A 62787-nucleotide genomic window follows, 5' to 3' on the forward strand; every position below is an offset into this window, starting at 1 on the left:
GATATGCCACACCTGTCAGGTGGATGGATTATCTTGGCAAAGGAGACATTCTCACTAGCAGGGATGTAAACAAATTTGTGCACAAGATTTGAGAGAAATATGCTTTTTGTGCATATGGAACATTTCTGGGATCTTTTATTTCAGCTCATGAAACATGGGACCAACACTTTACATGTTGCATTTATATTTTTGTTCAGTGTAAAAGTAACAAGTACTGGTGAGTCATAAGAAGAATAGCTTTGAATATAACATTTTCATCAATGTTCTTGTCGTTAACGAAGTCAAGACTTCGACCAGTCGTTCCCCCAAAGCCTTCTAACCTCAAAGCCTTGGGGCCAAACATCCCAAACAACTTCCAGACCAAGAACCAGAACCAGAACCAACCCCCATCAGGGGACAGGAGCCAGTGGAGGAAACAACATCAACTACTGGAGGGGAAGGTGAAGAGGATTGTGCGTCAGTTCAGCAGCCAGGAGAATGAGGTGATGGGGCAGGCAGGGCTAGGGACAGGAACAGGGGCAGGGGCAGAGACAGTAACAGGGGCAAAGCAGGGAGACAGTGGGGTGGTATGGTGGACAAGGACAGAGGCAGGACAGCAGGCAGACAGTGACAGGGGACAGACAGGGGCCGGGCAGGCCGACTATGAAGCTATAATAATGAGCCCTTCTGTGGAACTCAGCCTCATACCACCTCCAGTACCACTGAGAAAGCCACGTTCTGGCCCTCAAACACAACCTACAGCACAACCTACAGCACAGAGTCATGCCGTGCCCCTGGGGCAGGAGACAGACCACCATCAGAGCACCCTCCTCACACCTGGACATGAACAAGAAAACAGATCAGGTAAGCCAAGTCACATCTCTTAACCTCAGAACGTTCCTTTGTAAGATGATTAGGAGTCATCACTATTTTCTGACAAAGAATACATGAAAAAGGGTGCGGTTTTGCGCATGTAGGAACAGAGAAAACCTTGTGGTATACTGATGTTCCTATATATCTATGTCCATATGTCTGTGAGGAAGAGAAAGAGTAAAAGCTATCACGTCTCTAAGGTACAGAATCTGTTTTATGTTCCAATTAGCAGTGGTGGGAAAAGTACCCAATTCTCACCCAGTAAAATACTACTTGAGTAAAAGTCTAAAAGTATTTGGTTTTAAATATACTTAAGTATCAAAAGTAAATGTAACTGCTAAAATATACTTAAGTATCAAAAGTACAAGTAAAAGTATGAATAATTTAAAATTCCTTATATTAAGCAAACCAGACGGCAGAATTTTTTACTTTTTTATTTATTTACGGATAGCCAGGGTCACACTCCAACACTCAGACATAAGTGTTTAGTGAGTCCGCCAGATCAGTGGCAGTAGGGATGACCAGGGATGTTCTCTTGATAAGTGTGCAAATTTGACGATTTTCTGTCCTGCTAAGCATTCAAAATGTAACGAGTAATTTTGGGTGTCAGGGGAAAATGTATGGAGTAAAAAGTACATGATTTTCTTTAGGAATGTAGTGAAGTAAAAGTAAAAGTAGTCAAAAATATAAATAGTAAAGTACAGATACCCCCCAAAAAATATTTAAGTAGTACTTTAAAGTATTTTTACTTAAGTACTTTACACCACTGTCAATTTGTCTCTCGTGACAGACTGTTACATAAATGTAAAAATCGAGTAGCAGGAGATTTGGTTCTAGGTGCTGAGATTAGGTTCACATGGAACCTTTAATATTATAATGTTGCACTAAGTAAGTAACAAATTAACAAACAAGCACAGTGTATTTCACACTCATATGTACAACACAATATCACACATTCTCTTTCAGCTCCCGATGGTAGTGATGTGGATGAAGCGCCTGTGTGTGTTACCATGGAGAGCAGCCAAACCCCAGGCTCGGCAGCGCCCCCTTGTGGTCACCATGGCAACAGGACACAGTGCCAGTGCATCTGTCACCTGAGGAGAACTGGCATGAAGTTAGTCTGGGTTCCTCTGGAGGAAGAGGAAGAGGAGGACTACGTAGAAGTGATAGGGGATGAAGAGAAAGAAAAACGAGGGAATGAGGACCAGAAGAGAGAGAGGACAGAGGAGAATGAAGAGATGTTGGGATCTTTCGGAGCAGAGGAGCGAGGGGGTAAAAGTCAGACAGGGTGCCAGACAGAGACAGCTGCTGTGTTCAGTGAGCTCAGAGAGGTCAGAGTTCACGAGGTCAGCGAGAATAATAGCCAGAGATCCATCTCTTCAAAACATAACACATCATCCATAACACAGCAGCACAGATCAAACACAAAGCAGACTAAACCCCCTCAAAACAACACTGAGACAGATGAGGATGAGGTTACATACGAGGCCATTCCCATGATTGACAGGAAAGAACCACCCCCACGCCCGATGAAACCTCCACTGACACACAAGATGAAGCATCCCTCTACTCAGAAGGATCATCTCCAGAGAACCTTGTCCACTTCCTCTCTCTCTGGCCTACTAACCTCAATTTCAAAGTCAGACATCCAGAAGAGTACCCCTCCCCCCCAGACTCCTCCCTCCATCTCCCACGGCAACCCCCATCAGCCAATCCTGCGACCTCTACCTCCACTTCCTGTTTTACATGATCTCCGCCTACTCCCCTGCCCCATCATGCCCCACCCTCCTCAACTCAGACCTCAGATGCCAGTGAAACCTCTTCCACCTAACCCTGAGCCCAGTGGCCCTAGCTGTCCCAGGCGACACTCATCCACAGGTGGGTAGAGGTAGAACTCATAGAAATGGATTATATGGTTGATTTGGTTATGAATCTAGTGATTCTATTTCTATGGGGAAAAAACTCACAATTCAATAATGTATCAATGGAGAAAAATTTGAAAACAGAGAAATCACCACTTTCTTTCCCTCCCAGATGCTGATGTTGGGGATGACTGGGTGACTGTAGACGAAGAGGAGGGAGAGGAGTAAGTCTGCTCTGCCAGTGGCAACTCTCAACATACATTCCAACACAAACACCAAAAATGTGTTTACATCTGTGTTATGAATCATCTCAAACGTCATAAAAGTTTGATAAACATGGTTTACCTTCAGTTTGTGCTTGAAGGAGTCACAGACAGCATTGTGTTGTTGTTTCCACAGGCCACAGGAACAGGCAGATAGTCCCAGGAGGATCTCCTCAGACTGGGGACCTTTGAGGGTGGACGGTACAGACTCTCTCTGTTTTGTTTTATTTCTGATATTACAACACGGAGACAATATATACTGAGTATACCAAACATTAGGAACACCTTCCTAATACTGAGTTAACCTGTCTCATCACCTTAATCTACACTGATTGAAGCAGATTTAACAAGTGACATCAATAAGGGGTCATAGCTTTCACCTGGATTCACCTGGTCAGTCTATGTAATGCAAAGAGCAGGTGTTCTTAATGTTTTCTATACTCTGTGTATCTTTTTATCTCTCCTCTCTCCTTGACCCTGAATATCTCTCCCTGGCCCTCTCTCTCTTTCTCTTCCACTCCCTCCCCCTCCCCCCCACACTCTCAGAACCTCTGTACCAGATCTACCAGGCTAAGACCATCAAGGAGGCGATCCGGCTCCAGAGCATCAGCCGGAGTGCCAGCAGGGCCACTGTGGACCACCATGTGAGGCTTGGGGGCGGTGGGTCCTTAGGGGCCCCTAAGGGCCTGTCCTCCAGGGCCAGGAAGGGCCCTGCAGAGGTCAGTCTCAGTAAATAATTAGAGTGCTCAACTCTAAATCCTCTTCTGTAAACAAGCAAAAAGGGTGCTTTGAACCAAAAACCAATCACATAAAAATGAAAAAGGCCAGCACTCTAAAATGATTTGTAGTTGAAGCTTTGTGTTTCTTTTCTTCGACTCCGCGGAGGTCACACTGTGGCAGGAACTGCCGGTGGTCAGAGACAGTGGGATCCTGGAGACACTCAGTCCAGAGGAGCTGCAGAGACAGGAGGTGAGAGGAGGATGGGAGGGGAGGAGGGGCAGAGGGAAGGAGAGAGGGAGGGGCAGGGGGAGGAGGGGAAGGGAAAGAAGAAGGGTGGATATGTGGGGATGAGAGGAGGGGGTGAGGAAAGGAGGGGGGAGAGAGAGGAGTCAGTTATATTTTCATTTACATTATACCAGTCCTTTATCGTACCAAATTCCTATCTGAAACATTTCCTTAACAGTTCAACAATTTCATTAATGTTTTTTCTGTCAGAGCATGTTTGAAGTATTGACATCGGAAGCCTCGTACCTCCACTCACTGAACGTTCTCACTGATCACTTCCTGATGTGTCGTGACCTTGACGACACACTGGTTATCCACGACAAGAAGACCCTCTTCTCCAACATACTCCATGTATACGAGGTCAGCCAGAGGTAAATGTTGTCTGGAAAACAAACAGACAGATGGAGGAAGAGTGGATAGAGGAAGGGAGGGATGAGAGAGAGGGGATGGAAGGAGAGGGACGGAGTGGATGGAAGGAGAGTGGATGGAGGAAGGGAGGGATGGAAAGAGAGTGGATGAGAAAGAAGGAATGGAGAGAGAGGGGATGGAGGGAGAGGGAATAGAAGGAGAGAGATATAAAAAGAGGGGATGGAGGGAGAGGGAATGGAGGGAGAGGGGATGGAGAAGGGATGGTAGAGGGGTCTGTAAAGAAAGAGAGTTCCAACCTACAGTGGGGGAAAAAAGTATTTAGTCAGCCAGCAATTGTGCAAGTTCTCCCACTTAAAAAGATGAGAGAGGCCTGTAATTTTCATCATAGGTACACGTCAACTATGACAGACAAATTGAGATTTTTTTTCTCCAGAAAATCACATTGTAGGATTTTTTATGAATTTATTTGCAAATTATGGTGGAAAATAAGTATTTGGTCACCTACAAACAAGCAAGATTTCTGGCTCTCACAGACCTGTAACTTCTTCTTTAAGAGGCTCCTCTGTCCTCCACTCGTTATCTGTATTAATGGACCTGTTTGAACTTGTTATCAGTATAAAAGACACCTGTCCACAACCTCAAACAGTCACACTCCAAACTCCACTATGGCCAAGACCAAAGAGCTGTCAAAGGACACCAGAAACAAAATTGTAGACCTGCACCAGGCTGGGAAGACTGAATCTGCAATAGGTAAGCAGCTTGGTTTGAAGAAATCAACTGTGGGAGCAATTATTAGGAAATGGAAGACATACAAGACCACTGATAATCTCCCTCAATCACGGGGCTCCACGCAAGATCTCACCCCGTGGGGTCAAAATGATCACAAGAACGGTGAGCAAAAATCCCAGAACCACACGGGAGGACCTAGTGAATGACCTGCAGAGAGCTGGGACCAAAGTAACAAAGCCTACCATCAGTAACACACTACGCCGCCAGGGACTCAAATCCTGCAGTGCCAGACGTGTCCCCCTGCTTAAGCCAGTACATGTCCAGGCCCGTCTGAAATTTGCTAGAGTGCATTTGGATGATCCAGAAGAGGATTGGGAGAATGTCATATGGTCAGATGAAACCAAAATAGAACTTTTTGGTAAAAACTCAACTCGTCGTGTTTGGAGGACAAAGAATGCTGAGTTGCATCCAAAGAACACCATACCTACTGTGAAGCATGGGGGTGGAAACATCATGCTTGGGGCTGTTTTTCTGCAAAGGGACAAGGACGACTGATCCGTGTAAAGGAAAGAATGAATGGGGCCATGTATCGTGAGATTTTGAGTGAAAACCTCCTTCCATCAGCAAGGGCATTGAAGATGAAACGTGGCTGGGTCTTTCAGCATGACAATGATCCCAAACACAGCGCCCGGGCAACGAAGGAGTGGCTTCGTAAGAAGCATTTCAAGGTCCTGGAGTGGCCTAGCCAGTCTCCAGATCTCAACCCCATAGAACATCTTTGGAGGGAGTTGAAAGTCCGTGTTGCCCAGGCGACAGCCCCAAAACATCACTGCTCTATAGGAGATCTGCATGGAGGAATGGGCCAAAATACGAGCAACAGTGTGTGAAAACCTTGTGGAGACTTACAGAAAACGTTTGACCTGTGTCATTGCCAACAAAGGGTATATAACAAAGTATTGAGAAACTTTTGTTATTGACCAAATACTTATTTTCCACCATAATTATCAAATACATTCATTAAAAATCTTACAATGTGATTTTCTGGCATTTTTTTTCTCATTTTGTCTGTCATAGTTGACGTGTACCTATGATGAAAATGACAGGCCTATCTCATCTTTTTAAGTGGGAGAACTTGCACAATTGGTGGCTGACTAAATACTTTTTTTCCCCACTGTACCTAAGTTGAAACATCCCTCACTCTCAAATTCTTCTCACAGGTTCATGAATGATCTTCTGAATAGGATCGATGAGAACATTCTGATAACTGATGTGTGTGATATCATCCACCAATACGCTCTGTACGACTTCTCAGTATACATTGATTACATCCGTAACCAGGGTTACCAGGAGAGGGCCTACAGCTCCCTCATGTGAGTAAATAAGTTCACCCACCACACCTTATAAGACCCAATGTACTTATGGATTGTGTGCTTCTGAGTTTTGAAATAAATATATATATACAGTATTTATATAAGACTATTGGGCAAAACATAACCCAAAACAAACTGCAAATGCATCCAACAAGTTTGTAGAGTCACAAGCTTGATGTAGTCATTGCATGCAAGGAATATGGGACAAAATACTAACTTTTTACTAATTTCATATACTATAAGAGAATTTGTCAAAAGACTTCTTCAAATGGGGGGGGGGGGGGGGGGGGGGTTGGCTAGATACATAACGTGCTTTCATTTCTAAATGGTAAAACATACAACCTTTTGTACTGTCACCTCATATGAAACATTTTATCTTCACTATTATGTATTTGGACAGTGAAGCAAAAATGATTTGGCTCTATACTCCAGCATATTTTTTGTTATTGGTAAAACAAGTACACATGGACAAAGAAACAAACGACAAGACGGAACAAGACAAAGATTTCCCCTCCCGCCCCCCTCCCACAGGACTTCCCTAACCCATAGTTAGATGAGTAGTTCACACTAGCAGTCTTACTGAGTCATACGCTGATGAAAGAGGCTTTACTTAAAGCCAGTGGCATGTCATTAGTAAAGATAGAAAAAAGTAAGGGGCCTAGACAGCTGTCCTGGGGAATTCCTGATTCTACCTGGATTTTGTTGTTTGGATTGCTTATTTTAGTTCAAATAAGAGTAATAAGGAGTAGCAGGTGCCTCTATTGTTGCAGGAGCGAGCATCAGGGTGAAGCTGTGGCAGTTGCAAGTCACGGACAAAGGAGTTACATTTATCATTATCATGTGGGATCTCAGATCTATATAAATTACCATAGAAGTCCCGGAATGTTGAATGTATTAATACTTGGTCAAAGTGTATGATGCCATCCATTGATTTAATTGACGTTATATTTTAAAAGTTTTGGTTGGCACGTAGTCTCTGAAACTGAGATTCTGCCCAGTGTCTATGTGATTAATGGTTATTTTCTGATAATCTACTGATCAAGAATAGCTTGTGGAGAGATGTCAGAGTGCATTTTTGTTTCTAGTGGTGATAATTTGAATTCCAAAATCAGTAATTTTGCGTTGTTTAAATTAGATTAATATAAGGTAGAGTATGAGCTAATAAAAACTTTGACCGCATCCCACAGTATGAGGACCCTTAACAGTCTTTGTTTATATCAATTAATTCAGATAATTGCTCCTCCATCTAAGACATGAGCTGCTGATTGTACCAAGAGAGGCTTTGCATAAAATACCATTGTGGTCGGATAAAGCAGTGGGTAATATTCTAACATTTTGAATGTTATCAAACAGATCTTTAGAAGAAAAAATATAGTTGATTCTTGAGGTGGCTCAATTAATAAAAAGAGAAATCTCTGGCTGTAGGATTAAGAGCGCCAGAGGTCAATAACTGCAATTTCATCAGCCCAGCACCATAGCTGATAGTCATTGGTCTCTCACCTCTGTTAGTCCGGTTCTATGATGCACATGATCCCATACAGCTTTAAAATCACCACCAATAATCAGTCTGAAATCAGACAATTCTAGCAAAATATTTGTTAATGAGCCATGAAAGTTTTTCTCAAATGTGTTTGGTGCATTGACTGACACCAGAGCAATCTTATGCATATTGATTGTAGTTTTGATAAAAGGTATTATACCCTCAGCCATTACCTACACCTAAGTTAGTGAATTGTAAATTCTGCTTTGCTACAATAATTTCCCCTCTTGTTTTTTGTTGTTGCTGAGTCAATTCACACCTTTCTGTAACAGATGAGACTCCTGAATAAATGCAATATCTACATTTTTCCTTCTCAATTAAACTAAGCAGCTAGCCCGCTTGCGAGGCATGTTTCATCTGTCTACATTCCAAGACAGCAGTGTGAAATGATTCATAAAACATATCTAAAAGACACAACATCAATGGAATTAGATAAGGTGCTACAGTTTAATGACCTGTTGGGAAGTCCTGTCCCTTCCCCTAGTCCCTACACAAACCCTGAGGTAGACACAGTGACAAGACATCCCACCCACAAGTACCCACAAAAAAAGACAGAACAACACAACAACAACAACCCATTACCCACCCTCTGAAAAAAATGAAAAAAAGCTGGCAGAGATAAAGTCCGCACTCGACCACTCCCACCCCAAAAAATTATGTCCGTGATCAGTGTGAGATCGCATGGTGTAAGAATGAATGCAATCAATTGATTATTGAATGTTATCGATGGACACAGCTTTGTAGAACCAAAACATACACAGCCTGCCTCTGCTCAACTCTCAAACTCAAGAAGAATCGTTTCGGTGGCTACTGCAGTTAGCGAATGATAGCTAGGTTATTGGGCAAATCTCCCTCGTGGCAGTCAAGCAATTGCATTCCGCCAAGATTCGTTCACAATTTAGTCTGGTTGCGGCAGCAACTAGACCTAATTTCAAAGGTGTCAATAAATGAACTTATTTGTATACCTAGCAATCCCAAATGTACATTGTTTGAAGCACAGTTTTATAAGTTCCTGTCACAGATGACAGCTCCAATAAGCCCCCTATGGTGAACGAGAGGCTTGTAGAATCATGATTATTTTGTTTTTAGTTCATCGGTCCTGCGTGCTCTGGGTATTAAAGCCGGTTTATGGTCATTCCGGATCTGCATTGGTCGTACAGCATTTACTGCAGAAGTCAGGGCATTCATACTTCTTGCGCTTTGCAGAGCAGAGTTGTTGTGAAGGAAGTTGTCAAGGAAGTGAGTGTGTTTATACAGGACCTCCCGCCCCCACCTACCGTCAACCAATAATGTAAACGCGGAGCTATATGGAGCCCTCCGCATTGTTACAACATTTTGGAGTGGTACGATTTGGCCTCCGCAAGCCTATGGAGGCTCCACAATTGCATCACATCCTCCGTACAGAGCCTCTGAATCAAAATTCCAGATCAAGCATAAATCGTCCTTTACTGACTCAAATGAACGGAATGAGTCGAAAGATTCAGTCGAAAAGATCAGTCAGTAAAAAGAGCCGACCTTCCCATCACTATTCGTTAACCCACCAATCCACTTTGTAGGCAGACCAACAACCCGTTTGCGTTGGTGATGCGGAGGCTGGAGGAGTCTCCTATGTGTCGTCGTCTTCCCTTCACCTCCTTTCTGCTCCTTCCTTTCCAGAGGATCACACGCATCAAGATCCTCGTACAGGTCAGTGGCTGCATCTCTCCAACCCAGAATCATCACAATGTAATCATAATTAGAATCAATTAGATAGTTAGTTCTAATTCCATCACATGCATCAACATCCAGGGCCCGGTTTCCCAAAAGCATCTTAAGGCTAAGTTAATCGTTAGAACCTTCGTAGGAGCATCGTTAAATCTCCCAAAACCATTGTTACTAAAGTTGCACTTGAAAATGCTCGTTATGTAACGACTGCCTCAGCCACTCATAGAACAGCTAAGTGCGTCGTTAGATCATGTTTTGCCCTTCTATGTCCCTTTACACACATAGAATCAAGATGTTTATCTGTCTCTCTGTGACCACCGATAACTTCAGAACAAAGTTGACTACAAATACAAAGTTGCAAATGTCTTTGCAATTGTTTCAAAAAAAGAGAAGGATGAAAACCGAGATGACTGCAGTGTTGAATACTGTAGGCCTATAGGCTACGTAGGCCAATATATTGAAATCATATTGAAATACATTTCATGTTCATTCCATTGAGTTCTATTACTGTCTATAATTTTACCTCAATATATTTCATGATGTTGTCAAGGGCTGATGTAAGTGTGGTGTGGAAGTCAGGCGCAGGACACCGAAGCTTAGTCCAACAAAGTTTACTAGTTAACCACTAGGCAAAAATAAAATAAACGGCCTCAAAACACACAGAGGCGAGCGATTACGCAAACTGTGCGTAAACTCCAAAACAACAAACAGAGCAAACACGCAGCACTAACTGACATGCGAAAAACAACACACAACCTAACCAATACAAAACAGGCAACTTATAGAACACATAATCAGACACAAACGGACACAGGTGCAATAGACAGACAAAAGCAATCAAACATAGAAACATTCAACGGTGGCAGCTAGTACTCCGGGGACGACGAACGCCGAAGCCTGTCCGAACAAGGAGGAGGAGCAGCCTCGGCAGAATCCGTGACAGTACCCCCCCCCCCTTGACGCGCGGCTCCAGCCGTGCGCCGGCCTCGGGGACGACCAGGAGGACGCGGACCCGGGCGCGTGGGATGCCCACGGTGGAACTCAGTCAGGAGGGATGGATCTAGGATGTCCCTCCTAGGCACCCAGCACCGTTCCTCCGGACCGTACCCCTCCCACTCCACGAGATACTGGAGACCACTCATCCGGCGCCTCGAGTCCAAGATGGTCCGGACCCTGTACGCCGGGGCCCCCTTGATGTCCAAAGGGGGCGGAGTGGTCTCTCATATCTCATCTTCTTGGAGTGGGCCAGCTACCACCGGCCTGAGAAGAGACACATGGAACGAGGGGTTAATATTATTGTAATCAATAGGCAGTTGTAACCTGTAACACACCTCGTTCAATCTTCTCAGGACTTTAAAGGGCCCCACAAACCGCCGACCCAGCTTCCGGCAGGGCAGGCGGAGGGGCAGGTTTCGAGTCGAGAGCCAGACTCGATCTCCCGGTGCGTATAACGGTCCCTCACTGCGGTGGCGATCGGCGCTCGCCTTTTGTCGACTGATGGCCCGCTGCAGATGGACATGTGCAGCGTCCCACGTCTCCTCCGAGCGCCGAATCCACTCATCCACCGCAGGGGCCTCGATCTGGCTCTCGTGCCATGGTGCCAGGACCGGCTGATACCCTAAAATACACTGGAAAGGTGTTAAATTGGTGGAGGAGTGGCGGAGAGAGTTCTGCGCCATCTCTGCCCAGGGGATATACCTAGACCACTCCTCCGGCCGGCCCTGGCAATAGGACCTCAGAAACCTACCCACATCCTGGTTGACTCGTTCAACCTGCCCATTGCTCTCTGGGTGGTACCCCGAGGTAAGGCTCACCGAGACCCCCAAGCATTCCATGAACACCCCCCAGACTCTGGAGGTGAACTGGGGACCTCGGTCAGACACAATATCCTCGGGGAACCCATAGTGCCGGAACACGTGGGTAAATAGGGCCTCAGCGGTCTGTAGGGCAGTAGGGAGACCCGGCATTGGGAGGAGACGACAGGCCTTGGAAAACTGATCCACAACGACCAAAATGGTGGTATTCCCCTGGGAAGGTCGGTCACAAAATCCACCGAGAGGTGGGACCATGGTCGTTGTGGAACGGGCAGGGGATGTAACTTTCCCCTGGGCAAATGTCTAGGCGCCTTACACTGGGCGCACACCAAGCAGGAGGAGACATAAACCCTCACATCCCTAGCTAACATTGGCCACCAGTATTTCACGCTAAGGCAGTGCACTGTCCGGCCAATACCTGGATGTCCAGAGGAGGGTGATGTATGAGCCCAATAAATAAGGCGGTCACGAACCTCGAGCGGAACGTACGTCCGCCCCACAGGACACTCGGGGGGAGTAGGGTCGGTACGCAGTGCCCGCTCGATCTCCGCATCGACCTCCCACACAACCGGAGCCACCAGACAAGACTCCGGCAGTATGGGAGTAGGCTCGATGGACCTCTCCTCTGTGTCATACCGTCGGGACAGGGCGTCTGCCTTACCGTTCTGGGACCCTGGGATGTATGTGATCTTAAAAACAAACCGGGTCAGGAACATGTTCCACCTAGCCTGACGAGGGTTCAATCTCCTAGCTGCCCGGATGTACTCCAGGTTACGGTGGTCAGTCAGAATGAGGAAAGGGTGTTGAGCCCCCTCAAGCCAATGCCTCCACACCTTTAGGGCCTGGACTACAGCCAACAGCTCCCTGTCCCCTACGTCATAATTACGCTCCGCCGAGCTGAGCTTCTTAGAGTAGAACGCACAGGGGCGGAGCTTGGGTGGCGTGCCGGACCGTTGCGACAGGATTGCCCCAATACCGGCCTCGGACGCGTCTACCTCAACTTGAAATGGTAAAGCGGGGTCCGGATGCGCCAGCACCGGAGCCGAAGTGAACAGGTTCTTCAGTCTAACAAATGCCCTGTCCGCTTCAGCTGACCACTGCAAACGCACCGGACCCCCCTTTAGCAGGGACGTAATGGGAGCTGCCACCTGTCCAAAGCCCCGGATAAACCTCCGGTAGTAATTAGCAAAACCCAAAAACTGCTGCACCTCTTTTATAGTGGTTGGAGTTTGCCAATTACGCATGGCCGACACACGGTCAACCTCTATCTTCACACCAGACGCGGACAATCGATAACCCAAAAAGGAGATGGACTCCTGGAAAAACAGGCATTTCTCTGCCTTAACATACAAGTCATGCTCCAACAGCCTCCTCAATACTTGGCGCACCAGGGCTACATGCTCGGCTCGTGTAGAAGAGTACACTAGGATGTCGTCAATGTATACTACCACACCCTGCCCATGCATGTCCCGGAAAATCTCGTCAACAAAGGATTGGAAGACTGAAGGAGCATTCATTAACCCGTATGGCATGACGAGATACTCGTAATGACCCGAGGTGGTGCTAAATGCTGTTTTCCATTCATCCCCCTCCCTAATGCGCACCAGATTGTACGCGCTCCTGAGATCCAACTTTGTGAAGAACCGCGCTCCGCGTAATGACTCCGTCATAGTCGCAATCAGAGGAAGAGGGTAACTGTACTTAACCGTGATCTGATTGAGACTACGGTAATCAATACACGGGCGCAAACCCCCGTCCTTCTTTTTCACAAAGAAGAAACTCGAGGAAACCGGGGAAGTGGAGGACCGGATGTATCCCTGTGCCAAGGACTCGGCTATGTAAGTCTCCATAGCCGCTGTCTCTTCTTGAGACAGGGGATACACACGGCTCCGCAGAAGTGCCGCTCCTGTTTGGAGATCTATCGCACAATCCCCCTGTCTATGAGGTGGTAGCCGTGTTGCCCTAGTTTTGCTGAACACAAGTGCTAAATCCTCATATTCAGGGGGAATGCGCATTGCGGGCACTTGGTTCGGACTCTCCACCGAGGTCGCCCCTAAGGAAACACCTAGACATTTCCCTACACACTGGGCAGACCACTCCATAAGAGCCCTCTGTTGCCACGCAATGGTAGGATCATGGGCGCTTAACCAGGGAAGCCCCAGCATCACGGGATACGCAGGAGAGTCGATCAGATAAAACTGAATGATCTCCTCATGACCCCCCTGCGTCGTCATCTTAAGTGGTGCTGTGACTTCTCTGATCAACCCCGACCCCAGCGGCCGGCTGTCTAGGGCATGAACAGGGAAAGGGACTTCTACCGGCCGAAGGGGAATTCCTAGCCTATAACAAAATTCACGATCAACAAAATTCCCAGCTGCGCCTGAATCTACTAGCGCCTTATGCTGGGAATGAGGTGCCACCTGTGGAAATCTCACAGGTATACTCATGTGACCAACAGAGAGCTCTGGGTAAGTGGGGCGCCTACTCACCTGAAATGACTCCACGGTGCGTGACCTGTTGTCCCCTCTCCCAGGAGACCCTCCCCAGCACCTAGCCGCAGTGTGTCCTCCACGGCCACAGTTGGTGCAGGGGACGGCCCCCCTCGGGTTCTCTCTCCTCCTCTCCCTAGCGCCAGCACCCCCGAGCTCCATGGGAATCGGCTCGGAGGTGCTGGAGGGTGGAATGGACGACCCCCACTCGGGACGTCCGCGGGTAGCCAGCAGGGTGTCGAGACGGATGGAAATGTCCACCAACTGGTCGAAGGATAGGTTGGTGTCCCTGCAGGCCAGCTCACGACGAACGTCCTCTCGTAGGCTACACCGGTAATGGTCGATGAGGGACCTCTCATTCCATCCCGCATCTGCCGCTAGAGTCCGGAACTCCAGGGCGAACTCCTGTGCACTCCTCTTCCCCTGTCGGAGGTGGAACAGACGCTCCCCCGCCGCCTTCCCCTCAGGTGGATGATCGAACACAGCCCTGAAGCGGCGGGAGAACTCCGCGTAGGTGATGGTAGCGGCGTCTATTCCCCTCCATTCGGCGTTGGCCCACTCCAACGCCTTGCCGGATAGACAGGAGATGAGGGCGGAGACGCTCTCATATCCCGAGGGCACCGGGTGTATGGTGGCCAGGTATAGTTCCACCTGCAGGAGGAACCCCTGACACCCGGCTGCAGAACCATCATATGCCCTCGGGAGCGAGAGCCGAATGCCACTGGGTTCCGGTGCTGGGAGAGGAGGACTGGCCGATGGTGATGGTAAGGTGTGCGAAGGCGTGGGCACCTCTCCCGTAACCAACCGGCGTAGAGTGTTGGACACCTCGTTCATGGCGGCCCCAAGTTGCCGGATCATGGTGTCTTGGTCGCTGATCCGATCCTCCAGCGACTTGGGTGCCGCCGCTGCTCCTGCTGACTCCATAATGGTGTGTTGTTCTGTCAAGGGCTGATGTAAGTGTGGTGTGGAAGTCAGGCGCAGGACACCGAAGCTTAGTCCAACAAAGTTTACTAGTTAACCACTAGGCAAAAATAAAATAAACGGCCTCAAAACACACAGAGGCGAGCGATTACGCAAACTGTGCGTAAACTCTAAAACAACAAACAGAGCAAACACGCAGCACTAACTGACATGCGAAAAACAACACACAACCTAACCAATACAAAACAGGCAACTTATAGAACACATAATCAGACACAAACGGACACAGGTGCAATAGACAGACAAAAGCAATCAAACATAGAAACATTCAACGGTGGCAGCTAGTACTCCGGGGACGACGAACGCCGAAGCCTGCCCGAACAAGGAGGAGGAGCAGCCTCGGCAGAATCCGTGACAGATGTGTAATAACATGTGCTTAACGATGTGCCAAATCTTGATTTAGTGCATTATTATAAGGTAAGCATCGTCAGTATTGTGGAATAATTTGAATGTTAAGGTAAGATTTAAATTGAGAAAGCTGATCCGAGAGCAGCGCTGTCTTTCTTTCGATCCTATCAGTATCGACAAATGCCTCAACGATGCACTTAGCGAATGTTCTCTCTGCGTGGTGTTTTGGGAAACGCATGTTACATCTTCGGCCATTGTAGGAAAGATGCATCGAGCCCTGGTCAGTAACAGCGGCTGGCTCCATCTCCAGGTCGCAGGTTATATTACATACACATGCAAAAAATATATGCACTCACTTTACTGTAAGGCTGTATCCAAAATGGCACCCTATTCCATACATAGTGCACTACTTTTGACCAGAGCCCTATTGGCTTCACTATATAGGGAATAGGGTGCAATTGGGAGGCAACCTAAGTCTGCTTTTCCACACAGAACATCCTGAAGAGGACTAAAGAGGGCACTAGGGAGGAGAACACTGCCTCTAGAGCCCTGAACTCAGTGTCTGAGGTAACACCTACTCCATCCACCCAAATTTGATACACTACATGACCAAAAGTATATGGACACCTGCTCGTCAAACATCTCATTCCAAAATCATGGGCATTAATATGGAGTTGGTCCCCCCTTTGCTGCTATAGCAGCCTCCACTCTTCTGGGAAGGCTTTCCAATAGGTGTTGGAACATTGCTGCAGGGACTTGCTTCCATTCAGCCACAAGAGCATTAGTGAGTGCGAGCAATTAGACCTGGCTCGCAGTCAGCGTTCCAATATATCCCAAAGGTATTAGATGGGGTTGAGGTCAGGGCTCTGTGCAGGCCAGTCAATTTCTTCCACACCGATCTCGACACACCATTTCTGTATGGACCTCGCTTTGTGCATGGGGGCATTGTTATGCTGAAACAGGAAAGGACCTTCTCCAAACTATTGCCACAAAGTTGGAAGCACAGAATCGTCTAGAATGTCATTGTGTGCTGTAGCATTAAAATGTCCCTTCACTGGAACTAAGGGGCCTAGCCCGAACCATGAAAAACAACCCCAGACCATTATTCCTCTCCACCAAACTTTACAGTTGGCACTATGCATTGGGGCAGGTAGCGTTCTCCTGGCATCCGCTTAACACAGATTCGTCTGTCGGACTGCCAGATGGTGAAGCATGATTCATCACTCCAGAGAACGCGTTTCCACTGCTCCGGAGTACAATAGTGGTGAGCTTTACACCACTCCAGTCGACGCTTGGCATTGCACATGGTGATCTTAGACTTGTGTGCGGCTGTTTGGCCATGGAAACCCACTTCATGAAGCTCCCGACGAACAGTTATTGTGCTGACGTTGCTTCCAGAGGCAGTTTGGAACTCTGTAGTGAGTGTTGCAACCGAGGACAGACAATTTTTATGTGCTACGCGCTTCTGTGAGCTTGTGTGGCCTACCACTTCGCGGCTAAGCTGTTGTTGCTCCTAGACGTTTCCACTTCACAATAACAGAACTTACAGTTGACCGGGGCAGCTCTAACAGGGCAGACATTTTACGAACTGACGTGTTGGAAAGGTGGCATCTTATGACGGTGCCATGTTGAAAGTCACTGAGCTCTTCCGTAAGGCAATTTTACTGCCAGTGTTTGTCTATAGAGATTGCATGGTTGTGTGCTCGATTTTATACACCTGTCAGCAATGGGTGTGGCTGAAATATCCGAATCCACAAATTTGAAGGGGTGTCCACATACTTTTGTATATATAGTGTATGTATTGGTCACTGTAGACATGCAAGCAGCATAAAATATAAAACATACACTATGAACAATGTGCCATTGAAAATAAGTAAGCCTATTGAAAATATTTGAAATCCATTAGGAAATGGACAGCAGTCTTTCTGGTGGATACTTCTTCAACATACTGGGCCAACAAAACCTTACCAAAATGTGCTCCACCCTTTGTTGTTATTCTCCCTCTTCCAGATCATCAAGGAGTCCAACACCCAGGTGGGCCAGATGAAGCAGATGGAGGAACTCATACAAGTCAGTAACACACTGGAGTTCAACAAACTCAAGGTATGTTAATATACATGACATTACTACACTGGAGTCCCATAAACTCAAGGTATGTTCATAAACATGTCATTATTACCACACTGGAGTTCAACAAACTCAAGGTATGTTAATATACATGACATTACTACACTGGAGTCCCATAAACTCAAGGTATGTTCATAAACATGTCATTATTACCACACTGGAGTTCCACAAACTCAAGGTATGTTCATATACAGGTGAGAAGGTCAGTAGCTTCAGCCGCATATCACACACACACACACCAACTGCCTGTTTGACTGACTCTATTAGCCGAACAATGTTCTTTTCATGCTTTTATATTTATCTCTGAAAGCTACCCAGGAAAGGGATAGAAATAGCCCATATTACTAATATATATAGTCTTAAAAATAAGGTTAATGAAATCAGTAACTCGCTAACATCAGATACCATTCATATATAGGCCATCTCAGATTAATTTGATGATACAGCAGTAGCAATACAGGAATGCCTATGGTGGAGGTGTTGCTGTATATGTTCAAATACATTTCTGTAAAGCTGTTGAAGTGTTGTGGTTGCAGGTTCACCTGCATCATATATAGCCTCTTCTTTTGGGGTGCTGCTATAGGCCACCAAGCGCTAATATTCATTATCTGGATAATATGTGTAAAATGCTTGATAATGTGTGTGATGTTAACAGAGGTCTATTTTCTGGGTGACCTGAATATAGACTGTCCGCTCAAGAGGAAGCTGCTCACTGTAACCAGTGCCTGTAATCTGGTTCAGGTTATTAGTCAACATACAGTGCCTTGCAAAAGTATTCATCCCCCTTGGCATTTTTCCTATTTTGATGCATTGCAACCTGTAATTTAAATTGATTTTTATTTGGAATTCATGTAATGGACATACACAAAATAGTCCAAATTGGTGAAGTTAAATGAAAAAAATAACTTGTTTCAAAAAATTCAAAAAAATAAATAATGGAAAAGTGGTGCGTGCATATGTATTCTCCCCCTTTGCTATGAAGCCCCTAAATAAGATCTGGTGCAACCAATTACCTTCAGAAGTCACATAATTAGTTAAATAAAGTCCACCTGTGTGCAATCTAAGTGTCACATGATCTGTCGCATGATCTCAGTATATATACAGTGAGGGAAAAAAGTATTTGATCCCCTGCTGATTTTGTACGTTTGCCCACTGACAAAGACATGATCAGTCTATAATTTTAATGGTAGGTTTATTTGAACAGTGAGAGACAGAATAACAACAAAAGAATCCAGAAAAACGCATGTCAAAAATGTTATAAATTGATTTGCATTTTAATTAGGGAAATAAGTACTTGACCCCTCTGCAAAACATGACTTAGTGGCAAAACCCTTGTTGGCAATCACAGAAGTCAGATGTTTCTTGTAGTTGGCCACCAGGTTTGCACACATCTCAGGAGGGATTTTGTTCCACTCCTCTTTGCAGATCTTCTCCAAGTCATTAAGGGTTCGAGCCTGACGTTTGGCAACTCGAACCTTCAGCTCCCTCCACAGATTTTCTATGGGATTAAGGTCTGGAGACTGGCTAGGCCACTCCAGGACCTTAATGTGGTTCTTCTTGAGCCACTCCTTTGTTGCCTTGGCCGTGTGTTTTGGGTCATTGTCATGCTTGAATACCCATCCACGACCCATTTTCAATGCCCTGGCTGAGGGAAGGAGGTTCTCACCCAAGATTTGACAGTACATGGCCCTGTCCATCGTCCCTTTGATGCGGTGAAGTTGTCCTGTTCCCTTAGCATAAAAACACCCCCAAAGCATAATGTTTACACCTCCATGTTTTTGACGGTGGGGATGGTGTTCTTGGGGTCATAGGCAGCATTCCTCCTCCTCCAAACAGTTGATGCCAAAGACCTCGATTTTGGTCTCATCTGACCACAACACTTTCACCCAGTTCTCCTCTGAATCATTTAGATGTTCATTGGCAAACTTCAGATGGCCCTGTATATGTGCTTTCTTGAGCAGGGGGACCTTGCGGGCGCTGCAGGATTTCAGTCCTTCACGGCGTAGTGTGTTACCAATTGTTTTCTTGGTGACTATGGTCCCAGCTGCCTTGAGATCATTGACAAGATCCTCCCGTGTAGTTCTGGACTGATTCCTCACCGTTCTCATGATCATTGCAACTCCACGAGGTGAGTTCTTGCATGGAGCCCCAGGCCGAGGGAGATTGACAGTTCTTTTGTGTTTCTTCCATTTGCGAATAATTGCACCAACTGTTGTCACCTTCTCACCAAGATGATTGGCGATGGTCTTGTAGCCCATTCCAGCCTTGTGTAGGTCTACAATCTTGTCCCTGACATCCTTGGAGAGCTCTTTGGTCTTGGCCATGGTGGAGAGTTTGGAATCTGATTGATTGATTTATTCTGTGGACAGGTGTCTTTTATACAGGTAACAAGCTGAGATTAGGAGCACTCCCTTTAAGAGTGTGCTCCTAATCTCAGCTCGTTACCTGTATAAAATACACCTGGTAGCCAGAAATCTTTCTGATTGAGAAGGGGTCAAATACTTATTTCCCTCATTAAAATGCAAATCAATTTATAACATTTTTGACATGCGTTTTTCTGGATTTTTGTTTTGTTATTCTGTCTCTCACTGTTCAAATAAACCTACCATTACAATTATAGACTGATCATTTCTTTGTATGTGGGCAAACGTACAAAATCAGCAGGGGATCAAATACTTTTTTCCCTCACTGTACACCTGTTCTGAAAGGCCCCAGAGTCTGCAACACCACTAAGCAAGGGGCACCACCAAGCAAGCAGCACCATGAAGACGAAGGAGCTCTCCAAACAAGTCAGGGACAAATTTGTGGAGAAGTACAGATCAGGGTTGGGTTATAAAAAAGTATCAGAAACATTGAACATCCCACGGAGCACCATTGAATCCATTATTATAAAATGGAAAGAATATGGCACCACAACAAACCTGCCAAGAGAGGGCCGCCCACCAAAACTCACAGACCAGGCAAGGAGGGCATTAATCAGAGGCAACAAAGAGACCAAAGATAACCCTGAAGGAGCTGCAAAGCTCCACAGCGGAGATTGGAGTATCTGTCCATAGGACCACTTTAAGCCGTACACTTTACAGAGCTGGGCTTTACGGAAGAGTGGCCAGAAAAAAGCCATTGCTTAAAGAAAAAAATAAGCAAACACGTTTGGTGTTCGCCAAAAGGCATGTGGGAGACTCCCCAAACATATGGAAGAAGGTACTCTGGTCAGATGAGACTAAAATTGAGCTTTTTGGCCATCAAGGAAAACGCTACGTCTGGTGCAAACCCAACACCTCTCATCACCCCGAGAACACCAATGTTTTTCCATCGGCAGGGACTGGGAAACTGGTCAGAATTGAAGGAATGATGGATGGCGCTAAACACAGGGAAATTCTTGAGGGAAACTTGTTTCAGTCTTCCAGAGATTTGAGACTGGGACGGATGTTCACTTTCCAGCAGGACAATGACCCTAAGCATACTGCTAAAGCAACACTAGAGTGGTTTAAGGGAAAACATTTAAATGTCTTGGAATGGCCTAGTCAAAGCCCAGACCTCAATCCAATTGAGAATCTGTGGTATGACTTAAATATTGCTGTACACCAGCGGAACCCATCCAACTTGAAGGAGCTGGAGCAGTTTTGCCTTGAAGAATGGGCAAAAATACCAGTGGCTAGATGTGCCAAGCTTATAGAGACATACCCCAAGAGACTTGCAGCTGTAATTGCTGCAAAAGGTGGCTCTACAAAGTATTGACTTTGGTGGGTGAATAAGGCAACAAAATAGGAAAAATGCCAAGGGGGTGAATCCTTTCGCAAGCCACTGTACCAAAGTGTTTACAAACAGTACAGGAAGTACTGTATATCATCCACGTGTATTGATCACATTTTTACCAATGCTGCAGAACTCTGCTCTAAAGCTATATCCAGACCCATTGGGTGTACTGACCATAATACAGTGGTCATATCTAAAAAAGCCAACGTTCCAAAGGCTGGGCCTAAAATAGGTTTAGTACTGACTCCTATGTTGAAAATACCAAAAATATTTATTGGTCTAATCTGTGTAATGAAGAGCATCCAGAAGCTGCACTTGACACATTTATTAAATTGTTTCTTCCAGTTAGTGATAAGCATTCACCTATTAAGAAACTGACTGTTAGAACTGTTAAGGCCCTGTGGATTGATAAGGAATTGAAATGCTGTGTAATTAAGAGGGACGAGGCAAAAGGAGCGGCGAATAAGTCTGGCTGCACATCTGATTGGCAAACTTACTGTAATTGAGAAATGTGACTAAACTGAACAAAAAGAAGAAGAATTTGTATTATGAAACTAAGATAAATGACAAAGTACAATGGAAAAAAGCTTTGGAATACTGAGATTATGGGCAGAAAGACTAATTCATCTCCATCTTTCATTGAATCAGATGGCTCATTTATCACAAAACCTTTTGATGTTGGCAATTGCTTTAAAGACAAATTCATTGCCAAAGTAAGCAAACTTAGGAATGAATATCCAACAACTAACTTTGAACCATCATATTCATACATAAAATACCTAATAATGAAGGGGAAGCTTTGTAATTTTAAATTTTGTAAAGTCATGGTGGGTGGGGTGAGGTGAATAAATAGTTGTCGTCCATCAATAATGAGAAACCACCTGGTATTGACATCTTAAATGGAAAGCCACTGAGGATGGTAGCGGACTATGTTGCCACTCCCATTTGTCATCTTTAATCTGAGTCTGGAGAAAAATGTTTGTCCTCAGGCCTGGAGGGAAGCAAAGGTAATTCTGCTACCCAAGATCAGCAAAGCACCCTTTACTGGTTCAAACAGCCGACCAATTAGCTTGGTGCCGACGCTTAGCAATTTGTTTTATTATTATTGTGTTTGACCAGACACAATGTTATTCGATTGTTAACAAATGATCAGACTTTCGGCATGCTTATAGAGATTGGCACTCAACATGTACTGCACTGACACAAATGGCTGATGATTGGTTGAAAGAAATGGATAATAAGAAGATTGTTGGAGCTGTACTGTTAGATTTCAGCGCAGCCTTTGATATTATTGACCATAACCTGTTGTTGAAAAAACATATGTGTTATGGCTATTCAGCCTCTGCCATATCGTGGATTCAGAGCTAATAGAACACAGGTGATTTTCTTTTATGGAAGCTACTCGAATGTTAGGCATGTAAAGTGTGATGTACCGCAGGGCAGCTCTCTTGGCCCTCTACTGTTTTATATTTATACCAATTACCTGCCACTGGCATTAAACAATGCCTGTGTGTCTATGGATGCTGATGATTCAACCCTATACAGAGTTGCAGTCTGTTTTGGAATGGGTGGCCAGTAATAAACTGGTCCTGAACATCTCTAAAACTAAGAGCATTGTCTGGTAATGAATGGTGTGGCTGTTGAGCAAGATGAGGAGACTAACTTACTTGGTGTTACCTTAGATTGTAAACGGTCAGGGTCAAATTATATTGATTCTATGGTTGTAAAGACGGGGTCTGTCTGTGATAAAGAGATGGTCTGCCTTTATGACACCACACTCCAAAGCAAGTTCTGCAGGCTCTAGTTTTATTCTTATCTTGATTATTGTCCAGTCATATGGTCAGGTGCTGCAAAGAAGGACCTAGTTAAGCTGCAGTTAGCCCAGAACAGAGCGGCACGTTTTGTAATCAGAGGCCTAATATCAATACTATGCATGCCAGTCTCTCTTGGCTAAAAGTTGAGGAGAGACTGATTTCATCGCTTCTTGCTTTTATAAGAAACAATGTGTTGAAATGTCCAAATTGTTTACATAATCAACTTACACACAGCACTGACACACACTTTCCCTACCAGACAGGCCACCAGGGGTCTTTTCACAGTCCCCAAATCTAGAACAAATTCAAGTAAATGTACAATATTATACAGAGCCATGATTGCATGGAACTCCCAGCTCAAATCAAATGTTTTGTCACATACGCCGAATACAACAGGTGTAGACCTTACAATGAAATGCTTACTTTCAAGCCCTTAACATTTATTTTCCTTAAAACTGTATTGTTGGTTATGTAAAAAACAGATGAGTAAAGAATACAAAATACAAATAATTAAAGAGCAGCAGTAAAATATCAGTAGAGAGGCTATTTACAGGGGGTGCCGGTACAGAGTCAATGTGCAGGGGCACAGGTTAGTCGAGGTAATTGAGGTAATAAGTACATGTGGGTCGAGTTAAAGTGACTATGCATCGATAATAAACAGGGGTGAACAATGCAAATAGTCTGGGTAGCCATTTGATTAGCTGTTAAGGAGTCTTATGGCTTGGGGGTAGGAGCTGTTAAGAAGCCGTTTGGACCTAGACTTGGCGCTCCGGTACCACTTGCCATGCGGTAGCAGAGTGAACAGTCTATGACTAGGGTGGCTGGAGTCTGACCATTTTTAAGGCCTTCCTCTGACACCGCCTGGTATAGAGGTTATGAATGGCAGGAAGCTTGGTCCCAGTGATTTACTGGGTCGTACGCACTACCCTCTGTAGTGCTATACGGTTGGAGGCCGAGCAGTTGACATACCAGGCAGTGATGTAACCAGTCAGGATGCTCACGATGGTGCAGCTGTAGGACTTTTTGAGGATCTGAGGACCCATGCCAAATCTTTTCAGTCTCCAGAGGGGGAATAGGTTTTGTTGTGCCCTCTTCACAACTCTTGGTGTGTTTTGACCATGATAGTTTGTTGGTGATGTGGACACCAAGGAACTTGAAGCTCTCAACCTGCTCCACTACAGCCCTGTCGGTGAGAATGGGGGTGTGCTCGGTCTTCTTTTTCCTGTAGTCCACAATCATCTCCTTTGTCTTGATCACGTTGAGGTAGAGGTTGTTATCCTGGCACCACACTTACGCTTTGAGCGCACTATGGTGTTTAACACTGAGCTTTAGTCAATGAATAGCATTCTCACATAGGTGTTCCTTTTGACCAGGTGGGAAAGGGCAGTGTGGAGTGCAATAGAGATTGCATCATCTGTTGATTTGTTGGGGCATAATGCAAATTGGAGTCAGTCTAGGGTATCTGGGATAATGGTGTTGATGTGAGCCATGACCAGCCTTTCAAAGCACTTCATGGCTACAGACGTGAGTGCTACGGGTCGGTAGTCATTTAGGCAGGATACCTTCGTGTTCTTGGGCACAGGGACTATGGTGGTCTGCTTGAAACATGTTGGTATTACAGACTCAGTCAGGGACAGGTTGAAAATGTCAGTGAAGACACTTGCCAGTTGGTCAGCGCATGCTCGTAGTACACGTCCTGGTAATCCGTCTGGCCCTGCGGCCTTGTGAATATTGACCTGTTTAAAAGGTCTTACTCACATCGGCTACGGAGAGCGTGATCAAAGTCGTCCGGAACAGCTGATGCTCTCATGCATGCTTCAGTGTTGCTTGCCTCTAAGCGAGCATAGAAGTGATTTAGCTGGTCTGGTAGGCTCGTGTCACTTGGCAGTTCGCGGCTGTGCTTCCCTTTGTAGTCTGTAATAGTTTGCAAGCCCTGCCACATCCGACGAGCGTTAGAGCCGGTGTAGTACAATTCAATCTTAGTCCTCTATTGACTCTTAGCCTGTTTGATGGTTTGTCGGAGGGCATAGCGGGATTTCTTATAAACGTCCTGGTTAGAGTGCCGCTCCTTGAAAGCGGCAGCTCTACCCTTTAGCTAAGTGCGGATGTTGCCTGTAATCCATGGCTTCTGGTTGGGGTATGTACAAACGGTCACAGTGGGGACGATGTCATCGATGCACTTATTGATCAAGCCAGTGACTGATGTGGTGTAGTCCTCAATGCAATCGGAAGAATCCCAGAACATATTCCAATCTGTGCTAGCAAAACAGTCCTGTAGCTTAGCATCTGCGTCATCTGACCACTAATTTGTTGACCGAGTCACTGGTGCTTCCTGCTTTAGTTTTTGCATGTAAGCAGGAATCAGGAGGATAGTTATGGTCAGATTTGCCAAATGGAGGGTGAGGGAGAGCTACATTCTCTGTGTGTGGAGAAAAGGTGGTATAGAGTTTTTTTTCCTCTGGTTGCACATTTAACATGCTGGTAGAAATTAGGTAAAACAGATTTAAGTTTCCTGCATTAATGTCCCTGGCCACTAGGAGCGCCACCTCTGGATGAGCGTTTTCCTATTTGCTTATGGCCTTATACAGCTCATTGAGTGTGTTCTTAGTGCCAGCATCGGTTTGTGGTGGTAAATAGACAGCTACGAAAAATATACAGTTGAAGTCGGAAGTTTACATACACCTTAGCCAAATACATTTAAACTCAGTTTTTCACAAATCCTGACATTTAATCCTAGTAAAAATGCCCTGTCTTAGGTCAGTTTATTTTAAGAATGTGAAATGTCAGAATAATAGTAGAGAGAATGATTAATTTCAGGTTTTATTTCTTTCATCACATTACCAGTGGGTCAGAAGTTTACATACACTTAATTAGTATTTGGTAGCATTGCCTATAAATTGTTTAACTTAGGTCAAATGTTTCAGGTAGCCTTCCACAAGCTTCCTACAATAAGTTGGGTGAATTTTGACCCATTCCTCCTGACAGAGATGGTGTAACTGAGTCAGGTTTGTAGGCCTCCTTGCTCACACGCTTTTTCAGTTCTGCCCACAAATGTTCTATAGGATTGAGGTCAGGGCTTTGTGATGGCCACTCCAATACCTTGATTTTGCTGTCCTTAAGCCATTTTGCCACAACTTTAGAAGTATGCTTGGGGTCATTGTCCATTTGGAAGACCCATTTGCGACCAAGCTTTAACTTCCTGACTGATGTCTTGAGATGTTGCTTCAATATATCCACATCATTTTCCTTCACAAAATAGATGGCATCATGAGGAAGTGCACTAGGCCCTCCTGCAGCAAAGCACCCCCACAGCATGATGCTGCCACCCCCGTGCTTCACAATTGGGATGGTGTTCTTCGGCTTGCAAGCTCCCCTTTTTCCTCCAATCTTAACGATGGTCATTATGGCCAAACAGTTCTATTTTTGTTTCATCAGACCAGAGGACATTTCTCCAAAAAGTACGATCTTTGTCCCCATGTGCAGTTGCAAACCGTAGTCTGGTTTTTTTATGGCGGTTTTGGAGCAGTGGGTTTTTCCTTGCTGAGCGGCCTTTCAGGTTATGTCGATATATGACTTGTTTTACTGTGAATATAGATACTTTTGTACCGGTTTCCTCCAGTATCTTCACAAGGTCCTTTGCTGTTGTTCTGGGATTGATTTGCACTTTTCGCACCAAAGTATGTTCATCTCTAGTAGACAGAACGCGTCTCCTTCCTGAGGGGTATGACGGCGGCGTGGTCCCATGGTGTTTATACTTGCATACTATTGTTTGTACAGATGAACGTGGCACCTTCAGGCGTTTGGACATTTCTCCCAAGGATGAACCAGACTTGTGGAGGTCTACAAAAAAAATTCTGAGGTCTTGGCTGATTTCTTTTGATTTTCCCATGATGTCAAGCAAAGAGGCCCTGAGTTTGAAGGTAGGCCTTGAAATACATCCACAGGTACACCTCCAATTGACTCAAATGATGTCAGTTAGCCTATCAGAAGCTTCTAAAGCCATGACATCATTTTCTGGAATTTTCCAAGCTGTTTAAAAGGCACAGTCAACTTAGTGTATGTAAAGTTTTGACCCACTGGAATTGTGATACAGTGAATTATAAGTGAAATAATCTGTCTGTAAACAATTGTTGGACAAATTACTTGTGTCATGCACCAAGTTGATGTCCTAACCGACTTGCCAAAACTATAGTTTGTTAACAAGACATTTGTTGAGTAGTTGAAAAACAAGTTTTAAATGACTCCAACCTAAGTGTAGGTAAACTTCCAACTTCAGCTGTAGATGAAAACTATCTTGGTAAATAGCATGGTATACAGCTTATCATGAGATACTCTACCTCAGGCGGGGCAAAACCTTGAGACTTCCTTAATATTAGAATTCGTGCACCAGCTGTTTACAAATATACACAGACCGCCAACCCTTGTCTTACCGGAGGCAGTTGTTCCATCTTGCCGATGCAGCGTATATCCCGCCAGAGCTCAATGACTTTCAACGTGGAACCATCATAGGATGCCACCTTTCCAACAAGTCAGTTCGTCAAATTCCTGCTAGAGCTGCCTCGGTCTACTGTAAGTGCTTATATTGTTAAGTGGAAATGTCTAGGAGTAACAACAGCTCAGCCGCAAAGTGGTAGGCCACACAAGCTCACAGAACGTGCTGAAGTGCGTAGCGTGTACAAATCGTCAGTCCTCGGTTAGAACACTCACTACGGAGTTCTAAACTGCCTCTGGAAGCAACGTCAGCACAAGAACGTTTTGTCGGGAGCTTCATGAATTGTGTTTCCATGGCCAAGCAGCTGCACACAAGCCTAAGATCACCATGCGCAATGCCAAGCGTCGGCTGGAGTGATGTAAAGCTCGCCGCAGTTGGACTCCGGAGCAGTGGAAACGCGTTCAAATCTAGGTTTGGCGGATACCAGGGCAACGCTACCTGCCCGAATGCAGTTCCAAATGTAAAATTTGGTGGAGGAGGAACAATTGTCTGGGGCTGTTTTTCATGGTTTGGGCTAGGCCCCTTAGTTCCAGTGAAGGGAAATCTTAACACTACAGTATACAATGACATTCTAGATGATTCTGTGCTTCCAACTTTGTGGCAACAGTTTGGGAAGGCCCTTTCCTGTTTCAGCATGACAATGCCCCCGTGCACAAAGTGTGGTCCATACAGAAATGGTGTGTCGAGATCGGTGTGGAAGAACTTGATTGGCCTACATAGAGACCTGACCTCAACCCCATCGAACACCTTCGGGATTAATTGGAACGCCAACTGCCCAACATCAGTGCCCGACCTCACTAATGCTCGTGGCTGAATGGAAGCAAGTCCCCGCAGCAATGTTCCAACATTTGGTGGAAAGCCTTCCCAGAAGAGTGGAGGCTGTTATAGCAGCAAAGGCGGGACCAACTCCATATTAATGCCCATGATTTTGGAATGAGATGTTCGACGAGCAGGTGTCCACATACTTTTGGTCATGTAGTGTTAGTAACATACTAAAAAAATCCCCATCAAAATCCGCCAGTTTAAGATAGCGATGGGCTGGGTCTCAATCCAGGTGGCCGAGATACAGCTGGGTTTTTTTAGACCATGAGACATCCCGAAAATCTGTCTTCTCACGAAGACGTCTGTAGCGTCTGAACGGTCTACAAACTATAATGACCACTCTATGAAAAGGGAAGACTCTCAAAAACACAATATTCTCCGTTTTGCTCTACGGCCCCCACAGGACTCGTCAGAAGACAGTACTGTCGATGTGCCAACTTCAGTTTCTAGTGTCCGAACAGTTTGGTCTACAAACTAATGTCACCCCACTGGAAAGTATTCAGACATTTACTTTTTACACATTTTGTTACGTTACAGCCTTATTCTAAAATTGATTTAAAAAATAAAATAATCAATCTACAAAAAATAACCCATAATGAGAAAGCAAATATTTTCACATTTACATAAGTATTTAGACCCTTTTAACTCAGTACTTTGTTGAAGCACCTTTGGCAGCGATTACAGCCTCAAGTCTTCTTGGGTATGATGCTAGAAGCTTGGCACACCTGTAATTGGGGAGCTTCTCCCATCCTTCTCTGCAGATCCTCTCAAGCTCTTTCAGGTTGGATGGGGAGCGTCGCTGCACAGCTATTTTCAGGTCTCTCCAGAGATGTTCGATCGGGTTCAAGTACGGGCTCTGGCTGGACCACTCAAGGACATTCAGAGACTTGTGCCGAAGCCACTCCTTCGTTGTCTTGGCTGTGTGCTTAGGGTCGTTGTCCTGGTGGAAGGTGAACCTTCATCAAGGATCTCTCTGTACTTTGCTCTGTTCATCTTTCACTCAGTCCTGACTAGTCTCCCAGTCCCTGCACTGAAAAACATCCCCACAGCATGATGCTGCCACCACCATGCTTCACCGTAGGAATGGGGCCTGGTTTCCTCCAGATGTGACATGGAATCTTGTTTCTCATGGTCTGAGAGTCCTTTAGGTGCAGAGAAGGTTGTCCTTCTGGAAGGTTCTTCCATCTCCACAGAGGAACTCTGGAGCTCTGTCGGAGTGACCATCGGGTTCTTGGTCACCTCCCTGACCAAGGCCCTTCCCCCGATTGCTCAGTTTGGCCAGTTTGCCAGCTCTAGGAAGAGTCTTGGTGGTTCCAAAATTATTCCATTCAAGAATGATGGAGGCCACTGTGTTCTTGGCGACCTTCAATGCTGCAGACAGTTTTGGGTACCCTTCCCCAGATCTGTGCCTAGACACAATCCTGTCTCGGAGCTCTAAAGGCAATTCCTTCGACCTCATGGCTTGGTTTTTGCGCTGACATGCACTGTCAACTGTGGGACCTTATATAGACAGGTGTGTGCCTATCCAAATCATGTCCAATCAATTGAATTTACCACAGGTGGACTCCAATCAAGTTGTAGAAACATCTCAAGGATGATCAATGGAAACAGGATGCACCTGAGCTCAATTTTGAGTCTCATAGCAAAGGGTCTGAATACTTACGTAAATAAGGTATTTATGTTTTTACAAATTTGCAAAAATGTCTAAAAACATCTCGATTGAACTTCATATGAATGAAATAGGCCTATAGCTAGCTAGCTGCTTATATTTTAAGGCAGTTCTCGGTTTTTATTTGAGTCTTTGTTCTGAAATCATCAGCGGTCACAGAGATGGATAAACCATGTGATTCTATGTTTAGCTGAGATTTTCTTTATAAAGTGAGGGCAAAAAAGCATCCAACGACACACTTAGTGTTTCTAGGAGTGGTCTGAGGCAGGCGTTAGATTACGAGTGTTTAAGTGCAACGTTAACAATGGTTTTGGGAAACAGCTCAGAGATTTAATGACGCTCCTACGAAGGTTCTAACAATGAACTTAGCCTTAGGGTGCTTTCACATATCCCTTTATGATCTGGATCCTGGAGCGTTTGGTACCCTGATCTGCGCTATAAAGCATGTGTGAAACGCAAACAAACCCTGGATGAAACAAATCCTGGAACTGCGTGAGTAGCGGGACCAGAGTACCAGGTATTGTGACATGGCAGTGCGAGTTGCGTTCAACTCTTTTGCCTGTTGTAAACAAGCTAGTTCGCTAACATGTAGAATGTGCATCTTGTTAATCGCACCCTGAAACGGTTATTTTCAGGTCTTGTGAAAGCAAAACGTATTCTGTAGAATTCTCACAAACGCTACAGGAAACCGAACCAGGTTACCGAATTTCATATGTGAAAACCAGTGGAGGCTCCTCAGAGGGGGAAGGGGATCCTCCTCAGTGAATTTCATAAAAATAAAAATTGTAAAACATTTTTTAAAGTTATCAATTTTAGATAGAAATATACTAAATATAATCACGGCACCAAATAACTGATTAAAACACTATTTTGCAAAGGTCTACAGTAGCCGCAACAGCACTCTGTAGGGTAGCACCATGGTGTAGCCGGAGGACAGCTAGCTTCTATCCTCCTCTGGGTACATTGACTTTAATACAAAACCTAGGATGCTCATGGTTCTCACCCCCTTCCATAGACTTACACAGTAATTATGACAACTTCCGGAGGATGTCCTCCAGCCTATTAGAGCTCTTGTAGCATGAACTGACATGTTGTCCACCCAATCAAAGGATCAGATAATTAATCTAGTACTGAAAGCATAAACTACAGCTAGCTAGCACTGCAGTGTATAAAATGTGGTGAATAGTTGACAAAGAGAGAAAGACAATAGTTGAACAGTTGTGAACAAATTCATTTCCTCCAAAATTAAGGACAAGCAAGAGAGGAATAGAGAGAGAGATTGTCATTTTTTTTCAGTTTCACTTAGCTAGCAAATGCAGCTAGCTAGTTTAGCCTACTGAAACACACTGCTTAAACAGAGGGATGCTATGTTAGCTAGCTGGCTATGACTTTCCAACACAACACTGGAATTCTTCCAAGTCAAGGTAAGCTTTTGGTATTATTAATTTATTGCCACCGGGGCCCGCCGGTTTATCTGCTTACAATACCGTTACTGCATGATTGTAGCGGGTTTACTAACGTGTTAGTTCTATTAGCTATGCGGACTATGATGTTACTTTAGCTAATATGGTGACAACGATGTAGGCTGTCTCCAGCGGTTTGGCTTGGAAAGGTTTTTTTTCACCTGGTCACATACAGCTGATGTGTTGTGCATTGAAGTCCACAAGCAAAGGGAAGAGGTGAGAGGAGGAGAGCCAGGAATACAAAGTGGCTGCTATGAAAGTGAACTGTGATCAGGGGTGTATTAATTCCGCCGATTCTGTTGAAAAAATGTTTCTTAAAACGGAAGCAAACAGAACAAAACAGGGATAAACATACCTGAATTTGTCCAAAATAAACTCTTGTTTGCAACTGTTGGACTAATGATTACACCCTATATCAGCTAGATGCAGGCAAGAGTGTGCAAGGCGGTATTGAATAACCTGTTGTAAACTTTCATTCATAGGCTAGGTTGTAGCAACCTCATGATGGGTATAGGGATAATTTGAGTATCATGTAGTAGCCTAAACCCATCGCTGTTGCATTGAACTGGGTCAATGGAATGTGAATGAGAGTCATCCAATATGCTGTAATAGAAATAAGGCCATGCTCATTTAAAAAAACAACGGCACTGAAAGCCACTGGTGAAAATGCCCTTAAGATCCTTTTGGGAAACCGGCCCCGATTGGCAAAAATACAAAATTATTGGAAAAAAATCATAATTGGGCTGCTTGTGTGAACGAAGCTTTTGTGACAACTGGGGATGTAAAAAGGTCTTCTATAAATGATAGATTGGATGAAGCTCACTGATTGAGACCCTGCCTCTCTACCATGTCCACATGCAGGCTGTTCCCATTGTCTCGAAGGCTCGCTACCTGGAGAAGAGAGGAGAGCTACACGAGCTCTCCAAGGGGGCCTCTCTCTTCAGTGCTCGTCTCAAACTCACCCCCATCTACCTCTTCCTCTTCAATGACCTACTCATCATCACATGCAAAAAGAGGCAAGCGAAAGGATATACTCCACATACTGACCAACCGTTTCAATGTTTTACTGACCATTTAAGTAAATGCGCTGTGGGCAACTGGTTGTAATAACATTTCAACCAGTTTTGCCTGCTGGGTGGTGAATATGCTAGTTTCTCTCGCCCTTTCCTTTCCAGCTCAGAGCGCTATATGGTGACAGACCACGCCCACCGCTCCCTGGTGCAGGTCCAGCCCGCAGGGTTTGGGGCTGGAGCGGGGGACCCAGGGCCCAAGTGGGAGCATTCCTTCTGTCTGCTACTACTGGAGAACCACCAAGGCCTGGCCTGTGAACACCTGCTGAAGGCCCCCTCAGAGTGAGAGAAAACACTCGCACACAGCCTCCCAACCAACCACCTCTCAGATAATGCACTATACACTAAAGAGTAAGACAAAAATGCATTACACAGTGTTGTACCCGGTTTCTGCTCTCTCTCCTCGCTCTCTAGGTCAGATATGCACAGGTGGATGGCAGCATTCCCTTCCCTAAATGACCCAAACAGAGAGAACAAAGAGGTGATTTATGAGGACTGGGGTGAGTAAAGAGACGTGACTGACCCAGTCGTAAAATATTAACATTCCTAGTTAGATGCACCTACTTCCCTGAAGTGAAATTGTAGCCTTAACCTTTTGTGGGTTCATAGATTGTCCCCAGGTGCAGTGTGTGGAACAATATGTTGCCCAGCAGGCTGATGAGCTCACCATGGAGCCTGCTGACATCATCAACGTGCTATGCAAGACCAATGAGGGTATGTGGACCAAACAATGGAAATTTATTTTCAGTACAACATTCCTACTGAATTGTCAAGCATCTTATTGGAAGACTTACAGTGCATTCGGAAAGTATTCAGACCCCTTGACTTTTTCCCCCCAAAAAATACGTTACAGCCTTATTCTGAAATGGATTACCCCATAATGACAAAGCAAAAACCTGTTTTTTTGAAAGTTCAGCAAATGTATCAAAGATAAAAAACATGAATACCTTATTTATATAAGTATTCAGACCCTTTGCTATGAGACTCGATATTGAGCTCAGGTGCATCCTGTTTCTATTGATCATCCTTGAGATGTTTCTACTACTTTATTGCAGTCCACCTGTGGTAAATTCAATTGATTGGACATGATTTGGAAAGGCACACACACACACACCTGTCTATATAAGGTCTCACAGTTGACAGTGCATGTCAGAGCATGAGGTCGAAGGAATTGTCCGTAGAGCTCCGAGACAGGATTGTGTCAAGGCACAGATCTGGGGAAGGGTACCAAAACATTTCTGCAGCATTGAAGGTCCCCAAGAACACAGTGGCCTCCATCATTCTTAAATGGAAGAAGTTTGGAACCACCAAATGGGCCAAACTGAGCAATCGGGGGAGAAGGGCCTTGGTCAGGGAGGTGAATAAGAACCCCTATGGGTCACTTTGACAGAGCTCCAGAGTTCCTCTGTGGAGATGGGAGAACCTTCCAGAAGGACAACCATCTCTGCAGCACTCCACCAATCAGGTCTTTATGGTAGAGTGTCCAGACAGAAGCCACTCCTCAGTAAAAGGCACATGACAGCCCACTTGGAGTTTGCCAAAAGGCACCTAAAGGAATCTCAGACCATGAAACAAGATTCTCTGGTCTGATGAAACCAAGATTGGCCTGGATGCCAAATGTCATGTCTGGAGGAAACCAGGCACCCATCCCTACGGTGAAGCATGGTGGTGGCAGCATCATGCTGTGGGGATGTTTTTCAGCAGCAGGGATTGGGAGACTAGTCAGGATTGAGGGAAAGATGAACGGAGCAAAGTACAGAGAGATCCTTGATGAAAACCTGCTCCAGAGCGCTCAGGACCTCAGACTGGGGTGAAGGTTCACCTTCCAACAGGACAACGACCCTAAGCACATAACCTAGACAACGCAGGAGTGGCTTCGGCACAAGTCTCTGAATGAACCCGATCAAACATCTCTGGAGAGACCTGAAAATAGCTGTGCAGCAACGCTCCCCGTCCAACCTGACAGAGCTTGAGAGGATCTGCAGAGAAGAATGGGAGAAACTCCCCAAATACAGGTGTGCCAACATTGTAGCATCATACCCAAGAAGACTCGAGGCTGTAATCTCTGCCAAAGGTGCTTCAACCAAGCACTGAGTAAAGGGTCTGAATACTTTATAAATGTAATATTTAAGTTTCTTATTTTGTATAAATTAGCAAAGAATTCTAAAAACCTGTTTTTGCTTTGTCATTATGGGGTATTGCGTATAGATTGATGAGGGGGGGAAAATAATTTAATCCATTTTTGAATAAGGATGTAACGTTACATTTTTTGGGGGGAAAAGTCAAGGGGTCTGAATACTTTCTGAAACACTGTACAATGTGAAAACCTTTTCCATGAATCAAAATGTAATCTCCCTCTGTTAACTATATTTTGTCATCACAGTACATTGTATTTTTTCCCCCTTCATGACTACCGGTATGCCCTGCGTCCCTCAGATTGGTACAAGGGGATGCGTCTGTCTGACGGGGAGAAGGGTTGGTTCCCTAGCAGAAGCGTGGTGGAGATAACCAACGAGCATCTGAGGAGAAGGAACCTTCGGGAGCAGTACCGCATCGCTCAAGCTGCAGCTAAAGTCACAAAGAACTAACTACCTGCATAGTTTAATGTGCGTCCCAAATCGCACCCTATTCCCTACATAGTGCTCTAGTTTGGAGAAATGTCCAATGGGTCCTTGTCAAAAGTAGTGCACTATAAAAGGTATTACAGTGCTATTTGGGACATACCCTGTGTCAAACCAAGGATTTCTCTAACCCTCTTTTTCTTGTTTTTACAAACTTTTTTTTTACCCACAGAGCTTCATCTCAAGTGCATCATATATATATACTTTTGTAGCTGTAATGGTTAAACTAGTAGTGCTATACTACTCTTACCTACACCTGCTGCCAAATGCTCCCCATCCACTGTTTGATGTACTGTATTGATGGAAATCTTTCCTAGACAAAATCAATCAATAACCATGTTTATATGCACAATTATTTTATTAGACAGACATTACGTGTCATGATGTTGTATAAGGCTGGGCTGTGACTCTGGCCCAAATCAGGGCCAGCCCAGTATACGACGATAATGCCAGGACCCCCCGGCATCATGGTGACCAGGTTTATTATAGGTACGGGTACACCTCAGAGGACAGGGGGCCTGCAAATACAATACAACACACAAACAAGATAAATAGTCACTAAATGTCCTATCATAGGTATTTGCCTCTCTTTCCAATGCCTTCAAGGTATCAAAGCTGTGTACAATAGTAGTTGTATTAATTATTGAAATTATTGGGGGAAATTATTTTTAAGTCAACATTAAATATGTTTCCAGAGAAAATGTTCAAATAAAAAGTTGCACAATAGTAAAAGACAGCAATGCTTAAACAGTGTAAAGTGCAAAGACTGAACTGTGAGACATTTACATACCTGCTACTGATGTCAACCTCCAGCTGGTAGCCCATTACGTTTTCTTCCTATAGAGATTCAGAGGACAAGTGGTTGAAAACGCAATCGTAGCCATATCTGAATAGAGGCATTAAACAGCCAGTATTGGCAAACGTTGCAGATAGAAATGTCAAGAATAGAGCTGACATTACTCCTTATTCTGTTCAGAGGGATGAAGCTCACCTCTGATGAAGGGGTGTTGCTGGGCCCATGGGTGATGGTGGTGGGAGCGAGAGGCTCGGCTGTGGGGCCAGGCAGGGAGGGCCCGGGGCTGGTAGATTGTAAGGGTACGGGTCCCATTCGCTGGGTGGATGCAACCAATTGGGATGCTATGAATGAATGAATGAATGAATGAAGCCAAGCAATCAAAAACAGACTGAGTGGAAATATTGGAATGTGGTTGCAAAAGGTGGAGAAAAAAAAAAATCTCACCTAAAGTGGGGATATGGGGAGCTAAGGGTCTTCAGATCTATGGGGACTTTGGGCCGATACCGGACCTCATTGGTGTACACCAGGTCACCTTCCTCTAGCTGGGTAGAAAAGAGAGTCATCGGGTGTCGTAGAGAGAATAGCATGCAAAACAACGGTACAAGAGCAGAGGTTCTTCAACTCCTCCCTTCATCGAACCCTATCCCATGACACCAATCAAAAAGTAAATGTTCCATTTAGTCAGATCTAACTCGCAACAAAAGACCTACAAAACTAATATGGTACTTCTGAACAGATGCAATCAAAGTTGCTGATACTGTAGAGTCTAGATGCGGTCCACTCACAGTTGTGGAGGTGCCACAGGAGTCGAGAGAAAAGCTGTACAGAGCCCTGGCTCCATCAGTCTCTATGGGAACACAGGAGGGATCCAGCAGGGACGTTAGTCGGGGGTTGACGGCTGAAGAAACACTGGATATATCCACCACCACCACCATCCTGCTGTCTGGTAGACACACTGCAGGGAGAGAGAAGGGAAGAGCATCCAGACTTCAGAAAAGCAAAAGGATCACCGTAGTAATAGAATTGCATTTATTTTTGGAGGACCACTTTCTAAACTCCTGTGAGCACTGATAACATGTCTTTAAGGAGCCACAGACTTATTTGACTTCAGTCAATATACAGTGTTATCACTAGTGATAATATAGACTGAAGTCAAAGAGAAATCTAATAATATTTAAAAGACGAAGAAAAAAAAGTATGGCCCGCATCCGGCCCGCCGGGGACTTCAATCCGGCCTGCGAGACACCTTTTAAATGTAGTTAATATTATTATATTTCAGTTACGATTTTGGCCCTAAAATTACTCATTCCATTATCTACAAACAACCTCCAATAGATGGCGCTGTAGCCTTGCAACGCGCTCTGTATTTGGGCCTACAGTCAGATTCAGAATGCGCTCAGTCATCAAAGCCACTTCATTGCTTGACGACTTTTGACATGAAAAATGAGTGCTGCGAAAATGAGAAAAGTAGACTGAATGTCATGTGTTTAAAGAAGAATGGACAGCAAAATACGTTTTTTACTAATATTGAACATAAGGCTGATATGCCAAGAAAGTGTTGCTGTTTTTAAGGAATATAAATCTCAATCTTTATTTTTCAAGCAAGCATGCTAAAAATGTGTTAAAGCTGGAAAATGTCAAAGTGGTTGTAAAACTTGTTAACTTTATATGGGCAAGGGGGCTTAACCATGGTCAGTTCATTCAGCTGCTCAATGACACAGAGGCAGAGCACCAGGACTTGTTGTACCATTCTGGATTACTGCAACTCGCTGTTTGCTGGGCTCCCTGCCTGTGCCATTAAACCCCTACAACTCATCCAGAATGCCGCAGCCCGTCTGGTGTTCAACCTTCCCAAGTTCTCTCACGTCACCCCGCTCCTCCGCACACTACACTGGCTTCCAGTTGAAGCTCGCATCTGCTACAAGACCATGGTGCTTGCCTACGGAGCTGTGAGGGGAACGGCACCTCCGTACCTTCAGGCTCTGATCAGTCCCTACACCCAAACGAGGGCATTGCGTTCATCCACCACTGGCCTGCTGGCCCCCCAACCTCTGCGGAAGCACAGTTCCTACTCAGCCCAGTCATAACTGTTCACTGCTCTGGCACCCCAATGGTGGAACAAGCTCCCTCACGACACCAGGACAGCAGAGTCACTCACCACCTTCCGGAGACACTTGAAACCCCACCTCTTTAAGGAATACCTGGGATAGGATAAAGTAATCCTTCTACCCCCCACTTACCACACCCCCAAAAAAATTTTTTAATAATAATATTGTAAAGTGGTTATCCCACTGGCTATAAGGTGAATGCACCAATTTGTAAGTCGCTCTGGATAAGAGCGTCTGCTAAATGACGTAAATGCAAATTCAAATGAGAGGGAAGATAGGCATTTTCCTTCATACGGTTGGTAAAGCTGACGACTTCTCCGAGTTGAAAGACACAGACTGGCTGGATGACTTTGCTTTCGGTGTGGACATATTGGGGCATCTGAACGATCTAAAAGGGAAACTGCAGGGAAATTGTGTTTTTGTGCATGAACTGTATTCCAACATGAAAGCATTCAAGGCCAAACTTATGTTGTTCTCCAGACAAATGAGCAGCCGGTCTCGCTCATTTTCCGACACTGGCCGCACTGAACGCGACCACATCGCAGTGCCGCACTGAGACATACAGTAGCACTTTGATAGACCTGCATGCTGAGTTTTCCCACAGCTTCTCAGACTTCACCAAGACTGAGCTGGAGCTTGTATCACGCCCCCTGTCTTTCGACAGTGAGAAAGCACCACCAGACACACAATTGGAGCTCATCGATACCCAATGTGACAGTGCTTTGAAGGAGAAGTACAAAACAGCAACAATAGACCAGTTCTATGGTTCACTGAATGAAACAAAGTTTCCAAACATTAAAAAGCATTCCCAAAGGATGCTTGTTTTATCCGGGTCCACATAGGTGTGTGAACAAACGTTCTCAGTCATTAATTATAACAAATCCTGTCACCACTTGTCAGCTGTTCTGAGAATCTCTACATTAAAGATGACACCAGACTTTGATGCCCTTGCCAAGAGAGATGACCAGACCCATTGTTCACATCAAAACTCGAATATCCGTGACTGGGGTAGGCAAGCATTATACTTTTTCATGGTGATGGTTATGCAGTGAGAATTATCCAGCAAAGCACTTGGATACAGGTAATAACTAAATCAGTCAGATTTGGGCTGAGGTGATTGGATAACTGTAAATATGTCTCACAATGAAGATGAGAATTTCTCCTTAATATGCTTTCAAAAACAGACCATTCCAAATTAAACGGATGCACTTACCATATGTTTTACTCAAATTTTAGAATCATAAAAAAATTAATAATTACACATTAGCTGTTACATTTTGCATGTCTGCAGTCATATAATATCTGTTTTTAAGTTTACATAGTGACTAAGTTTGATTGTACTTTATAAGGGTAGAGATGCAGGATCTGTGCGTGTGTCTGTGATGTTATAAATTATATAAATTGTGTGAAAATTGTGAAAAATGTGCTCACAAAAAACAAGGGTAGAGATGGTACAAGGGTAGAATTGTTCTGCAAGCATATGTCCACCTACAGTACACTAGTAGTTGCGGGTTAATGTGAAAATGAATAAAGGCTTCACATGTTTTGTCACACATATAGTATGTGGCCCTTCACTTGGTTTCAAAAACTCAATATATGATCACTATGCAAGGGTTCTCCACAAATAAGAGGGGTGCTGCGCAATGTTCCCTCTAAACTGAGCTCCCCTCGGACTGCCATGCAGATGAAATTTCAGCCCGGAATTGTGCTCGAATCAACGCAATATTAGCCACTTTTAATGTAACATACCGAAACAAAATGAACTCTGCAAAACTAACTGTGCAAGAGGTTTTCTGGTAGGCAGAGTGCATTGGAGTAAGATTCTATTGCATTGACATGCACGACTCCGAGCCAATTTATGCTTGATCTGAAAATATGGTCGAATATATGAATTCAGGCTGTAACACAACAACATTTAGAATAAGTGAAGGGGTATGAATACTTTCTAAAGGCACTGTATGCTTATGGGTGTTTTATTTAATCATAACCTTAGAAAGTGCTGTCCATTTAGTTGTTTGGCTTCGAAACAACATCCACAACGACCATGTTTCCACTCAGTTTTAACATGTTGTTGAACTTCTTTCTTCAAATTGATCATCACAGTGAGCTGAGTTTTAAAAGCATGATACTGTTTTGATGATGAGTGTTTGATGCGATTTTCGAGTGCATTTGCATTGATGTCGGAGTGGTTAGAGGGACAATAGAGTGCTGAGTACCAGGCCATTAGCAACCTGATAGTTTTTAACGAGTTCGGTACTGAACGCATGTCCAGAGTGCTTGTGGTCCTCTGTAGCTCAATTGGTAGAGCATGGCACTTGTAACGCCAGGGTAGTGGGTTCGATCCCCGGGACCACCCATACGTAAAAATGTATGCGCACATGACTGTAAGTCGCTTTGGATAAAAGCGTCTGCTAAATGGCTTATTATTATTATTATTATTATTAATTGTTAGATACTACTGCACTGTTGGAGCTAGCACAAGCATTTTGCTACACCTGCAATAACATCTGCTAAATATGTGCACGTGACCAATAAAATGTGATTTGATTTAATGTTTGACAGTTTACTAAACTGATTTAGAACCACAAAGACAACAAGAGCACTGCCTCCGCTATTCCAGCACCATTTTAACATAAACATCAAATCAACTAGGCTATATATGCTTAGTTTAATACAGTGAAAACAAACTTAAAACGTACTACGCCAGGACAACCTACAGTTGAGCTCAGCTCAACGCTGATTGGCTACATGTCATAGTATTTTGGTCCAGACAGCATCAGATCCATGGGCTACACATACTGAGACAGAGGGCCGCTGTTTCCCCTCGCTCGGATGAGTGCTCCGGTGAGATTCAGCCACTTGCGAATTGAAGGAAAGTTATGAAAACACAGAGAAACTAAATAAATTACTTTATAATTTAAAATGTTTCTATTGGTCAAATATTTGGGGAAGCCTGGCTTCCCTTGGCTTCCATGAATACACACCACTGCTGTGGAGTTTGTTAGGATCAAATGAAATAAGAAAGGAGCAAAGCCCAGCTAAAAAGTTATAGGAAAACCCATCTCAGTCTTCTGAAAACCTAACCCTGGGATAGGGTTTTATTTCTCTGCGGGACAATTACAGAATTTGTTTTATGCAAAAGATACCAGAATGGCTTTCCAAAAGGTGTTGAGTGTTCCTGACTGGTCTAGTCCTGACTCAGTTCTGCTTAAGAAAAACCAGAGACAAGGTTTAAATATCGCTGATATTTAAACCTTGACCTGATCCCCAAACAGATTTACTGAGCCTGAGCAATTTTAAAAAATACAATTAAAAATATATATATTTTCCCTAAGAGTTGTGTAAAGTTGGTAGAATCTTAATGAAAATGATTCACAGCTGTAATGGCTGCCAAAGGTGCTTCCACCAAGTATTAACTCAGAGGGGTGGAGACTTATCCAATTTTTCACATAACTTTTTCATTTTGAAGATATGAAATAAAATATAATGTAATCCCTTTTTCAATTACATTTTTAGACAACAAAATGTGAAAGTTGTCCAAGGGGGTGTAGACTTTCTATAGGCACTCTAGTTTATAGAGCCGCTGAACAAACGCCTCTCCCCTATTTGACCTAGATAGTTTGTGTGTATTTATTGATATGTAGGCTACGTGTGCCTTTTTTAAATTGATGTAGTCTGTCCTTGAGCTGTTCTTGTCTATTAATGTTCTGTATTATGTCACGTTTCATGTTTTGTGTGGAACCCAAGAAGAGCAGCTGCTGCTTTCGCAACAGCTAATGGGGATCCTAATAAAATACCAAATACCCATGTTAGTGGGCAAATGGACATCGTCAAATCAAAACCCAACCTTAATTTCCCCATTGTGACGCACGGATGTTCCAAACTCAGTTTTAAAACGAGACTGACTTTATTACCAAAATTATCCTATTTACACTTCGTAGTCAATTTTGACACTAGAATAACTACTTCTGACTCATATCAACGCCACATAGGACATTTTCAAAGGGATTTTCAAAGATATCCATATCTAATCTCATACAGTTTGTTGATCACACATTCTATACCAACCCACTGGTTGGGGTTTCAGTGGGATTGGTACTGGATAGGTCGATAGAATTTTCCCTCATGCCTCTCTGAATTGTTGCAGACTTCATGTCTGTGAAAGAGATGCCCATGTAGTGAATTGTGCATAGGCCTATCAAATTTGTGACTGTCTGAAGAGTCACAACAGCTCAAAAAGAGGAACACATTATTTTATAGGCTAGGGGTTCCCTGTAGGGTTTATTAACTGCATTTGGGTCCCGTGTGCAGTCCAGCAGTGTCAATTATGCATGCATTTTGAATTTATGGCGACTTTATGCAAAGTAAATACACCGGGCTTCCATGCAACAACCTGCTAGGATAATGTGCTATTAAATGTTTTGCTAATCTGCTGCTGTGCATGTTGTGTATTTTGTGAAATTGCATTATTTGTTATTTTATTAGGATCCCCATTAGCTGTTGCAAAAGCAGCGGATACTCTTCCTGTGACATTGTGGGAAAATGTAATTTCCTGGGTCTTGTCATTTTATTTTTTGGGAAATGTGTAGTGTTCCCGGGACAGTCCAGGGATCCCGGTTACCCATGTTAATCCCTAGGGGGCGGTTAGGTCAGGTAGGTTACCCGGCCTGTCTAAGAGCTAATTTATGCTTGATCTGAAAATGTGGTGGGAGGTGGAGTATGGATGGTGTGACGCGAATGCGGAGCCTCCAGAGGCACACAGAGACCAAATTGAGCTCCGTACCACATCGCCGTGCACCGCTCACATTTTGTTACAATGCGCAGGGCTCCGTATAACTCCGCATTGACATGATTGATTGATGGTAGGTGAGGGCGGGAGTTCCTGTATAAACACAAACTCACTTAACTTCTTTATGCCCCTTTTCAAGACTATGCTAGCAGCTAGTTACCGACCGGAACATTAAGCTATCCAAGACCATCAACACAAACAGACAGTACAGCTACAAGTAGTGAGTGGAGTTCCAAACGGACCTGTGATGAAATGTTTTCCACACACACACTCAGCTACGTGTAGCCTACTTGGACAGGGCGTCCCCATATTTCCCAGTCTCCCACACCAAATAGCCTGAAGCCACAGGGCTCTTCTCGCAGGCTCTATTTCCCTACATGGGAGCATTGCGAACCGTAGGTGGGGATTTTTGCCCTGGCTACATGTACTGTACAATGAACAATAACACTGCAGCTTTTCGGCACGTTTTGTTATTTCTGTATAACAAAACAAAAAAACAACAACGAAGTTGCCTCTTTTTAGGAAAACATGTCGGTTTACCCCAATTAGTGGGCGTGGTCGATTCCATATTATTATGCGAATACCGGCTGGAACTATTGGCAGTATGATGCTACAGTAACTGTGGCATTCCAAACACAAAAACCAACAAAAACACAAACCACAGCGGAATATAATGTGGATAATACCATGTGGGAGGATGACGTGCTTCTTTTGAGCCTACAATGAAGAAAATCGGCACGGCATTGTAAGAGGAGATCCTCCCGCAGTTTATAATCCTTAGCGTATTATATACAGTGCATTCGGAAAGTATTCAGACCCCTTGACTTTTTCCACATTGTTACACTACAGCCTTATTCTAAAATATATATATATATATTTAAATATTCCCTCAATATCCCATAATGACAAAGCAAAAACTGGTTTGAAATTTTTGCAAATGTATTACAAATAAAATGGAAATATCACATTTACATTAGTTTTCAGACCCTTGTCGAAGCACCTTTGGCAGTGATTATAGCCTCGAGTCTTCTTGGGTATGAAGCTACAAGCTTGGCACACCTGTATTTGGGGAGTTTATCCCATTCTTCTCTGCAGATCCTCTCAAGCTCTGTCAGGTTGGATGGGGAGCGTCACTGCACAGCTATTTTCAGGTCTCTCCAGAGGAGATGTTCGATCGGGTTCAAGTCCGGGCTCTGGCTGGGCCACTCAAGGACATTCAGAGACTTGTCCCAAAGCTACTGCTGCGTTGTCTTGGCTTTGTGCTTAGGGTCATTGTCCTGTTGGAAGGTGAACCTTCCTGGAGCAGGTTTTTATCAAGGATCTCAATGTACTTTGCTCCGTTCATCTTTCCCTCGATCCTGACTAGTCTCCAAGTCCCTGCCGCTGAAAAACATCCCTACAGCATGATGCTGCCACCACGCTTCACCGTAGGGATGATGCCAGGTTTCCTCCAGATGTGACACTTGGCATTCAGGCCAAAGAGTTCAATCTTGGTTTCATCATACCAGAGAATCTTGTTTCTCATGGTCTGAGAGTGCTTTAGGTGCCTTTTGGCAAACTCCAAGCGGGCTGTCATGCGCCTTTTACTGAGGAGTGGCTTCCGTCTGGCCACTCTACCATAAAGGCCTGATTGGTGGAGTGCTGCAGAGATGGTTGTCCTTCTGGAAGGTTCTCCCATCTCCACAGAGGAACTCTGGAGCTCTGTCAGAGTGCCCATCGGGTTCTTGGTCACCTCCCTGACTAAGGCCCTTCTCCCCCGATTGCTCAGTCTGGCCGGGCGGCCAGCTCTAGGAAGAGTCTTGGTGGTTCCAAACTTCTTCCATTTAAGAATGATGGAGGCCACTGTGTTCTTAGGGACCTTCAAAGCTGCAGACATTTTCGGGTACCCTTCCCCAGATCTGTGCCTCGACACAATTCTGTCTCGGAGCTCTACAGACAATTGCGTCGACCTCATGGCTTGGTTTTTGCTCTGGCATGCACTGTCAAGTGTGGGACCTTATTTAGACAGGTGTGTGCCTTTCCAAATCATGTCCAATCAATTTAATTTACCACAGGTGGACTCCAATCAAGTTGTAGAAACATCAAGGACTATCAATGGAATCAAGATGCAGCTAAGCTCAATTTCGAGTCTCATAGCAAAGGGTCTGAATACTTAGGTAAATAAGGTATTTTTTTAAAATTTGTAATACATGTCTAAAAACCTGTTTTCGCTTTGTCATTATGGGGTATTGTGTATAGATTGATGAGGAAAAAAATGTATTTAATCAATTTTAGAATAAGGCTGTAACGTAACAAAATGTGGAAAGTCAAGGGGTCTGAATACTTTCCGAATGCACTGTATAATATGGATGCATGTAGAATGGTACCGTAAATGCATTGGTTGTTTTACCCAGTAGTTCCTTCACAAGGAAGACACAGCGCTGGGTGAAGGTGTGCTCCTCTATGGCCGTCTCTCTGTCCTCCACTGTCACTCTCACAGTTACCACCAGCCCCTGCAAAGTCAGACCCTGACAGAGAGACAGAGACGGAGAGCAAGAGCAAAAACGAGGAGCAGGCTGGGATCAAGAGATGAAGGCTAAATATGGGTATAGAGCCACTTTGATTCGATATTGTTATACCCCCTATAGAAACATACATTGCCACCCATAACAAATAGAACCCAACAGCTAAACTGGCTTAGTCCGCTCACCTCGTAGGCCATGCCAAGGCCGTAAAGAGGGATCACCACACTGAAGTAGTCCTGCCTGGACTCCAGGGCGTAGTCGCCCAACTCCACCAGCTCCCAGTCAAGCCTGCGACCGCCCACGTACACCTCCCACTGGGTGTCCATGTTTCCGTAGTGCAGCTGCAGACGCACCCCTTTATCGGAGCACCCCCCCTCCACTCTGGGCAGGACTGCGGACGGATGGGTTAGAAGGTTTGATGGATGGATAGACATAATTCAAGTCAGGCAATAGTTTCAGGTGTTAGCCTATCTTACAGCAGCCTACCTTTTGAGTTTCATTTAACCGTATAAGCTCACAGAGGGGCTAACACAGGCAAGGTGCACAATGTTATCATCATCCAGGATAACATTGAAAGCAGAATTTCCTGTGCTTGTATGGGAACGCATGCGATTTATACATACCAACATCCTGTATGACAGCCTCCACGGTGGCAGGGTAGTGATACAGGTCAGAGTGGGGGGAGATGGAAAGGGTAAAGGTCACTGCCAGACTGTACCTCCTGTACCCCTGCCCGAGATACTATAGGACCAGAGACAGGAGGATATCAGTGAAAAAGATGTAGTCTAAGGTCATAGCTTTAGTATTGAACATTCATGTGGATGTTAGCCATGCTTAGCATAGACAAGTTCCCTTACACACACACACAGAGCAGTTTCACTGTTTCTTCTTCTCATATATGAACTGCTTCAGTGTTTCTAGTATCACACTGACTGGTACTAACATGCTGCACCCTCACCTTCTGAGAGACCAGACGGTGTGAGAAGGGGGTCTTCAGTAGGTAGGCATGGGTCCCATTGGGGAAGGGGACCTGTGAGAGGTAAACCCCTACCTGCTCTGCCATGGACTGGTCCCCCACGGTGATGTTGGACAGAGACACGTCAGGGGGGAACAAGCCCAGAGACACAGAGAACTGTCCCTCAGAGGGATTGGTTTCTGCAGGAGGAAGAACAGTCATAACTTACAGGATGGAATGTTCTCTCATTAACATGTTGGTGGACGTTAACCTGGTTCCAGATCCGTTTGTGCAGTCTTGCCAACTCCTATGCTCATGTCGTTGTCAGACGACGACCATAGGAGTTGGCAAGACGTCAAACATGGATGAGCACACCCTGATGCAGAGTTTCCCCAAACTTGGTCCTGTCCTGGCGTCCCGTCCCCCGGGTGCAAGTTTTGGCACTACGCAGCGTCCCGTCCCCCGGGTGCAAGTTTTGGCACTACGCAGCTGATGCAAATAGTAAAAGCTTGATGATTACTTGGTTATTTGAGTCAGCCAGAACCGAGTTTGGGAAACTTTGTCCTAATGGAGGCTCTTAAGTGAAACGTTGGCCAAAGCGACAGAATGGAGATATGCAACTTTCTTTTTAATTTGTATAATATGACAACTACTTGCCGTTGATAAGGATCGGTGTCTGAGGCAGATGGATGATTGAAAGGGGTCTAAAGGAGCGGTATTCAGTGTGGGCCCACTGAGAATCCTCCCACTGGTGCATGTAGAACAGGTCAATGAAATAGGACTGGGAGTACTGGCCATCCACCACCTGGCTCTGAGGGAGAGTGTATTGGTTAAGGCAACATCAATTAAATCAATGGCATTATGAAAACCATAATATGAAGCTGCAGCTCCAAGGAGACAAATCAAAGGAAGAGGCTGGGACACATACAGTGCTGCTTGAAAGGATGTGAAGCCTTCAGGGCTGGTCATTATTTTGCTATAAAATATTAAAATAAAGAAAATCCTTATCTAAATCCCAATTTGTAACAAAGACATTCCAAGTAAATGACAGAAACAAAAAAGTATATCTTCATTGTTTATTTAACAAAAGTGGTTTATTTTACAGAAACTCCATTTTGTGCAACACATATGTGAACCCCTTCAGTCAATAGCTTGCTTGTGGCACCTCCATTAGCCACGATAACTTGGACTAAACATCTCCTATAGCCAGTAATCAGTCTGACATTTGTTTTGAGGGATTCTTGCTCACTCCTCCTTACAGAACTCAGCCAATTGAGTGAGGTTTGAGGGGTGTCTGGCATGAACTGCCCACTTCATGTCCTGCCACAGCATCTCGATTAGATTTAGGTCAGGACTGACTTGGCCAATCCAAAACACAAATCTTTCTCCTGAGCCATTCTTTGGTAGATTTGGTTGAATGTTTTGGGTCGTTGTCTTGTTGGAAGACCCGTTTTCGGCCCAGCTTTAGCTCCTTGACTGATGGCCTGACGTTCTCTTCAAGAATCTCCTGGTGTACCTCAGAATTCATGGTTCCCTTAATGATGTGGAGTCGTCCAGATCCAGAGGAGGAAAAGCAGCCCCAGATCTTGACATTCCCCCCACCATGCTTGACTGTTGGGATACGTTTTTTTTTGGTGGTAGGCAGTGTTGGGTTCTCGCCAAACATAGCAGTGTTCATTAGGACCAAAAAGGTCAATTTTGGACTCACCGGTCCAGAGAATGGACTTCCAGAAACCTTCAGGTTTGTCCAGGTGGTCTGGCAAAGTTAAGACGGGCAGTTTGGTTCTTTTTTGACAGCAGAGGCTTCTTCCTAGCAACCCTCCCATAAATGGCATTTCGATTCAGCGTTCTTATTGTTGAAGCATGCACAGTTACCGGAGATGCACCAAGGGAGGTCTGCAAATCTCTAGATGTTATGTTTGGGTTGGCTTTTACCTGATTTATTATTGTTCTTGTTGCTCTTGGGGATATTTTGGAAGGGCGTCCACTAGGCCGAGTTGCTGTCATGTTAAATGCTCTCCATTTGTAAATTATTTGCCTCACAGTGGACTGATGGAGCTCAAATATTTTTTAGATGAGTTTATAGCCTTCCCCAGACCGATGTGCTCTCACTACCCTCGTCCTGATGTCATCTGATCTCATTTCCTCTCGGCATGGTGTGCTTTGCATTCACCTGGATGGGTCACACCAAACTGACCAGGTTTCTTATCTCTATTTATCAGAGTCCTGCCCAAACTCTTTCCTAACGATCTCTCCTTTGATTGGTTCATTTGGTAGCTAATTATTTACCCACCTGATTCTACTACCTACTTGATTTAACCAATGCAACTTGGGGTTCACTTATCTTTATTTTTGCACCTGCACTAATTCCTTTTTAATTTTGTTTTTCTACTATGGTATTGGTAAATATAAACCTGTTATGTCAGATCAAAAATGTTCTGATTAAATGAAGATTTCATGGTAAAAACTGAAAACATCTAATTGCACAAGGGGTTCACATACTTTCAAGCAAGCACTGTATGCTGCTTCTGAGTGTTTTATTCCCCACCAAATTCACAAAGTTTTGACTTCACAGAAGCGTTTGTCAGGTGCGCATGTCACCTACTCACACTTCAAGGAGACAAATCAAGCCACCCATTTCTTCACTAAAATAGTTGATACAATGAATTATTGGAGAATCATAAAATAATCAATACTTCACTGACATACCAACTGTATTTGTTTGGAAATTAACTAAGTGCAGTTCATGATTAAAACTGGGATAAGAACCAAAAACCAACTGTGACATTAAAGATCCATCTCCTTCTGTCTGTAATACCTTGATGTAGCCACCTTCTGCACCAAATGGAATCCTGATCTCCACAGCTCCATCCTGTTCCTGCACGTCATATCCTCTCTGACGGGCCACACAGTCGCTCAGGTAACGTCCCTCCACGCCCACCCTCAGACCCCTGTCTCTGAAGGGGGGCTGCACCAGGGGGGACAGCACCTTGGGGAACCTCCACAGAACATGCTTCCCATCCATGGAGGCCTTGTCTGGAGAAGAAAGAGGAGGGGGTAAGAAGGTACTAAAACTGCTGTAGAGGCAAATTAGACCTGATCCCAGATCGGTTTGTGCGGTCTTGCCAACTCTTATGGTTATGGCCAGCTGTGTTTGGCGTGACAATGATCATAGATGTTGGCAAGACCACACAAACAGATCTGGGACCAGGTTAGAGGCAAATGGGGTTATGTTAACATATTATGCATTCAGTTACATTAATGAAATTCAGTTATGAACCAACTATTTTCCAATTATCAAAAGAGACGTACTTGTGGTGCAAGCAACCGAGGTGTCCACTCTTATAAGTGTCCAGTGGTGTTTGTAAAGAATGGTGGCACTGACCACCTCCACCTCGATGCCTTTCTCCTGAAACAGTTAGAAAAGGTTTCACATTACTTAGCCAAGCAGAACCGAGTCGAGCTGCACTGGACAGTTGCTGGAACTGCACTGGAGAGGACATTGTGAAAATATCCAAGCCAGAACAGCATGGTTTAGGTTATCACAATAGTGTGAAAAGGGCATTGGTTTCTCTGACCAGTAATCCATAGGAAATAGAGCAAAGCAAACTGACCTAAAACACTATTGATAGACCAATGGAAACAGATCTACAGCCCTGCAGTCTGACCTGTAGGATATAGGCGAGGCGGGAGCCATAGGCACAGCGCAACAGAACACGTGTCTCTGTGGTGTTGATGTGGTAGCCCAGGAGATGGGCCATCTCTACAGGCAGGGTCTTCTCTTTCATATAGGGGCTCCCATCACTCCCCTGCTGGTCACCTGGCACCCGGAACACCACACGCCACTCCCTCAGACCCTCCCCCGACCACTGGAGAGAGATTACAAGGTATTAACAAAGAACTCAAAAAGGCATTGAAAGAGGTGGCTATGGGAAACAACAAAACTATTGAATTGTATGAAAAACGTATGCACTTACTAACTGTAAGTTGCTCTGGATAAGAGCGTCTGCTAAATGACTAAAATGTAAATGAATTTTACATTTGGGCTACAGATAAAACATACATCTACAAGATGTGTATTTGATCCCAGTGGATAGCACTTGAAAGCATGAATGGCCCGCTCGTTGGCCTCTGTGTGAGAAAGGGAATACCTACCACAGGTGGGGGTGTCATCCATTCCAGACCCTTGTTGTTGGCAGGAGGGACCTCTTTCATGGCAGACACCTAATATTGGAAGATAAAGAATTGAACAACGATATACAAATACATTCTATCCCTAATGAATAGAGTAAATCACGTCAGGTGACAATAAATCAAAAAAGGTACAGTCAGTCACATATAGCTCATTGTAAGTTAAAAGTTTCCATGACCTCCATATAGTTCTCCTCACAGACTATCTCCCGGGGTTTCCAGGGCTGGCGCAAAGGGCAGGTCAGCTGGAGAGGGTAGGAGGTCTCCTCACCGTCAACATCTCTGTTCACAAACCACACCAGCAGTCGAAAAGCAGTGTCTTTCTGAAGAACATAATATAGCAGGAGGCATACTAACGAAAATGCTAAAATGTAGAAACTGACTCATGCACATATGCTAACTTTGTTCACACTTGAATTATTAGGAACCCTTAGAAGAAAAACAGGTGTGACACTCGCTCACAACTAAAAGTTGATGGTTTTTGTTCTTTGGAGGCTCCTCCCTATTCGTTACGAATCCCCAAACTGTAGTAATCACCTCATTGTCTACATGACAGGCCAGGTAAGAGGCACGGAGGACCAGGTCCCCCCAGGAGTCCAGCACCATGGTGTAGCCACACTCTGCTGCCCCCTGGCCTGAGAGGGTGTGGACACCACTGCTGTCTGGTTGGTTGGGGGAGAAAGAAAGAAAGTTGTTAAAGTTGATGCCAGAATCTAAATAAGAGCTGCAAGGTATCCAGTTCATGGAATTCACATTTCTATGACCTGTTCATGTGATGCAGTGATACAAGCCTCATACTAGGTAGCTACAGTTTGAAACAGCAGTGATATGTGAATGCTTCCATACAGCCTCTACACAGTAGGTAGTGTAAAGCATAGCATAGAGAATTTACGACCAACCTTTACTTGGCGACGCTTCCTCAATTCCCAACTTGGAAGACAACACGTCTTCTAAACTTTAATGTCTAGTTGCAGGGTGTTAGCTTTAATTTAGAAAATGTTCCGTTATTAAATTAATGTTTTGCTCCGTGAAGTAATCCAACAATATGTACGCTGCCATCTTGTCTATTTAAAATCTTCTCTCAGTGATTGAGACAGGTGGGTGTCCACCCCAAAGTGCTGCATGTCAGGATGATACTCACCTGTCTCGATCAATGAGAAGATTTGAAATAAACAAGATGGCAGCATACATTGTTGGATTACTTCATGGAGAAAAAAATATTTTTATCATGGAGCATTTTCTAAATTCAAACGAACCCCCTGCAACTAGACATGGAAGTTTAGAAGACGTGTTGTCTCACAAGTCGGGAATTGAGGAAGTATCGCAGAGTAAAGGTTGGTCAAATTCTGTGTTATGCTTTACACTACCTACTGTGTAACGGCTGTATGGAAGCATTCACATATCACCCCTATTTCAAAGTGTAGTTACATACTAGGCATCATCTCACTCACCTTCAACATCAAACCGAAACTTCTGACCAAGGAGGCTTGACTTGACTGACAGCCAGAAGTGGCGATCCTGACACTCAGTTCTGAACATTCCTTCACAAAATAAAGAGGATGTCATATACTTTGTACACTGTAGGTAGTCACTGGTTATGAAGTGACTAGAGAGGGATGCCGGTTTGATACCAACTTACCAATGGGTATGGTGTCGGTAGCATAGATGGGAAGTAGGCAAAGCAAAAGTACACTAAAAATAAAAGAAGTCAGTCACAGCACACACGTTAATTCCTTGGGCATGACACCAGGGGTGTAATCATTACCGTGATTCTGTTGCAAAATATTTTGTCTATTGCAAAACGTTTTGCAACAAACCATTTACTCTAAACGAAAAGCAAACGAGAGTTTATTGGACAAATTCGGTAAGTCCCTCCCAGTTTTGTTATGTTTGCTCTGGGGTGTATTCATTCCACAGATTCTGTTACAAAACGTTTCTTAAACTGAAGCAAACGAAACGGGGAAGGACCTACCTGATTTTGTCCAACAGAAGCTAGTTTTGCTCTGTTTGGTTCTTAAACAGTAAACGGTTTTAGTAATGAATACACCCATGAAATACAGCAACTGTTACAACAGTCAAATCTGAATACACCAACTACACTTCAAAGCTTTGGACAAAACAATGACATTCGTAGGCCTAATATCATTTAAAAACCAAAGCAGCTCACCAGAGAACTCTTTCAACTTTCATGATTGTGATTTCATAAACAACAAGGTTCTTGTGTATTTGTAAAGTTTAACTTATAATTCCAAAAATCGTTTTTTCTTTCAGATTCGTTGTACTCTTGAATCAGGCACATTGTCTTATCAGCCGCCATTTTGACTTGGTAGGGACCACACACCTGGCAGGTGAATCAACAATTAGCCTAATTGCACAGGCTATGTATCTACATGGTCCTCTGTAGCTCAGCTGGTAGAGCACAGCGCTTGAAACGCCACGTTAGCTTCGTTATCATGTGGATGCTAACAAGCTAGCATGCATGCTCACGTAACAGCCATTGTCAGCCAATCCAGTAGAGGTTGGAAGCTATGGTGAGCTTCGATTGGTCACTCGCATCGCGATATCCCGGAGTATTTGGATAAAGTTAAGCTTTTCCCAACTTTAGTTCCGCCCTCGCCCATGGCGCTTCCCCCGCGGTCCTACCATTGAAAGTGAATGGCCGCGTCATAGTATAATGTCCAATTTCCACATAACACGATAATTTGGATAGCCACGGTAGCTTCGCCCTCATCTAGACAATCCTTTAGGGGTTGGAAGAATAAGTGAGTTGAGATTGGTCAATAGCCTGCGATGTCAGAGTATTTGCGAAAACGTATTATTAGATTAAATTAAACACTTCAGAGGTGCGTTCAATTCGCTTGAATGTTTGCTACGTTGCGGAACGGTTTGTACTGAATGACACGTTTCCCCAGAAATGCGGGGGTGTATTCATTACGCTGATTCTGTTGCTAAACGCGTCGTCTGTTGCAAAGCGTTTTGCAACAGAAACCGTTTACTCCAAACTCTTGAGTTATGTTTTGTTCTTAAACGTAAGTTGTAGTTCAATCGTGTCTCCTCAAAAAATAAGCAGCTGGAAGAAGTTGGAACGAACCCCGCGGACTTCACTTCATTTTAGAGCATGGAATAATCGATAATTTATGCGCAGCTTGTGCCAAACACTTCAGACTATTCAGATTGGAAAGGCAACGCATGGAAACCATACAAATGAAATTAACTAGCTACAACTTCCGTTTAAAAACCCACTTTGAAGAGCGTTTGAGTAAACGGTTTGTTGCAAAAACGTTTTGCAACAGAATTGGCGTAATGAATACACCCCCGCATTTCTGGGGAAATGTGTCATTCAGTACAAACGTTCCGCCACGTAGCAAACGTTCAAGCGAATTGAACGCCCCTCTGAAGTTTTTGCAAATACTCTGACATCGCAGGCTTTTACTTTATCCGGAAACATGGAGGCTGTCGTTTGTGATGTTGTTTCACGAGAGGATCTCTTGGTAAGTTTTGTTGCTACTACAGGACTTCGTTGTCGATTTGATCTAGCTGACATTGAACGTTTAATTTGGATTCATCGGGGTATCATTTATTGGAAATGTCGAGGCCAATTCAGTAGAACTAGCTACAGTAGTTAGCTATCGATTCAGCTAACGTGTCGCTCTGGATAAGAGCGTCTGCTAAATGACGTAAATGTAAGCTAGTTAACGTTACTGTAGTCACTAACTAACGTTAGCTAGCCTGTCATTGTTGTTTGGCTATGTTATACAGTGGTTCTGGATAGCATTATTCGCTAGCAAGCTAGCCATGTTTTTGGAGATAGGTAATGAATCAGATGTGAACGAAAATGTGAAGATCTAGCTAGCCATCATTGCAATTTAATAATAATAATATGCCTTTTCGCAGACGCTTTTATCCAAAGGGATTTACAGTCATGTGTGCATACATTTTTTATGTATGGGTGGTCCCGGGGATCGAACCCACTACCCTGGCATTACAGGCGCCATACTCTACCAATTGAGCTACAGAGGCCCACAAGCACTCAGGACATGCGTTCAGTACCGAACTCGTTAACAACTATCAGGTTGCTAATGGCCTGGTACTCAGCGCTCTATTGTCCCTCTAACCACTCCGACATCAATGCAAATACACTCGAAAATCACATCAAACACTCATCATCAAAACAGTATCATGCTTTTAAAACTCAGCTCACTGTGATGATCAATTTGAAGAAAGAAGTTCAACAACATGTTGAAACTGAGTGGAAACATGGTCGTTGTGGATGTTGTTTCAAAGCCAAACAACTAAATGGACAGTACTTTAAGGTTATGATTAAATAAAACACCCATAAGCACACAGTGCCTTTAGAAAGTATTCATACCCCTTGACTTATTCTACATTGTGTTGTGTTACAGCCTGAATTCATATATATATATTTTACCCATCTACACACCATACCCCATAATGACAAAGTGAAAACATATTTCTAGAAACTTTTGCAAATGTATTGAAAATGAAATACAGAAATACCCCTGAGTCCATACATGTTAGAATCACCTTTGGCAGCGATTACAGCTGTGAGTCTTTCTGGGTAAGTCTCTATGAGCTTTGCACAATTGGATTGTACAATATTTGCCCATTATTCTTTTCAAAATTCTTCAAGCTCTGTCAAATTGGTTGTTGATCATTGCTAGACAAACATTTTCAAGTCTTGCCATAGATTTTCAAGCAGATTTAGGGCAAAACTGTAACTTGGCCACTCAGGTACATTCACTGTCTTCTTGGTAAGCAACTCCACTGTAGATATGGCCTTATGTTTTACGTTATTGTCCTAGTGAACGGTGAATTCATCTCCCAGTGTCTGGTGGAAAGCAGACTGAACCAGGTTTTCCTCTAGTATTTTGCCTGTGCTTAGCTCCATTACGTTACTTTTTTATCCTGAAAAACTAACCAGTCCTTAACGATTACAAGGATACCCATAACATGATGAAGCGTGGTACTCAGTAATATGTTTAGGGCAAATCCAATACAACACTTTGTATTCAGGACAAAAAGTGAATTGCAGTATTACTTTAGTGGCTTGTTGTAAAACAGGATGCATATTATGGAATATTTTTATTCTGTACTTTCTTCTTTTCACTCTGTCAATTAGGTAAGTATTAAGTAGTAACTTCAATGTTGTTGATCCATCCTCAGTGCTCCTATCACAGTCATTAAACTCTGAAACTGTTTTAAAGTCACCATTGGCCCCATGGTGAAATCCCTGAGCGGCAACTGAGTTAGGAAGGACGCCTGTATCTTTGTAGTGACTGGGTGTTTTGATACACCATCCAAAGTGTAATTAATAACTTCACCATGCTCAAAGGGATATTAAGTGCCCTTCTTTGCCCCATTGGAAAGCCTCCCTGGTCTTTGTGGTTGAATCTGTGTTTGAAATTCACTGCTAGACTGAGGGACCTTACAGATAATTGTATGTGTGGGGTACAGAGACAATGTAGTCATTCAAAAATCATGTTAAACACTTATTGCACATCGATTGAGTCCATGCAACTTATTATGTGACTTGTTAAGCAAATGTTTACTCCTGAACTTATTTAGGCTTGCTATAACAAAGGGGTTGAATACGTTTCAGCTTTTCCTTTTTTATTAATTTGTAAAAATATTTAAAAACATAATTTACCTTTAACATTATGGGGTATTGTGTCTAGGCCAGTGACACAAAATTTGAATGTAATCCATTCTAAATTCAGGCTGTAACACAACACAATGTGGAAGAAGTCACTTGGCTCATCGCGCTCTAGTGACTCCTTGTGGTGGGCCGGGCACCTGCAGGCTGACCTCTGTTGTCAGTTGAACAGTGTTTCCTCCGACACATTGGTGCGGCTGGCTTCCGGGTTAAGCGGGCGGTTGTTAAGAAACGCGGTTAGGCGGGTCATGTTTCGGAGGACGGGTTTATGAAAAACAGCACACAGTATAAATATATGGTCAATTAAACCACTGCATTAGTAATAAATAATGAAGATTGGTTGTTGGTCAAACTCAGTTGTCTCATGCAGCAATTTTAAATGTAATGGCCATCATTGCATCATTCACCATCAGCCATAATGCTGGACATTTTTTTTGCAGAAATTTGAGAAGAAGTACTCTACAGAGTTGGCTAAAGGGGATGTGACCAAAGACACAAAGTTTGAGTATGCCTGGTGTCTGATCAGGAGCAAATTCCCAGATGACATCAAGAAAGGCATTGTTCTGCTGGATGGTAAAACATCAAATGGACACCCACTCACTAGCCTAGTCCCAGATATGATTGTGCGTATACCCAACTGTTATGATCGATGTCGATGCCAAACATGTTGGCAAGATGGCACAAACAGATCTGGGACCAGGCTACTAACATTACACCCCCATCAATTGAACTGAAGGTATTTTCTTGTTGCTACCTGTGTCTGCCTGTAGGTTGTAGAGTGAACAGAGATGCTAATGTTTTTTTTCTGTCCCTACAGAGCTGGTTCACAAGGGAACCAAGGATGACCAGAGGGACTACTTGTTTTACCTGGCTATTGGAAACTACAAACTGAAGGTGCTGTGAATGTAGTTTTTCCCCCTTGCCACTGTCCTTCTACTTGCTCTTGGGGGTCTAGGCTGGGTTACTGCAAAGCACTTGGTGTCAACTGCTGATGCAGGCTTCACGAATACATTTGATTGGTGCATGCAATACAATTGTCTATCTTCATGAGCATACATACATGGTGAAACTCAAGTTCACTCTGTCTTAATTTGACCGTGTCCTGGGATTGACATTAAAAGTCTGAAAGGCCCATCTGGCAAGTCTGGAGCATTTTTTTGGTTTCCAAAGATTATGATCACTTGTCGGAAAATGTAAATTAGCTATTTACACGCTAAAATACGTTGCCTGCCTTTCACCTACAGGGGAAGAATCAGAAAGATCAGTGCTGGAATTCATTGTATTTTGGTTGTTATTATTAAAAACATTATCAGAGCAGCCTTAACTTTCCATACTGCCATAAATTGTCTGTCTTTCACTTAAACAATGGGGAGGAACCAGAAAGACCAGTTTTAGGCTACTGGAATTATTAGCAGTTGGTTGTTTTTATCACCTACCCAATGGGGCAACTTCGGAGCATGCTCAGTTTACTTGCCCCAGGCAATAAGGCAACCCTTAATGTCTATCCCTGATGTCACTCCACAGGAGTATGAGAGGGGCCTGAAATGCATCCGGATTCTCCTGAAGAATGAACCAGGGAACACGCAAGCTCTGGATCTGGAGAAGCTCATAGTGAAGGCCATGAGGAAAGGTGAGGTCAGGGTTAGCCTGCGTACCAGTCTGTTTGTGTTATCATGCCAATTCCTTGTAAATCACTGTCATGCCAAACATTACAATTCTATAAGGAGTTGGAAAGAAAGCAGAGACTGGCAACCAGGGTAGGGTAGAGTGGTCAATCAGGAGTTTACTGTAAGGTGTGTGTGTGTCCCAACCATCAGCAATATTTGGTATTGAAGATTAATCTTCAATGTTATATGCATAGCAGTAGGTACAATTAACAGTCTACGGTCATAAACAACTGTAGGTGTGTTTGAACACCTGGTGTAGATTAACAGAAATGGAGCGCTTTAAAAATGTGTAAATATGACAGTTGATGATAGATACAGGGATTGGCTTGTCTTGAATGTAGCTATATATTAGGCCAAAAACATTTGTCTGTCTCCCCAGATGGTTTGGTCGGCATGGCGATAGTTGGAGGGTTAGTTGGAGGAGTCGGCCTTGGCGTCGCTGGATTGGCTGCACTCATTGGGATGGCTGCGTCAAAGAAGCTCTAAAAAAAAAACTCTTTGGACAACCCTACTGCCAAACCAGAGACCCAGAATGCCTTAATATTACACTGGCTGAATAGAGTATAACACTCTCCTACCTACATCTTTCCTTTCAATACATGTAACAATTAATCCTCCCTCTACAAACTAACCAAAAGTGAAATTATAGCTCATAAAAGGGAACATTGAAGTAAAATGCTGGGACACAACTGTTTTTGTTACTGTAGCACATGGGGATATGTGAAACGTACTCCTTAGCCTTAAGTGTCCTGCTTGCGTCGCCACATTAGCTAGCTTTTGAGGCAGCGCGATCAGCTAAGATGCTTGAGGAGGGCGGTCACGTGTGTTTGTGAGGCAGCGCTCCGGAGTTCACGCCAGGTATGGGCCGACTCGGGAGGAAGTGGTACTCGCTAAGCAAGCAGCGTGACGTCCATTACATTACCAGCAGCAGAAAAGTTAAAAATTGCTACATGAGACAACTGAGTTTGACCAACAACCAATCTTCATGATTTATTACTGATGCAGTGGTTTAATTGACCATATATTTATACTGTGTGCTGTTTTTCATAAACCCATCAAAGTGGAAATTATGTAATCTTAACACTATATTAATGAACAGAAGTTCAGCTAATTTACTCATTACTACTATTTGAGTTATAAGACAAGCATACATTGCTCTCTGTTGAAATCTAATCAGTTCAGATGAAATCATGTGTTTCGTCCCTATTATTTGAACTGCCACAGTATCCACACAGTACATGGATGCTTTGATGACTTGAAATCTCTGTGTAATAGATAGGAATGTTTAGATTTGATGAAGGTAATGCATAAACAAAGGATATTGTTATGTGTATGTGTTGAACTGTGGATGTTTGTTGGTCTGTCTGTAGAAAAACTATGGTGTGTTCTGCTCCTCAACCAACAGGCCAGTGTTGTCTCAACAGCTTATCAGATGAAGCATCAAGCCCTTAGAGTTTGCTTGGAAGACCAGTGCATCTAGCCAGGTCTCAGACGTTTGTGTTGTATAGCTGACAGCAACCATATGAATTATGGCTATACAGCACAAAGAGATTTGGGACTAGGCTACAGTGAGTCTGCAGTCACTTGTAGAAGCTTTGTCATGTGCTACAGGTGTTAGGATGTAGATAAGGGACCCTCAGATGGACTGCGGGGATACCGTTACTTGTCAGTGGGTTTGGAGTGGAGTAGAAGGCAGATTTGATGCAAGTTGAACAAATCCTTTCCATACCTGGGTAAAAGGTCTCGTTTTGCAGTATTTCTTTGATTTTGCTAAGTTTTACCAACCCCCAAGACCAGAATGTAACTAGGGGTCTGTGAGTGCAGGGATGCAGATAACACTGAAAGTAACAGTCAAATTAATGTTCAATAAAATATCTATTACATTTGAGCAAGTATGGAAGTGTTTGCACTCAATGCACTGTAGCAATATAACTTTGATGTTTTCTTTATGCTTATTTTTGTTTTGTTTTGTAGTGCCTAAGAAAAGGCATGCTGCCAAAAAAAAATATATGGGTATTGTAAATAAAGACAAGGTTGTAATAAAATGGCATGACCCCTTTCATTCTTTGGTAACAATGAGTATTGAATTCAACCCACAATGTGGAACTATCCCAATGCTACATTAAAATACTTATTACTATAACCTTTTACTTCCATATTCAGGGAAATGTATTTTAATCTTCAACACACACCAGAATGTTCTCTGGAAGGAAGGTGGTCAAATATGGACACCACTGAAAATGACAGAAGATCAGTGATAGTTCATTTTGGTGGTGGATGAAGGGATAATGGTGTAGAATGGGCCTTGTTAGACATTTCCCACAGTCACGCTTCGCAAAGTTTACAATAGAAACATACAGTATCTATAATTCATAGGCTTCACAAACAGGATATCAGACTGCGGTATGTAAAAAGGGTTCTAAGGAATTTTACATCCCCCTGGGATTGTTTGATCATAATGGGTAGATTGGACCCAGATAGATATTAAATACTTCTGGATTGATTTGTCAACATCCTTATCCTGATTCCTGATTGTAATAAAATGTGTAGTTAGTGAACATTAAATTAGTTTGGAGGGCATGGGGGAGGGTCATTGTTAGGGGTCAAGCAGTAAAGGTATAATTTGAAATCACATTCTAAGTCTTTGTGTGTGTGAGTTTTTGCCTATCAATCCTGTTAATTGATTGGACCAAGGTTTAAGACAGCAACTCCACCAAAACTCTAGGCAATACACAAACACGGACTATTCAAGGTTGTGTTACCTAGCATTTGATTAACATCACATTGTTGGCTTTTACTCAACATTGTGCTCTCTCGTGTACCGTGTCTGCTCAATTACACATTGAGTGCATAATTTGCAGGGTTGGGGAGGAACGGATTACATGTAATCCGCTACATGTAACAGATTACAAAAAACATGTAACTGTAATCTGTTACGTTATCAGCAAAAATATTGTAATCAGATTACAGATACTTTTGAAAAACTCGGTGATTACTTCTACGATTACTTTAAGCTGCCTATCATTGTTTTTGCGACCTGTGGACAGCCAGTGAAAAATGAGTTCTTGCAACAGCTGCATAGTACAGATCCCAGCCTATAGAATAAAAGCTTGAGGGAGTTCCTCCCTTCTAAACTCCTCAGTGGTATTGTCCTCCATATTGTCAAAAACAAGTTTAATTTAAGAAGACCACAAGTTGGGCTTTTGTTGCTCAATCTCATTTGTGCTGATAAAAACAAAAAAAATCCATAGGTCTAACGGACACATGCTCAAACCCGCACACTGTTGTGAGATTTAAACAGTTTATTGAGATATCAAAGTGTCATCAACAAAAACTTAAACAATAGGCCTATAGTAAATGCAGCATATGGCATTAATCTTTCAAATATAGCACTTTTCGGTACACTCTTAGCACCTTTAAAAAAAATCTAGAACCTAAAAGGGTTTTTCAGCTGTCCCCATAGGAGAACCCTTTGAAGAACCCTTTTGGTTCCAGGTAGAACCCTTTTGGGTTCAATATAGAACCCTTTCCACAGAGGGTTCTATATGGAACCCCAAAAGGGTTCTATATGGAACCCAAAAAGGGTTCTACCTGGAACCAAAAAGGGTTCTCCTATGGGGACAGCCGAAGAACCCTTTTGGAACCCTTTCTATAAGAGTGTAGTGCTCAAGCATGCCATTCCGTGAGAGCAGCATAAACATACAGCACTGACACACACACTTACCCCACCAGAAATGTCACAAGGGGTCTTTTCACAGTCCCCAGGTCCAGAACAAATTTCAAGGAAACATACAGTATTATACAGTGCCATGATTGCATGGAACTCCCTTACATGTTATATAGCGCAAGTGAACAGCAAACCTGGTTTCAAAAAAACTATAAAGCAACACCTCAAGGCACAACGCCTCTCCCCCATATTACCTACTTGTTGTGTGTATTTACTGACATGTACACTTCCAGTCCAAAGTTTGGACACACCAAACGCATTAGATTGATGGTAACAGTAGTCAGATTAGGCTACAGGTAAAATAAAATAAATTATTGTTGACAAGCATATTCACCTCATATACAGTACCAGTCAAAAGTTTGGACACACCTACTCATTCAAGGGTTTTTCTTTATTTTTGCTATTTTTTACATTGTAAAATAATAGTGAAGACTTCAAAACTATGAAATAACACAGATGGAATCATGTAGTAACCAAAAAAGTGTTAAACAAATCAAAATATATTTTATATTTGAGATTCTTCAAATAGCCACCCTTTGCCTTGATGACAGCTTTGCACACTCTTGGCATTCTCTCAACCAGCTTCATGAGGTAGTCACCTGGAATATATTTCAATTAACAGGTGTGCCTTCTTAAAAGTTAATTTGTGGAATTTATTGCTTTGCTGGTGACACTGTCTGTGATTTATTTAGAATTCAAGGCACACTTAACCAGCATGGCTACCACAGCATTCTGCAGCGATACGCCATCCCATCTGCTTTGGGCTTAGTGGGACTATCATTTGTTTTTCAACAGGACAATGACCCAACACACCTCCAGGCTGTGTAAGGGCTATTTTACCAAGAAGGAGAATGATGGAGTACTGCATCAGATGACCTGTCCTCCACAATCCCCCGACCTCAACCCAATTGAGATGGTTTGGGATGAGTCGGACTGCAGAGTGAAGGAAAAGCAGCCAACAAGTGCTCAGCATATGTGGGAACTCCTTCAAGACTGTTGGAAAAGCATTCCAGATTAAGCTGGTTGAGACAATGCCAAGAGTGTGCAAAGCTGTCATCAAGGCAAAGGGTGGCTATTTGAAGAATCTGAAATTTAAAATATATTTTGATTTGTTTAACACGTTTTTGGTTACTACATGATTCCACATGAGTTATTTCATAGCTTTGATGTCTTCACTATTATTCTACAATGTAAAAAATTTTAAAAAATTAAGAAA

General features: G+C 43.8%; 2 protein-coding genes across 2 annotated transcripts; one reads left to right on the forward strand and one right to left on the reverse strand.

The window, feature by feature from the left end:
* Nucleotides 1–35502: 35502 nt before the first annotated feature.
* Nucleotides 35503–53396, reverse strand: zpax4 (zona pellucida protein AX 4). The gene is made up of 19 exons (XM_084178522.1): nt 52671–53396; nt 52143–52195; nt 51955–52044; nt 51041–51165; nt 50683–50826; nt 50468–50536; nt 49981–50181; nt 49625–49721; nt 49131–49348; nt 46970–47123; nt 46316–46512; nt 45981–46098; nt 45543–45748; nt 45243–45360; nt 36742–36911; nt 36401–36498; nt 36152–36297; nt 35951–35997; nt 35503–35678 (listed from the first exon to the last, which is right to left on the reverse strand). Exons 1-18 carry the CDS (start codon nt 52691–52693, stop codon nt 35963–35965), a joined length of 2262 nt encoding a protein of 753 aa, XP_084034648.1. The 5' UTR covers nt 52694–53396; the 3' UTR covers nt 35503–35678; nt 35951–35962.
* Nucleotides 53397–53871: 475 nt separating this feature from the next.
* Nucleotides 53872–59732, forward strand: LOC311142828 (mitochondrial fission 1 protein-like). Its single transcript, XM_084178525.1, has 5 exons — nt 53872–53994; nt 56618–56750; nt 56995–57071; nt 57702–57807; nt 58224–59732. Exons 1-5 carry the CDS (start codon nt 53950–53952, stop codon nt 58328–58330), a joined length of 468 nt encoding a protein of 155 aa, XP_084034651.1. The 5' UTR covers nt 53872–53949; the 3' UTR covers nt 58331–59732.
* Nucleotides 59733–62787: the final 3055 nt, after the last annotated feature.

The sequence above is a fragment of the Coregonus lavaretus genome, assembly GCF_964263955.1.
Source record: "Coregonus lavaretus genome assembly, chromosome: 15".
Classification (NCBI taxonomy): domain Eukaryota; kingdom Metazoa; phylum Chordata; class Actinopteri; order Salmoniformes; family Salmonidae; genus Coregonus; species Coregonus lavaretus.

Bases quoted from the DNA above. Each gene is read 5' to 3' on its own strand.
- zpax4 (XM_084178522.1), bottom strand. From the start codon at position 52,693: ATGAAAGTTGAAAGAGTTCTCTG. The intron at 50,827-51,040 runs GTGATTACTACA...TATGTTCTTCAG, and splicing joins CCTGTCATGTAGACAATGAG to AAAGACACTGCTTTTCGACT. The intron at 49,722-49,980 runs GTCAGACTGCAG...TAACTGTTTCAG, and splicing joins GCCTCGCCTATATCCTACAG to GAGAAAGGCATCGAGGTGGA.
- LOC311142828 (XM_084178525.1), top strand. From the start codon at position 53,950: ATGGAGGCTGTCGTTTGTGATGTTGTTTCACGAGAGGATCTCTTG. The intron at 53,995-56,617 runs GTAAGTTTTGTT...TTTTTTTTGCAG, and splicing joins TTTCACGAGAGGATCTCTTG to AAATTTGAGAAGAAGTACTC. The intron at 57,808-58,223 runs GTGAGGTCAGGG...CTGTCTCCCCAG, and splicing joins AGTGAAGGCCATGAGGAAAG to ATGGTTTGGTCGGCATGGCG.